General features: G+C 43.3%; 1 protein-coding gene, 1 non-coding gene and 1 pseudogene across 5 annotated transcripts; all 3 read left to right on the top strand.

Annotated features, from left to right (window-relative positions):
- Positions 1 to 29,555: 29,555 nt before the first annotated feature.
- On the top strand, positions 29,556 to 51,940 carry LOC133499649 (calcium-binding protein 7). Of its 4 annotated transcripts, none has more exons than XM_061817900.1 (5): positions 29,556 to 30,042; positions 44,549 to 44,692; positions 45,309 to 45,421; positions 45,970 to 46,120; positions 48,600 to 51,940. In XM_061817900.1, the coding sequence occupies exons 1-5, from the start codon at positions 29,934 to 29,936 to the stop codon at positions 48,728 to 48,730; spliced, it is 648 nt and encodes a 215-aa protein (XP_061673884.1). In that variant the 5' UTR covers positions 29,556 to 29,933; the 3' UTR covers positions 48,731 to 51,940. The 4 variants fall into 4 exon arrangements, with proteins under 4 accessions (XP_061673884.1, XP_061673886.1, XP_061673883.1 ...); XM_061817902.1 differs by having other exon boundaries at positions 29,556 to 30,096; positions 45,970 to 46,107; XM_061817899.1 differs by having other exon boundaries at positions 29,556 to 30,096.
- Positions 51,941 to 60,088: 8,148 nt separating this feature from the next.
- Positions 60,089 to 60,228, top strand: LOC133500083 (U2 spliceosomal RNA; annotated as a pseudogene).
- A 10,082-nt stretch (positions 60,229 to 70,310) lies between these two features.
- Positions 70,311 to 70,501, top strand: LOC133500077 (U2 spliceosomal RNA). Its single transcript, XR_009794831.1, has one exon. It is a non-coding gene; the product is annotated as a U2 spliceosomal RNA (small nuclear RNA).
- The last annotated feature ends 1,588 nt before the right edge of the window (positions 70,502 to 72,089 follow it).

Genomic DNA, 72,089 nt, shown 5'->3' with positions numbered 1-72,089 from the left:
CTGGGCAGCTTTTGTCTTCTTCTTTGGCTATCCTGCCAGAAGACACACGTCTCTTGTGCGGCAGATACCTTGATAAGACCCGGAGGTCTGTACTGCACATTCCTTTGTAATGAATCCATTTGCTGTAAACTTTTTCTAATCATTGGTCATATCTTCCTCGTTGTAGGCCTAGTTTGTTCAGGCCAAGTTAGCTTGAGGCCTGGCTAGTTAACTTCAGGTTTGGACAACTTTCAGGCCTCATCAAACTTCCGGCCTAGTTATACTCAGACCTGTTAAATGTTTGGCCTTTTTGTGTCTCGATGGTTCACTTTAGGTTTAGTTAACCTCAGGGCTAGTTAGCTTCAGGCCTAGTTAGTTAGCTTCAGGACTAGCTAATTAGCTTCTAGCCTAGTAAGTTTCAGGTCCAGTGACATTCCTCAGAATCAGAACCTTCTCACCATCATTCTCTTTTTTTCCACATTTTTCCACAGAAGACTGAAGACAGAAGTGCCTCACATTGTTAAAATACACTATCAAAAACACTGTAATTAAATTAAAAATTAAGAATATTATGATCATATTGAAATGGATAAAAATGAAAAATTGAAACTGTGATCTTTCAGGCATGTCCTTTTCATTTTTTTTGCCTACACCCCTTTAATTGACCCCTCCGTGGATGTTGCACAATCCAAAAGACCCAGTACGAAAAATGTCTTTGATGGATCAAACTTTGTATAAGACCGCATCATCAACTGAATCCATCTAAAATCAACCGGAACAGAAGACCGAGTACGAAAAATGTCTTTGATGGATAAAACTTTGAGGAAGACCGCATGATCAACTGAATCCATCAACCAGAACAGATATGTTTGCACGAAGCTAAACCCTAAATTTGATTTTCAATACATGTCTCATATAAATGAATTAGCAGTTCTTCGCTTGCATAACATAGCTAAGTGTGAATGATTGACACACTTGATCTGTGTTGAGCGATATTTTGCGATGATCTGACTGCACAAACGTGTCTCTGTTCGGCGCTCCCGAGCGAGGCTAAACCGGACTAGCAGTCCTAAAAGCCTTCGACGTGCACCGAGACACCAAGACTGAAGGAAGGATGTTTGAGGACACTAAAGTAGTGATTGTCGTACTCGGTCGGGACTTACGTAGGTTCGGCACTAATTCAAGAATAATTATTGAGGGGAGAGCGTGACGTTACACAAAGAAAACGAGAGAAACAACTCATAAATCAAGCCTCGTCTTGTTTTCCTTCATACAGCGGTTCACAAACAGCTATACAGATACACATACAGATTCTGCACACAAGTGTGATATGTAACACGAAAATAGGAAACTGTCAATGACGAATTCGTCTTTGGGTTATAATATATTATATAATGTGGCTTTTCGGTCTTCCTCTGACTCCGGAAAGATCTCGCGCCAATATCAATGGTTTCTCCGTCGATATGCATGGAAATACCATTGAAATACCCCTCGCTGAAATACTTGAAGCCCTGCTGTCTGCTTTTCAACGATATTTCACTATTTGCTAAGAATGCGAGTGAGAAATCAGCTGGTAAATCGGACAATTTCGCTCTAGTCTTTTCTTCCTGCGCTGCCATTTTTGCTAATTGTTTGTCTGAGGTTAGCACACGTGGGGTGACGTAACTTCAGGAGGCGTAGTTATGTGCCCTGTACGGAGGGGTCAATTGTTACATAAGCTGACAAGATAAGGTTAGATTGGAATTCCCAAGGACCATGATATTCACAGATAACATTATGATCTGCGGTGAAAGCATGGAACAGGTGGAGAAACAATTGGAAAGGTGGCGGCTTGCACTTGAAAGGAGAGGAATGATTAGGTGAAGTAAGAGAATATGTGTGCGTGAATGAGAAGGGTGGAGGGGGAAGATTGAGGCTACAGGGAGAAGAGATAGCAAGGTCAAGTTGGTTGATTTGGCATCAACAGTGCTGAGCAATGGTGAGTGTGGTGAAAAAGTGCAGAAACGGGACTTTGTTTGTTTGCACGAAGGTATGCCGTATATTTGATTTTCAATACATGTCTCATATAAATGAATTAGCAGTTCTTCGCTTGCATAACGCTGCTGCGTGTGAACGATTGACACACTTGATCTGTGTTGAGCGATATTTTGCGATGATCTGACTGCACGAACGTGCCCCTTTGTTCGCGGCTAATGAGCTAAGCTAACCGGACTAGCAGTCCTAAAAGCCTTCGACGTGCACCGAGACACCAAGACTGAAGGAAGGATGTTTGAGGACACTAAAGTAGTGATTGTCGTACTTGGTCGGGACGTACGTAGGTTCGGCACTAATACAAGAATAATTATTGAGGGGAGCGCGTGACGTTACACAAAGAAAACGAGAGAAACAACTCGTAAATCAAGCCTTGCCTTCTTTTCCTTCATACGGCGGTTCAGAAACGGCTATACAGATACACATACAGATTCTGCACACAAGTGTGATATGTAACACGAAAATAGGAAACTGTCAATGACGAATTCGCCTTTGGGTTATAAAATATTATATTATGTGGCTTCTCGGTCTTCCTCTGACTCTGGAAATATCTTGCGCTAATATCAATGGTTTCTCCGTCGATATGCATGTAAATACCATTGAAATACCGCTCGCTGAAATACTTGAACCCTGCTGTCTGCTTTTCAACAATATTTCACTGTTAGCTAAGAATGCGAGTGAGAAATCAGCCGGTAAATGGAACAGTTTCGCTCTATTCCTTTCTTGCTGCGCCGATATTGTTCCTAATTGTTTGTCTGACGTCAGCGCACGTGGTGTGACGTCACTTCAGGAGGCGTGGTTAAGTGCCCTGTACGGAGTGGTCAATTTAGTAGCTGGAACATTGCTAAGGGGCTACAGAGGGGTGGGGGGGGGGCTTTTTCCCCCCTACTTGCATAATTTTATTGGACTCATCTGCACTTGACTCTTCATTTATTTCAATTAGCCTATAAGTGGGTGGAAACAAAGTCAGCTGATCAATGTCAATATGCGTGAGAAAGAAAAGTGTGAAGAGGTCAAATGGCACCCGTTTGGGTTTCCTGCTCAGATTTAATTTTGGATTCAAGGGGAACATTTATTGTTAAATGGACACCAAAAAAATGCAGGTCCTGTTCAGTTTGTTCCTGTCTTTTGCACTGGAACAGTTTTGCTGTGTGACAGGAGAATAATACTCACTGTGTTTAATTTATTGATTCTTTTTGCCAATTATTCTGGTGTTATTGAAAACTATTCAATTGTTTGATATTCTGATGTTGTTGAAAACACAGTCGGATAGAAAAACATTTTCTGGGATAGACAGAGGAACAGAATGGAAACGTGGAATAGCGGTGTTAGCCACAGCAGGACAATACTTAGTCCAGATTTTTGACCACCAATTTACAGTCTGCACTCGCAAATCACAGTTGAGCACGAAAAATCACACACATAAATTTTGTTACGAGTAGAAATACATAAATATTGAAAGACATCGCTTATTTTGTGTAGTCTTGACATTAATTTATGTTTATTTCATAAACGTTAGTAACAAAACAAGCCTGACCCTAAACAATCAGTATTCACACGGAAACAGGAAATGCAAGTTAACTGTACTGAGCATGTTCAGAAGTGATGCCAAAAGCACGTTCCGAGCACATTTACGTCGAAAGTCATCAACATCATGAGCCATGTCAAAGGAAATTCAGTTACACTGAAAACATTTCTGGGATATAACCGTTAATGTTTCAGTATCTAACTATAATAAATATGAGATTGTGATTTACTTTGACTTAATCTTAATTCTAACGTTAGACTAGTCTGTCCTTACATCTATATGCGAACGGTCATTTTCCCCTTGAAGTTGAAAACTTTTCCCCTCCACATGCTTTAGGAAGATATAGATCATCTACTGCAAGCTTTCATCAATGGATTGACAATGGATACCGTCGTAAATTACGATAGATTTTAACAACACATCATGATTGCCGAAAGGAATGTTTGTTACAATGTATCACTAGTTTGTTGCCACTAACGCCGATTTGTTGAACTAAACTTTCAGCATTTTCAAAACATTGCGAATATAGACCGTTTGTGTTTATTCCTTGACAGGGCAGTGCATTTAACTTTTCTTCAGATTAACTTTGTCAGATCAAGAATTTTTATTGATGAAAAATATTAAATAGCATTTTATATCATCTTCTACTAATCAGTTGAAATTGGAAATTATCATTTCTGTTTGAAATTTTGTTTTCTATTTTAGCTATGTATTTGTTCATTTTATATTTAATTTACAGTTATGTGGTATTAATCTGTTAACGAGAAGTTTTAAAATTATGGGTTTTTTTTCCTAATTTAGTAATACACTGGTATTCCATCCCTAATCACACCCATAACTCCATATCTGTGCGCATTACCGACCACACGTGTACATTTTTCAAATGTGAGTGACTGAATTTAAATCCCTAATTTGAAACCCTAACCCAATCTAGAATACCTCATTTAAAACCCGAACTGTGTCCTGAACTTTAATTTGAAACCCTAATTTGAAACCCTAACCCAAAATGGAAACTCTAATTTGAAGCGTAACACTTCTTCTTCTTGAGCGAGAACCTCAACATCTTCAGTTCTGCTTCCTGTTGTTTCTTCAGTACCACCGTCTCTAATCCGTACATCATGGCCGGCCTCACAACTAGACCCTAGTGGAGGCTCTTCTGTCGCATAGAACACCTGAACCCTTCCACCAACTCTTCCACCCAGCTTGGACCCGTTTCTTCACTTCTTTACCACAGTCTCCATTGCTCTGTATTGTTAACCCCAAGTATTTGAAGTCATCCACCGTCACTATCTCTTCTCCCTGGAGCTTCACTCCTCCTCCTCCATCCCTCACATTCATGCACATATATTCTGTTTTACTATGGCTAATCTTCATGGAGGTGGGACTGCATCAGGGATCTGCGGTGAGCCCCTTCCTGTTTGCGGTACTAATGGATAGACTGACAGATGAGGTTAGACTGGAATCCCCTTGGACTATAATGTCTGCAGATGATATTGTGATCTGCAGTGAAACCAGGGAGCAGATGGAGGAACAATTAGAAAGATGGAGCCACGCACTGGAAAGGAGATCCCACCTCCACCTTAAGTTTTTCTGACACAGCAACGGCACACGTCACCGCTGTTCTGCTTCCCTCATACATGTCCTGTATTAGTCTAACATAATTCTCCGCCACATCAGACTTCTGCATGCAGTACCACAGTTCCTCTCTTGGTACTCTGTCATAGGCTCTCTCTAGGTCTACAAAGACACAATGTATCTCCTTCTGACCTTCTCTGTTCTTTTCCACGAGCATCCTCAAGGCAAATAGTGCATCTGTGGTACTCTTTCTTTGCATGAAACCATACTGTTGCTCGCAGATACTTATTTCTGTCCTGAGTCTAGCCTCCACTACTTTTTCCCATAACTTTATTGTGTGGCTCATCATCTTTATTCCTCTATAGTTTCCACAGCTCTGAACATCACAAATAAAAATCCTAACCCTGATTTCAAATCCCAAATCCTTGAATCCCTAATCCTTAAATGGAAACTCAAATTCTGTCTTCAAAAACTACCTTTAGTTTGCAACCATAATTTGAAACCTTACTTACGAGACATAATCATCCTGACTTGGAATCCTTGTTTGAAACCCACACTGTGGGTTTAAACAAACAAAAAAAAAGAAACACTTTGAAAACCTAAATCTATGTTGAAACCAACAACAATAACAACTCATTCAGTTATCTCAGAATTTTAACAAGAAAATGACATCACCGCTTCCATCATAACAACAGTAGTGAGTGAGTCTCACATCGGCGGTGACAAAAGGATTTTTTTTTTGCGAGCACGTCTTCTGCCTTTTCACAGCGAAGCAAGCAGCATATGTTGCACGTTCTGAGAAAAGGTGATACGACAAAATCAAATGGGGAGCAGCAACCAATAAGTGTGTGATTGCACGCGTGTGTCTTTCTCACACCAGCTGTCGGATGCAATGTGACTTTTTTTTCTCCCTGTACAACAAACAAAACACTTTTGTGGGTGTGTGCTCCTGTTTCCTAATGTTCTAACATTTTATGTTATGTTTGACTCATCACCTTCTATTGTCCTTTGATGCAAAGAGACCATTCCAAATTCACAATACAGTAACATGGGAAATGTAAAATGGTTATTTTAAAAGTAAAACGTACTCCACAAGGTCACTTGCATGCACTTGAACCCTCTCCTTCTGGAACTGTGGGGTTGGCCTCTGGGCCTCTTGCCCCCAACCCGTCTTGTGTACGGTCGTGTCCATGCTGCCCCCGCTGGGTAAAGCAGGCGGCGTGTTGAACAAAAGCGTCAGCGTATTCATCCACAGTATGCTGCTCGTCAACGCGGCGCACAAGGAGGAGAGAATTCCCCTTCGGCGGCAAACCTAAGCAGGAGCGTCGTGCAGAATCTTAATGAAGTCGCCCCACAGACAACGGGGTTTTCCAGCGTATGAAGGAGAAATGCGCACGCAACCGATCGATATCTCATCATCATCAAAACAAGCCACAACGACTGTGCTGATGTCATATTTCATCCCGATAGGAGCGCATAAACCTTCAGCATTGTCACTATGAGATAATTACATTATTTGGACATTTTTCTACATTGGTGGAGCGCTGAAGAAAAATGTAATCGGATTATTTATTTAGAGGCTTTGTGTTTTTAATTGAAGTGAACTATCAAACTGATGGGGACTGTCAAAACAAGCCAAAAAGGCATTTTCTTTTATTTTTATTTGCATAATGTTGCAAGAATAATGCTGTTCACTAATAACTTTTTTTTTCAGAATAAAGTCATGCTCTTAAGAGAATAAAGTCAGATTTCTCAGGGTAAAAGGGCTAATTTTCGTAATCATATAAGAATTTTAGACGGGCTCTTCTGTCTCTGGGACTTCTTGCCACCGAGGCAAGGCTCCGGGGACGAATGAGAGTTCCTAAAGGCTCTGGATGTTGTGCGATGGTCCTGGTTGACACCTCTGCAGCAACGGGTAAACTTCGGTGACAGTGTCTCTGAATTGGCAAATTGGGAAGGGGGCCCTCCTTTTTAAGTAGGGGGACCAGAGGGCCAACTACACAGGGATCACACTCATCCACCCCTCTGCTCTCCCGTTGGAGAGGAGGGTCCGTCAGGAAATCAAATCTCAGATCCAGGAGGAGTTGTGTCATTTTCGTCCTGGCCAGGGAACAGTGTACCAGCTGTAAACCCTCGGAAGGGTCCTCAAGGGTTCATGAGAGTTCGTTAAATCAGTCTACATCTGTTTTGTGGACTTGGAGAAGGTGTTTGACCGTGTCCCTCAGGAGCCACACTAAAGGCAATAATTCAAATCAAGTTTCCAGTGAGTATTGTACTCCGCCAAGAATAATATTTGTCATCAATTCTGTTCTTACCTTTATTAACGGAATTTCTAGGTGCCGTCAAAGTGTTGTGGGGCATCTGCTTTGGCCACGTCGGTATTACGCTTCTGCTTTTTGCAGATGATGCGGTTCTATTTGTTTCATCAAAATGATAACCGCTGACTCTCACTGGAGTGGTTTGCTGCTAAGTATGAAGCAGCTGGGTTGGAAATCCGTCCATTTTCTGAGCCACATATCCTCACAAGGGCCGCTGGAGTGCTGGAGCCTATCCCAGCTATTGTTGGGCAGGAGGTGGGGTACTCCTTGAATTGGCTGCTAGCCAATCACAGCGGACATAGAAACATACTCACATTCACAGTTAGGGGCAATTTAAAGTCTTCAATTAATGCACAGCTTTGAGATATGAGTCGGAGAAAACGTGCCCAGGCATGGAAAGAACATGCAAACTCCTCACAGGACATGGGTGGCGGTATTTGAACCCCGGTCCTCAGAACTGTGAGGCAGATGCTTTAACCAGTCGCTCACTATACCAAGAGGAAAATCAGCACCTCAGAAACTGAGAGCATGGTCCTCAGTCGGAAAAGTGTGGTGTGCCTTCTCTGGATAAGGGAGGGGATCCTGCCCCAAGGAGTTCAAGTATCCTGGCGTTTTGTTCACAGTTGAGGGAAGAATGGATCAAGAGCTTGACAGCCGGAAAGGTGCAGCGTCTGCCGTGATGCGGGCTTTGTTTTGGTGGTTTGGTTTTGGAGCTAAGCCAAAAGGCGAAGCTCTCTTTTTACTGGTCAAGCTATGTCCCTACCCCCACCTATGGTCACGAGCTGTGGGTTTTTAAATTTGAAGTATTAATTTTTCAAGGAGAAAAGGCTCATTTCCTCATTTGAAAAGTTATTTTACTGAGGAAAAAAAAATTAAATATAAAGTCATAACATCACTAAAGTCCCAATTTCACAACTGTCAATCCAATTATGATTTTAGATATTTAACAGTAAATGTAGTGTTGATTTTTTTTTGCTTAAATTATGCAGCAACATGTTTCCTCGAAACACCTTGTTGACGATCAGGAATTCTTGTAGCCTGTATACCGCACTATGATTGGCCACTCTGCATTTCGGGGGGCGTGGCTTGAGCAAAAAAAGTGACAGGCACACGTTGATGTCTGCGTTACCATGACAACCATCTGGCGGCCAGTGCGTGTCATCCACCGCCAAGCATTTCTCGTAATGAGCATTAGCGGTCCAGCACGGAAAGTGGAAGAACGGAATAAAGATGATGCTGGGGCCCGGCACAGGTGGTCCGCTGAGTGATCTGAGCTAATTAGCTCCAATTTCTCTGTGACATCTTTGCTTTGACTGTTTCAGACAAATGCCAGAATGGATTGTGAGGAACCCCAGGGAACAACTGTCCAATTATCACACTTTTTGTAAAAACAACTAAATAAATGCCGCTTTCCTCTAGAATTTGTTATAGTCATTTGAGAAAAAAAATGTCTTGTTTGAGGTTAAAAGGTTGTACTTTTTTATTTTGAGAGGGCTTTTTTTCTAGAAACGTCATTCTTTTGTTGAAAGAAAAACGAACCATTGTTTTAGACTACTGTTGTTGTTTTTTTCTAAGGAAAATAAACATGTTTCGTGGGGAAATGTCTATATTGTTTACAGGTAACTCCACAGGGGGGGGTGGTCCAAGATTTAAATCCTGGTCCTCCGAACTGTGAGGCCAATGTTCTACAGCTGCTCCATGGTGCTGCCCTTTGAAAATATTGTGCATGACTAAATTTTGCCATTTTTTTATGGAAAAACATGTAATTAGATATCATAATGTCACAACTTGAAACTTTTGATTAAAAAAAAATACAATGATACATTTGGTCCTTTTACGATGACTGTTGAAAGTCAGGTGGGAATCAATCAGAACACCAAGGTTTCGGACTTGGTTTTTGGTTTTTAAAAATAGTGACTCCAGGTAATTACTAACAGCATTTTTTTCTTTCTTGCCAAAAACAATTGTCTCCGTTTTGCTGTGGTTTAGTTGAAAGAAATTTTGGCTCATCCAGTTGTCTGGTTTGGACAGTGACACCTCAATTGAACTGTAGTCATCTGGGGACACTGCTCAATATAATTGTGTCATCTGCGTAGGTATGATGGTCAAAATTAAACTTTTGAAGAATTTGACCCAAGGGTGGCATATACAGGCTGAACAGGAGGGGTCCTTAAACTGACCCTTGAGGGACCCCATAGGTCATTGCCATTTGTTCAGATGGAGCACTTCAAATGATTACAATGTAGATCCTTTCCTCCAGGTAGACCTAAACAATTTGAGGACCGTTCCATTTAGTCCTACCCACGTTTCCAACCTGTTCTGCAGTATATTATCATCTACCATATCAAAAGCTGCACTGAGATCCGACAAGACCAAAATCGACACCTTTCCTGAGTATTCAACCTGACATCATTTAGCACATTGATAAGAGCAGATTCTGTAGGGTGATGAGTTCTGAAACGTGATTGAAACTTGTCAAAAAGTCCATTCAAATTAAAGAAATTGTTGAGTTGATTAAAAGTAACTTTCTCAAGATTCTTGGCTGTGAAAGGGAGATTTGAGATGGGTCTATGACTTGCTAAGATGGAAGTGTCCAGTGCTCTGTTTTTTAGAAGAGGCTCAACAGCAGCGACTTTAAGAGCTTTAGGAAACTTAACAGACTGATGTGAGCAATTTATTATTGATCCAGCACTCTCGTAACCATCGTGAGTGTAAGAGACTTAGAAAATGGATGGATGGGTGTAATGAAAGACATTTTACAAGATTAAGGTAGTATCATTATGAGGAAAATGTAATTATTAAGAAAATAGTGTTGTCATTTTCCTTCGCATTGATGTTGGAACAGCCTTGTGTAAGGCAACTTAACGTAGCTTTGCCGATTTGAATGAAAGCCGCGTTCAAATGTGCATCAAAGTCAATTCTGAGTGTGAAAATGCACGCGACGGACGACGCGGCCACCCGGAGCCAAACGGAGGGTGAACAGTCTCTCGATTGATCTGCATGGCAGGCGGCACCGTCAATAATAACCCCACCTCGGCGCTGTCCGAATGAGGCGGGAGCAGTCAGTCAGCAGGCAGCAGAGACGAGAATCGATCGGAAACGTCCGGTTGATGGACTCTCGCCATGATCTCATCTGTCAGGAGTTGACAACTCTGATGGACAACTCGAGCCAAATGCTGGCCTTTGATATTCTAGCAGTATAAACCCAATATTTGATCAATAATTTACATTCTGGCTCAGGAAAGTAACAGTTTATTGGAACTAGCTACACATTCATTTCTTTGAGAACATGTAAAATCATCAAGAGGTGACGCTACAACAACTTTTTTTTTGGCTTTTTCCGTCGGGTCGCCACAGCGTGTCATCTCAGATGAACACTCATATTTGTTTGGCACATTTTTTACGCCAGACGCTGCATATTGTGAAATATAAATTCATAAAATACAGGAAAAAAACAATCTTAGCTTTTGTAATCAATTCAAAACTAAATATTGTCATCAATTTGTGTTTCGGCTAATAAAGGTAATAACAGTTCATCTGTATGACCTACACATTTTCTTCATTGACTGTACGTGGATTCGTCAAAAAACAACGCTGTGAATAATTGCGATACATGAAAGATATAATAGGTTAATTGAAGACTCTAAATTGCCCCGAGGTGAGTTTGTTTCTATGTGCCCTGCGATTGGCTGGCAACCATTTCAAGGTGTATTCCCCTCTTGTCCAAAGATAACTGGGACAGGCTCCAGTACACCTCCGACCCATGAGTATAAGCAGCTCAGAAAATGGATAAATGGATGAAAAATGAATGAACGCTATTATTGTCATGATACAAAATTGTACAATGAAATTGGAGAGCATCTCCTGCATTAGTGCAAACATAAAAATAAAATAAATGCAAATAAAAATGCATGGGTCAAATGGAATGCATAAAAAATATTGCTCAACTTATTGAAATGACCGTACCTTTGCTTAAATAGCGCGGCTAGAGGAAAGATGAAAGTTCAGGGTGGTGATGGCTCTCGGGGAAAAAATGGTTCCTTAGTTTGTTGGTCCTTGCTTTTGCACATCTGAACCGCCTTCGAGATGGCAGGAGCTTAAAACAGTTTATAACCAGGGTGTGTAGTGTGGAACTCTGCTGGGGCACCGAGTGGAGTAAATGTCTTCCACAAAGGGGAGAGGGCACCTCACAATCTTCTGTAGTGCTTTTATTGTCCTCTGAAGCCTTGTTCTGTCTGTCTCAGTGCAGCTCCCTTACCAAATGGTGACACAGTATGTCAGCAGGCTCTCGATAGATGACCAGGAGAAGGCCAGCTGCAATGTTTTGCCCAGGTTGTTTTTCCTGAAGCCTCTCAGGAACTGGAGACGCTGTTAAACATTTTTGATCACTGCTGAGATGTTGTTTATGCAGGAGAGGTCCTCAGAAATCAGGACTCCCATGAAATTGAATGTGCAGACTCTCTCAACACACTTAGCATTGATGAAGAGTGGAGCTGGTTCAATTCTCTTCCTCCTGAAGTCCATTATGATCTCCTTTGTTTTTGTAGTGTTCAGTGCCAGATTGCTGTCTGAACAGCAGGTTTTGAGCTTCTGGACCTCCTCTCTGTTGGCTGCTTCGTTTCCCTTGGAGATCAGCCTGACCACCGTTGTGTTGTCAGGGAATTTGACATTTATGTTATTTTTGTGGACTGGGCTGCAGTTGAAGGTGTAGAGACAATACAGGAAGGGGCTCAAAACGTAGCTAGCCCTGTGGTGATCCAGTGCCTAGTGTATAGTTACAGGAAAGGGGGGAGCCAATTCTCACGGTCTGGGGTCTGTTGGTCAGAAAGTTCTTGATCCAGGTGCATGTGAGAGGAGGGAGGCCCAGAGTGGGAATCGAAGTTGGGGGGGAGGGAATCTTTGATGTACTTGGGAACCAGCCTCTCGAAGCACTTCATAATGACAAGTGTGAGGGCAACAGGGCGATAGTCATTAAGACTAGTTCAGAATTTCTTTTGGGGGATGGGAATGATTGTTGTAGATTTCAAACAAGTGTGGGTATGACTGCTTGGGTCAGGGATAGGTTGAAGATCTTGAAGACGACGCTGGATAGCTGGTGGCACATGCGCCGAGCATCTTGCCTGGTACTACATCTAGGCCAGCAGCCTTCCTTTGGTTCATGGCCAGGAGCACAGGCCTCACATCATGTTCCAGTACAGTAAGTGGAGTGTAACTGGACCCTGGTGGGGGTGGGGTAGCACCCAAGGTCTGTTGCTAGCAAGATGGGACTCTATCCTCCTCTTGTAGTCCTTTTTGGCATCCTATTTCGCTGGTCATCCAGGGTTTCTCTTTTGGAAAAACTCCGATGCTTTTCCTCACACCATAGTTTCCATACAGAACTTGTAATAGTCCAGTACATCCCCTGTGTATCTGTCCAAGTCTTGGTTTACCTAAGTAATGACATTTGTCTGTGCAAGTCATCTATTTTGTCCGGAAATTTTTAATGAAATAATTCTTCTTTCTATTAACTGTTATACATGAAAGGTGCATAAACAATTTATAAAAGTTACATTTATTATTAAGGATATTTCATGAACAATTGGCATCCATCCATTTTCTTTTCCCCTTATCCTAACGAGGGTCGCGGGGAGGGCTGGAACCTATCCCAGCTGTCATCGGGAAGGAGGAAAGGTACACCCTAAACTGGTTGCCAGCTCATCGCAGGGCAGATGGAGACAAACAGCCGCACTCACAATCACACCTAGATGCAATTTGGGAGAGTCCAACTAATGTTGCATGTTTTTGGGATGTGGGAGGAAACCGGAGTACCATATCGATATGATGCTGTTTACTGCAATACATAATTAATGAAAATTTGAAAATAAAATATCTGAAATTTTGGAAACAATTCTCATTTTAGCTACAAAAAAAAAAGATGTGGGCATGGAGAAGCTATACACGGTGTGTTAATTAATTGAGCAATAATATTGCTATTTAACGTATTGTAAAAATAAAAACTGGTCGACTGTTCATAATTGTAGCCTAAAAAGCTATTCGTTACCACCAGGTTGGAAAATGAATGTCGTCCGCTTTGACTAACAACAACATTAAAAGTACCAGTGACAACAAAGCAGGAAATGGATATTGATCCCTTGTGTATTTTTACTTGAACTGTATTTTTTTAGCGCGATTACTCGCTTTCCTACACCGAACACTACCTCTACATATAATAAGACATTAATGATTCAGAGAGAGAGTGTAGAAAAATGGAGGGCTCTGTCATTACGCCCAAGCTTCCAGCCAGAACATTCCGGCTCGCACGCTGCGTCAACTGGGGGAAAGGCGGTGCACATTCGCGGGAGAAAAAAACGTGAATAATGGATTTTTTTTTTTCTAGTCCCGAGGAAGTGATTCAATAGCCGCAATGATCCTCACAACTTTGGGCAAAGTTAAAGACGGTTATGGCGTGTGAAGTGTGGCTCCACTGGTGACAAAAGTGCCTATTTTCCGCTCCGAATGTTTTTTTTTTTTTTTTTCAAAACACTATAAAATCCCCCTCCGTGGTTCCTCACCATTTCTGGGTCATGAGGCGTTTTTGATGTGCCGCAACATTTTCCCTCGTCAAGTAAAGGAATAAGTTGCGTAAACACCATTAGGCAGCCTGCTGCTAAGGCCGTGAATATTCAGTTCATTTGATTTGCCTCAGAGCAAGATACAACGGTCTCCCAGGGGGTTTGGGTCCTCCAGGTGGTGCGCCAGATTAAAACTGTAATAGTGCTTTGATATCATAATTACTTGTGTCTCTGGAGCAGCCTTTCCCTAACCCATGTATTGGACGTGCAGCCCCTTCAACATATTGACAGAGTCGACGCACCCATGGGGGTGCACGAGATTTACACTGGAATAGCAATCTCATGTGATAATTGCTTCCCGAGAAAAAGTTTCCAAAAGTTTCAAGGCCAGTTCAACATCCCAATAAGGTTGGTGCACCTCCTCTAATCAACACACACATCCAAGAAAATATTTGTTTAAAAAAAATAAATTGTAATCATGAGGTTTTCTACATTTAGAAAACATAATAGTGCTCTGATATCATAATTACATTTATCTTGAGTGCATCCACTCCCACACATTTTATCCACACACTTTCGACATAATGACACAGTTGGCGCAACCCTGGATGGAGGTGGGCAAGATGAACAATTTAATGGCGGTCTGATATCAAATTACTACCGCTGCTAGGACAGCCTTTCCCAAACTTTTTAATCACATTCTAAATCCTTACAGAGTTGGCATACTAGCTCTAACCTGCACACACCCTAAAAAGTATTTTAATTCATTTTTTACTCATGGGAGTGTGCTATATTTAAAATGTAACCTGGCTATGATATAAGAGTAATTATTGTTGCGAGAGCAGCCCTTTCCAAGCATTTGAAAACAACACCCCTCTTCTCCATATTACAGATCTGGCGCATCGTCAGAAACCAGCACACACCCTCATAAAAAAGACAAAAAGGAATGCTTAATCCTTCAAACATAATCTAATGAAATTGACAACTGTGTTTTTATAGAGCACAGATGCTCAAACATTTTAATCCATGCACCCTTTAAAACATCCAACATAAGGTCCAAAAAGAGGTGGTGCACCAAAACTAACTTGTACACCCCTAAAAATAAGACACAAAGACAAGAAGTAATGGCAAATGTGAGTAAGTGATGTTGTAAAATATACAGTGAAGAAAATATGTATTTGAACACCCTGCTATGTTGCAAGTTCTCCCACTTAGAAATCATGGAGGGGTTCTAAATTTTCATTGTAGGTGCATGTCTAGTGTGAGAGAGATCATCTAAAAAGAAAAATCACAATGTATGATTTTTTTTTAAGGATTTATTTGAGAAAACCAATGTTAATATTTGGTACAGTATCCTTTGTTTGCAATTACAGAGGTCAAATGTTACCTGTAGTTGTTCACCTGGTTTGCACACACTTCAGGAGGGATTTTGGCCCACTCCTTCACGCAGATCTTCTCTTGATCAGGCAGGTTTCTGGGTTGTCGTTGAGAAACATGAAGTTTCAGCTCCCTCCAAAGATTTTCTATTGGGTTTAGGTCTGGAGACTGGCTAGGCTACGCCATGCTTCTTACGGAGCCACTCCTTGGTTTTCCTGGCTGTGTGCTTCGCGTTATTGTCATGTTGAACGACCCATCTTCAATTCTCTGATTGAGGGAAAGGTTGTTCTCCAAAATCTCACGATACATGGCCACGGTCATTCTCTCATTAATGCAGTGCAGTCATCCTGTCCCATGTGCAGAAAAACACCCCCAAAGCATGATGCTACCACCCCCATGGTTCACAGTCGGGATGGTGTTCTTGGGATGGAACTCATCATTCGTCTACCTCCAAACACGGTCAGTGGAATTATGACCAAAATGGAACATCTGACCACAAACCTTTCTCCCATGACTCCTCTGTATCGTCCAAATGGTCATTGGCAAACTTAAGACGGGCCTTGACATGTGCTGGTTAAAGCAGAGGAACGTTCCGTGCCATGCATGTTTTCAAACCATGACGTCTTAGTGTATTACCAACAGTCACCTTGGAAACAGTGGTCCAAGCTCTTTTCAGGTCATTGACCAAGTCCTGTTGTGTGGTCTTGCGCTGATTCCTCACCTTTCTAAGGATCATTGAGACCCCTGGAGGTGATATCTTGCATGGGGCTCCAATCTGATTGAGCTTGACCGTCATGTTTAGCTTCTTCCATTTTCTAACGATTGCTCCAACAGTGGACCTTTATTCACCAAGCTGCTTGGCAATTTCTCCGTAGCCCTTTCCAGCCATCTGGAGTTGTACAATTTTGTCTCTGGTGTCTTTGGACAGCTCTTTGGTCTTGGCCATGTTACAAGTTTGAGTCTTACTGAATGTATGGGGTGGACAGGTGTCTTTATGCAGCTAAGGACCTCACACAGGTGCATCTGATTCAGGATAATACATGGAGTGGAGGTGGACTATTATAAGCGGACTAACAGATCATTGAGGGTTAGAATTATAACTGATAGACAGGTGTTCAAATACACACAATACACACAAATAAATCATGAAAAAAAAATCATACATTGTGATTTCTGGATTTTTCTTTATAGATTATCTCTCTCACAGTGGACATGCACCGACGATAAAAAATTCAGACCTCTCCATGATTTCTAAGTGGGAGGTCTTGCAATATACCAGGGTGTTCAAATACTTATTTTATTCACTGTATCATTATTAATAGCGGGGATTTCCAAAACTGTGGTGCGTGCACCTTTGGGTGTCCAAGATTAGAACAGTGGATGTGTTGTTTCAGGTCTGTTTGCATGACAACATGATGAATTTTGTTTTTGCATTTTTATAAGTGTGTTTGAGGGAAGGGTTGGTGTGCCAACTCGGTCTACATGTCAAAAAGGGGTATGGGGCTTGGGCTAAAAAGTTATGGGGAAGCTGTTTTCAAGGACATATTAATGCTTCATGTTTATATTCAGTAAAAAAAAAAAAGAAAGAAAGAAGAATAATACAAATAAAAAAATCACACCTGATGCAAATGTTAAAAAATACATAAATAAAATAAAAACGCATCCTGGTGGCACGGTGGAGCAGCTGGTAAAGCGCTGGCCTCACAGTTCTGAGGACCCGCCTTTGTGGAGTTTGCATGTTCTCCCCATGCCTGCGTGTTTTTCCTCCGGGCACGCCGGTTTCCTCCCACATTCCAAAAACATGCAACATTAATTGGACACTCTAAATTGCCCCTAGGTGTGATTGTGAGTGCGGCTGTTTGTCTCTATGTGCCCTGAGATTGGCTGATAACCAGTTTAGGGTGTACCCCGTCTCCTGCCCATTGACAGGTGGTATAGGCTCCAGCACTCCTCGTGACCCTCGTGAGGATAAGCAGCGAAGAAAAGGGATGGATGGAAAAATGCACCCTGAGAAGGTACACCACAAGCTTCAGAATCCCAGCACTGAGAAGCATCTCATCTTTGAGCACAAATGAACATCTATATCGTGTACCATCTGAGTGGTACACACTTAATGGAACATTGAGTCTCATCAAAGGATTGTTGGAAGAGGAGGGAGGGGGTGTGCCAATGTATGTGGGAGGGTTAGGGAGTGGGGGGGGGGGGCTTTAATGAAGAACACTGCTGCGTTTAATGACCTGCATGATGCATTGCACACACATACATGCTGCATTGTCTTGATGGAAAAGTGCACACGCAGCACTATTGCTTCTTATCAACCCTTAGCCGCACTGCAAAAAATAAAAATAAAAATATGAATGCATCTGTTCAGTTAAAGCAGATAAGGTATAGTTGGATTACCCTCGGGATTCCCCGAGTGTATCTTCCCAGAGGGTTGCTTCCAGGAGACAGACAGAAATGCATACATATGTAATGGTGGTTTTCTGATACTACCAGGTTGACTTTGTATCCACGTTCCGAATCGCTACTAGTCCTATAGAACAGAGACACTTGGGGCGAAATGTGAAGGTCAAGCTTTTAGAGGGGGTTTATGAAACTGGTCACAAGATACCGTTTGTCATTCCCCACCTGACGGGACAGGTGGAAGCATGGGCGACTACTGAGTGGAGCTATGATGCAGACACGTGTTAGACGTGGGCGTCCTTCGTGAAGTCCATGGCGCAAGTGTTTAGTTCGCATCCCCTGAACGCGACGCGGCAAACTCCTTGATCACGCTGCTGCAAGGCAAGCGCCAGGTCTCCGACTGCACCTTTGACTTCCACATTCTTGCAGCCGAAAACCAGTGAAACAACAGGGTGCTCCTAGATGCATTATTTCAAGGGCTGTCCCCCGCAATAAAGGACCAGCTGATCCCGCTGTACTTGCCGACAGACCTGGACGCATTCATCGCTCTTACTTTGAAAATAGACAAGAGATTCATGGAACAGGACGACGACAGCGCCTGGCAGAGGGACACACCTACGCGTATCAGGGGAACCGACACTATTCAAGGTACGTCTGATAAAGCGGAGAAACCCAGGCAGGTGGGCCGCCCCCGCCTGTCACACGATGAATGCCTACGCTGGCAGAGGGAGGGCCTCTGTGACCCACTGTCTGGTCAAACCGGCTGGTACCTCACCCCGAACCCAGACTAGAGTGTGTCTCAACCTCATTCAGGACAGTCGGGACCAAGCACTTCCTCTTGTCACCCTGTGTTCGTGAGGACAGTCACTCAGGACAACAGCGTACATTGAGTCTGGTTTGGACGCCAATCTTTTAAATTCTCAGCTGGTCAAAAGCATGGTTCTAGGGGCCTTCACAGTACAGCGCCCCCGTAAGGCTTATGCAGCAATTGGCAGTTTCCTCGGTGAATTAACCCACTGCACTCAGACACTCACCCTGACATTTCAGGACTCACATATGGAACATATCAGCTTCCATGTTTTCGACACCGAAGGTCTTAAGGTAAACTTGGGGAGTCCCTGGCTGAGAACACATAACCCCAACATTGACTGGTCGACCGGACAAATCGAGTCCCGGGCAGCCAAGTGCGCACGCACATGCTTCTCGTCCCAGGAAGCGGGGAGGGAAGAGGCCGGGCAAACCCCGCCAGCTTTAATTCAGCTCCGGTCCCCACCTTGCCCGATCCAGATAGGCAGTTTGTCGTCGAGGTTGATGCGTCGGATTCAGGGATAGGGGTGGTTCTCTCACAGAGAAGTCCCAAGTATGGAAGATTACATCCCTGTGCATTTCCATCCAAAAAACTAACTCCTGCAGAACGAAATTATGACATTGGAGACCACGAACTGCTAGCAGTCAAGACTGCCATGTCGGAATGGAGACATTGGTTAGAGGGGACGCAGGTCCTATTCTTAGTATTAACAGACCACAAAAACTTGGAATATTTTGGGTCACCCAAAAGGCTTAATGCAAGATAGGTGGGGACTCTTCTTTATGCAGTTTCACTTTGTGATGACCTATCGGCCCGGGACGTGTGCATGATGGTGAAAGAACCGAGTCCGACCACGCCCCTTTGCTCCCCTTGTTTCGTGTTATTCTTCACCTGGGAAATCAGAACTCAAGTCAAAGACGTGCTCAATGACTCTCTCAGCCCTGAAGGCTGCCCCGATGACAGGCTATATGTCTTTCCCTTGCTGAGGGGAAGAGTAATTGACTGGGCCCAGACCAATTGCACTGTGTGTCACCCGGGCATGGTCAAAACGCAGTCTTAGTAGAGAAACATTTCTGGTGGGCGAATATAAAAAAAGACGTCAGGGAGTACGTCAACACCTGTCTGGTTTGTGCAGCAAACAAACCCTCCCAGCAACTCAGGGGAGTTACGCCCTCTGCCCATTAATCGACGTCCGTGGCCGCACATCTCTCTGGACTTCGTGACATGGTTTCTGACTTCACAAGGTCACACCGCTGTCCTTTCAGTGGTAGACCGCTTCTCCAAAATGGTTCATTTCATTCCACTACCTAAAGTCCCCTCCGCAAAGCTGACGGCCAAGCTCAAGATGAGCAACATATTCAGGTTTCATGGCTTGCCCACCGATGTGGCCCCCAATTCGTCTCCCGTTTCTGGAAAGAATTTTGTTCAGTCATAGGGGCCATCGTGAGTCTTTCCTCGGGCCATGATCCAGAATCCAATGGCCAGACAGGAATGTGTAAACCAGGACCTAGAAATAGGGCTCCGATGCCTGGCTTCTTGCGACCCAAGCTCTTGGGGTCAACAGTTAAGTTGAGTTGAATACTCTCATAACTCCCTTACCTCTGCATCCAACCTCTCTCTTCCCATCTATAGACTCCGACTCATCCCATCAGCTTTGGCCGCGGTAAGACACTGTAGAAGGACCTGGGAGCGAGCCTGTAAGATGCTTCTGCGCAAGGGACGCTCCTATAAGGCCGCTGCGGATCGTAAGAGGGTGCCAGCTCCAGTCTACAGGGTTGGTCAGAGAGTCTGGCTGTCTGCTAAAGGCTTCCCACTCAGAGTGGAATTGCAGGAGCTCGCTCCCAGGTTCCCGATTACTAAGGTAATCAACCCTGTCACAATGAAGTTAAAACTCCCCAAATCTATGCGGAGCCACCCAGCTTTTCACGTTAGCCTGCTCAAGTCTCAGGTTCTGTCTACTTGGTACGCCAGCTCCTATCGTCTCTCCGTTGGGGAAGGGGGTTGCAGTACCGGGTGGACTGGGAAGGCTACGGTCCCAGGGAGCGGTCATGGATCCCTTCCCGGTTCATGCTCGAGCCCTCCCTCATTAGGGACTTCCATGCATCGCATCCTGAGGCTCCTGGGCTGTCCGGGGCTGACCGTTGGGTTACTGTCATGGGTGTGTCTGTCCCCGATGCGGCGTGCACCTGCTCCAATCAGCAGATGTGCGCACCTGCGTCTTGTCTTAGTGAATATGGCTCATGTATACATTGCCACGCGTGTATCTGGTCTTTGCCAGATCGTTGTACCACTATGTCATGTTACCACAACTCTTTGTCTACATCCTTGCTACTCTGTGTACCGAACCTGCCTCGTTAACGACCCTGCCTTCTCGCCTGCTGATTTTGGTACTGCTGCTTGTTTGGACCACCTGCCTGTGTTTCGACCTTGGACTGAATAAAGACTCTTCCTGAACTGTACCTGGTCTCGTGAGTTGTGCATTTTGGGTTCAGCCTCGTGTTCTGGCCATGACACTTTTCCTCTCGGCTTATCCCATGCCGGGTCGCCACAGCCCGTCATCTTTTCCATGTGCGCCTATCTCCTGCATCTTCCTCTCTCACACCAACTTCCCTCATGACTTCCCTCACAACAGCCATCAACCTTCTCTTTGGTCTTCCTCTCAGTCTTTTGCTTGGCAGATCCGTCATCAGCACCCTTCTACCAATATACTCACTCTCACCTTTGGACATGTCAAAACCACCAAAGTCTGCCCTCTCTATGCTTGTCTCCAAAACATCCAACTTTGGCTGTCCCTCTAATGAGCTAATTTCTAAACCTATCCAACCTGCTCACTCCGAGCAAGAACCTCAACATCTTCATTTCTGCCACCTCCAGTTCTGCTTCCTGTTGTTTCTTCAGAACCACTGTCTCCAATTCGTACATCATGGCCGACCTCACCACTGTTTTATAAACTTTGCACTTCATCCTAGCAGACACTCTTCTGTTACATAACACTCCAGACAGCTTCCGGCAGCTGTTCCAACCTGCTTGGACCCATTTCTTCACTTCCTTACAACACTCACCATTGTGCTGGACTGTTGACCCCAAGTATTTGAAGTCGTCCACCCTCGCTATTTCTTCTCCCTGGACCACACTCTTCAGCCTCCACCCCCTCTCATTCATGCACATATATTCTCTTACTTAGGCTAATCTACATTCCTCTCCTTTCCAGAGCATCCCTCCATTTTCTAATCCTCCACCTACTCCCTACTCTTCACAGGAGATCACAATATAATCTATGAACATCACGGTTCAAGGCGATTCCAGTCTATCCTCAAACCCTGCAGCAGCCTGACTGTCTTTCCACCTGCTTTCTTGGATGCACAATATATCAATCTTTCTCCTAATCATAATGTCAACCAATTCCCAAGCTTTTCCTGTCATGGTCCCAGCATTGAAACTCAGCACACTCAGTTGTAACCTCAGCGCTTTCCTCTTCTCTCTCTGCCAAAGAATCTGCTTTCCGCCTCTTCTTTGTCGTTGACAGCAACAATGGACAAAATCTTTAACGGGCATTGTAAATTTTTTTTTTTTTTTTAATAATTCCTCCGGAATCAAAACATTTGCGGTTCAAACTGGTCCTCGTGATCTATAAACCGAATTCCAATGAAGTTGCGACATTTTGTTAAACATAAATAAAAACAGAATACAATGATTTGCGGTGGGGAGGCCCCCGTAGCTCAGTGGTTAGAGCACTGGTTTTGGTAAACCAGGGGTTGTGGGTTCGTATCCCACTGTGGCCTCAACTCCCTGAGAAGGGTTGTGTCAGGAAGGGCATCCAGCGTAAAAATTGTGCCAATTGTGTCGCTATTATATATGCATTATATATGCATTCATCTGAGATGACACGCTGTGGCGACCCCGAAAGGGACAAGCCGAAAGAAACACACACAATGATTTGCGGTGGCATGGTGGCGCAGCTGTAAAGCATTGGCCTCACAGTTCTGAGGACCCAGGTTCAATCCTGGCCCCGCCGCGTGGGTTTTCTCTGGATACCCCGGTTTCCTCCTTCATTCTAAAAACGTGCAACATTAATTGGACACTCTGCCCCTAGGTGTGATTGTGAGTGCGACTGTAACCTGTCTCTATGTGCCCTGCGAATGGCTGGAAACCAGTTCATGGTGTACCCTGCCTCCTGCCTGTTGACAGCTGGGATAGACTCCAGCACTCCCGTGACCCTTATGAGGATAAGCGGCTAAAAAAATGAATGGATGAACAATTATTTGCAAATCATGTTCAACCTACTTCATATTTAATTGAATACACTACAAATACATAATATTCAATGCAAATAATCATTAACTTGGAATTTTATGGCTGTAGTTTCAAAAAAGTTTCAAAAAACTGGGACAGTTGGCAAAAAGATTGAGAAACTTGAGGAATGCTCGTCAAACACCTGTTTGGAACATCCCACAGATGAACAGGCTAATTGGGAACATGTGGGTGCCATGAATGGGTATAAAAATGAACTTCCTTAAATTCATTCGCAAGCAAAGATGGGGCGAGGTTCACTTCTTGAACAAGTACGTGAGAAAATAGTTGAACAGTTTAAGGACAATGTTGTTGAATGTACAATTGTAAGGAATTAATTTTCATCATCTACGGTCCATAATATACTTAAAAGTTTCCGAGGATATGGAGAAATCGTTGTATTTTAGTGGAAAAGCCCAAAACCAACATTGAATGGCTATGACATTCGATCCCCCATCAAAAACTGACATATATATGTAAAGAATATAAGCACATTTGCTTAGGAACACTTCAGAGAATCAGTGTCAAAAAATACAGTTTGGGGCTATATCTGTAACTGCAAGTTAAAACTCTACTATGCAAAGCAAAAACAATTTATCAACAGCACCCAGAAACCATGCCGGCTTCCCTGGGCCTGAGATTATCTAAAACGGACTGATGAAAAGTGGAAAATGTCCACATTTCAAATTGGCTTTCTAAATTTAGATGTTTAGACTCTTTGGTCGTCAATCAACCTATTGTGCAAGTTTTTGTGGGAGTAAACCAGAGTGCCCGGCGAAAACCCACACAAGGCAGAGGAAGAACACACAAGCTCTGAACTCTGTGCCATTGCCGTTCATATATAACAGCAACCCAGAAAAAGGCTTTTACAGACAATGTTATCTCATACTACCTCCATCCTACCGTTTTGTTTTAGTGTCATTTATCCGGAACAGCAACATTAAAAAAAAAAAAAAATTTGCCAACATTTCCTTTCATGTGGTCCATTTCATGTACCCCTAAAGCTGCTAATCACATTTTCCTTCCTTTTTCGAAATCTACCCAAACAGCCATCCGTCAGCAGCATCTTGGGAAAAACTCTTGACGGGGCCCAAGCTCCAAGGGGGCTACATGGGTAGTAAGGAGGTGGAGATAAAACCAATCCCGAGAAGCCAGGGAATACAAAGCAGTGCAGCTTGTGTTGAGCTTTCATTGAGAGGCACAATCGGGCGTGCCAATGTAAAAAGCTGACAGTCCGGATGGCAAAATTGTTGTTTTTTTGGGTGGCGAGCATGTCGCATTAGTCATGGAGGGATCCTTGCAGTGTCACTTTGCAAAATGGTGATTGGTAGCCATATGCTGTACATCATGAGTGGACTCACAAAAAATTCTCAAGGAATCACGCCTGATAACAAACAAGATGTCAGATTCTACAGTCATTTTTGAGAATTTTGGAAAATTCAGCCCTTGAATCCCATTGACGTAGCAACATAAATTTGGTCAGCATCTTTATCATAAGTAAACCCACAAACCCACGGAAAAGTCAGCTATTTTGGTTCCAAGCTATCGTTTTAGGCTAATTTCTACAAACTTGTCCTAATGAGTCTGAAAATTCGGTCCACGAAACCCATTTGACTTAGCTACAAGAAATTTAGTTGGCATGTCTACGATTTGTCAACCCATGGAAAAATCGCCATGCTCCGAACATTAGTTATTTTATTTTGAAGAGCACATTTTAGGGTCATTTCCAGGTCTACTACATGAACAAATTCCGACTTGACAGCTTTTGAAAATTCTGCCTTGTAACCGTTTTGGTACAAATGTCCATTTAAAGCAAATCGTAAGAAAATCGCAATCAAAAAAGCAAAACTTCACAAGTTTAACTCTTGAAGGAACTTTGCCAAACATTAAAAACACCTCAAAAAACATATGCTTTATAGATTGACTATGCCAGAATGAGTTAGCGGAGATGGCATCAGAGCAGGCTGACCACAGGGGGCGTCTGGTGACAGCAAAGAAAAGTCTGATGCCACCGCTGGCTCTGCAAAGTGCTTTGACCTTTGCTGTTGCTCCCAGTGGCGAGAGGATTGACCCCTCCGTACAGGGCACTTAACCACGCCTCCTGAAGTGACGTCACGCCACGTGCGCTGACGTAAGACGAACAATTCGTAAAAATGGCAAATACAATACAATACATTCTTAACTGAGACAGACGTCATGCTTCTGATTTCATTCAAATCAACGATATATTATAGATTCTAAATACAATACATTCTGAACTGAGAGAGACGCCATGCTTCTGATTTCATTCAATCATTCACACGTAACGAAGAACGTCTCATTCATTTATACGAGACGTGTATTAAAAATCAAATATAGGGCATATCTTTGTGCAAACACAGTCTGGTTAAGCTTCGGCCGCCAGCCAGCAAGAAAGCGACACGTTTGTGCAGTCCGATCAACGCTAAATATCGCTCAACAAAGAATAACTGTGTCAATCGATCACACGTAGCGGTTTTATGCTAGCGAAGAACGTCTCATTCATTTATACGAGACGTGTATTTAAAATCAAATTTAGGGCATATCTTTGTGCAAACACAGTCTGGTTAAGCTTCGGCCGCGAGCCGGCAAGAAAGCGACACGTTTGTGCAGTCCGATCATCGCTAAATATCGCTCAACAAAGAATAAGTGTGTCAATCGTTCACACGCAGCAGTGTTATGCTAGCGAAGAACTTCAAATTCATTTATACGAGACATGTATTGAAAATCATAGGGCATACCTTCGTGCAAACATATCTGTTCCGGTTGATATTAGATGGATTTAGTTGATGATGCGGTCTTCCACAAAGTTTGATCCATCAAAGGCATTTTTCGTACTGGGTCTTCGGTTTTGGAAAGGGTACGAATCGAACTCCACCAACTAGCCTTTCAGGATACCTGTCGTCACTATTACAAAGTCCGTGACTACACCTCTTAACCATATTTTTTGTTAAATAACCCAAATACGCGATAAAACGCTAACTAAACCTATACTGGACCATGCAATGTTGTCTGAGAAAATGGCGGAAGCAAAAACGGGCTTTGGTTTATGCAGATCTCTGGCCTCTGATTGGTCAGTGACGTGGATTGCACAATATCCACGGAGGGGTCAATTTTCATGGAAACTGTGTGTATATGTGTGTGTCTATGAAGTTACCTAAGGATGAAAAAAATTTGTTGCTCTTGGGGTCAGCGAGCAGTTGATGACGTGTGCTGTGTTTGACAATGTTATCCCGTCCGGATATTGTTGTAGCAACCAGAAGCTTAACCTTCAGACATTTCTCTTTTACTGGATAAAGTTTTTAACTAACCTCACCTCAACTTTATTTATAAAGTACTTTAAATATAACCACAGCTGAAAACAGTGCTCTACACAGTAAAGAATCTAAATGAAGGGGGGAATATTTAAGATTAACAATAAAACAAATTTGAAGAAGCAGCTAATTAGCTAGCCTGAGGTACTGGGCTGGCCGCAGTGGTGGAATAACTCAGCAAGGTCAGGAAGGACAGGACCATTTAGAGATTTAAAAAGGAAATAAAGAATCATCAAAAGTACTCCAAAAACACACAGGGAGTCGGTGGAGAGAGGCCAGGGCCAGAGTTGTCATATGTGGTCCCTCTTCTTTACCCCAGTGAGGAGGAGAGCAGCAGCATTTTGGACTAACTGGGAACATTTGAAGGAGAACTGGTGGAGTCCCAAAATGCTTTTCAGTGGTATATCTGTTCATTTGTTTTTCTTCATTTTGACCTTTCAATTTTCTAGTTTGTTTGCACAAGGGATAGTTTGGAAAACAATCTTTAAACAATGGCATTTATACACATTTTTAGTACGAGCTTTTTTTTTTTTTTTTTTATATTAGTGCCAGTTTGCATTTCCTCCCCGTGCCTGCGTGGGTTTTCTCCGGGCACGCCGGTTTCCTCCCACATCCCAAAAACATGCAATATTAATTGGACCCTCTAAATTGCCCCTAGGTGTGACTGTGAGTGCGGCTGTTTGTCTTGATGTGCCCTGTGATTGGCTAACAACCAGTTCAGGGTATACCCTGCCTCCTCTCCGATGACAGCTGTTATAGGCTTCAGCACTCCCAACGACCCTCGTGAGAATAAGCGGAAAAGAAGATGGATGGATGGATATTAGTGCCTTGACTTATAAATTGATTGTGTTCCTTGAATGCATGTACCTGGACTTACTTTTCAATCAAATTAATTTCCATCCACCCATGCATTTTCCATCCATTTGTCTATCCATTTTCTGTACCAATCCTCATCAGGGTCACATATGGAAGTAAATTAGTGCCACCAGAATTTGAATTTGAAATGTAAAGTGATCATATTTTCAATTGTTGCTACAATTCGCCGTCTGAAATTCATCCGGCTATAATTCGCAGTTTAAAATTCACCGTCTGTGCCACCAGGGAGTGTTACTTCAGCTCAGAACCGAACACCCAGCCAATCGCAGTAACGCTTTCTTAGTCACGTGACGTCACATACTAAGAGAGCGTAATTGGATTGGCTGGCTGTTTGTTTCAGCAAATTGTGGCCAGTTGAATTTCAGACAGCGAATTGTAGCAACTATTGAAAATGTGATCACTTTACACTTCAAATTCAAATCCTTGTGGCACTAATTTACTTCGATAATCCCAGGCATGCTGGAGAGGATCCTGGTCATTTTCGAGTCCTTAGAACTGTGAGGCCAATGCTCCACAGCTGCTCCACTGTGGCGCTATATGTATATACACAGTTCTAAGGACCTGAGTTCAATCACAGCCCCGCCTGTGTGGCATTTGTATGTTCTCCCCATGCCTGTGTGGGTTTTCTCCAGGCACTCCGGTTTCCTCCCACATTCCAAAAACATGCACCATTATTTGGACACTCTAAATTGCTTCTAAGTGTGATTGTGAGAGTGGCTGTTTTTCCTCTATGTGCCCTGCGATTGGGGTGGCAACCCGTTGATGGCGTACCCCGCTTCCTGCTCATTGACAGTCGGGATAGGCTGCAAGACTCCCGTGACCCTTGTGAGGATAAGCAGCTAAGAAAATGGATGGATGGATGGTTGGATGGATGGATCAATGGATTGATGGTAAGATTTTGAGTTTTTTCACTGCAAGTCAAATTTTTCTGCCCCATAGTCTTAAGAGGAAAAAGAACAACCAGAACAGCCTGTATGGACACACCCTATCTTGGCATAAGATCCTCCACGGAGACATTTAATATTGTATCAAACTCATTGGGCAAAAACTCTTTGCTATTCAATTAGCTCATAATTGCTCCAAGCATCTAATTAGCTTATTAGCGAATAGCTGCGTATTATGCACCATTACAAGCCCCCGCCGAGTCAGTGCTGAAACTTAACATAGAGCATCACCGGGTCATTTGCGTTAACAGCAGAAAATGTTTGTAGCGGTTATGACCATAGACATGAAGACTAATACCCCAGTGCACTGCAGGAGCCTGGTTAACCGCCGTGCCTATGTGGCAGCCTTGTTGGGATGGTAGACGAACCACATAAATAAATCATTTTGCAAACAAAATGTCGTGCATGTGATATCACCACAGAAGACACACAAATAAAAGAAAATATATTCTTTTCACATTCATTTGAGAATTCATAGGGTGGGCTAAGGCGTGTTTTGGGTGGGCTTCAGCCCACACAAAATAGAGCTGTCCTCGCCACTGGCTTGGTTCTGCCTTTGTTGCCTTTGTGTGTGTTTTTGATCCAATAATTTTGTCATGAGCAAGGCTGGACCACTGCCCAGAGGGGCGTGGCCAGGCCACTGCTCTGCGTGGTGTCACCTCTAACACCTGTCACCAGCCACAGTTGTTTTCCATGCTGACCCTAATTAGACCATGTATTTAATTTTTGAGTTTTGTCACTGGTGTGGTCAGTTCGTTGCCTTGTCTTAGTGTGTTGCGTTTATTGCCAGTTGGATTCTCCACCACTGAGAGTAACTGTAGTGTTGAGCTATCCTCCTCACAGCGATTCTGTGCCATCATAGTCCAGTCTAGTTTTGTTAATGTCTTCAAGTATTGCCTCACAGTTATCAGACCCCGTTTCATGTTTCTGGATCCTGCTTTTGGTTAGTGATTTTGTGCCTCAGCCTTGTTGGAATGCTACACCGTGTATGACCTTGATCTTGAATAAAACCGCGCCTAACATCATGTCCTTGACTTGGAGTCCTGCATTTGGGTCCAGCCTCGTGCCCCTGACAAATTTGGCTTTGAGTTTTAACTTGCATTTGTAGACAGGGCTGGCTGACGTTGCCCAGAAACCACCAATGCCCCCCCAAAAAAACATTTGTCCATTGGAAACATCCAAAATCCATTCTTCATCGGGTTGAGATGGTGCTGAGTGAGCAACTTGGGGTGATATGTTTTAATTTTGCCGGCTGCCTTGAAGCAAACTGAAGGGTGCCCAAAATATTTGTCTCTAACTCGATGGGAATCAGTGATTGGAGATTCTAATCACTCAACCATTGACTCAAAATGAAAATTTAATTTTATTTAACAGCTCGTAATTTTTGCATGGGCTCTAATTGGAAGGTGCAGGTGTACCTTATCGAATGCCCCAGCGAGTGTACGAGTGACACCGCGATGCGTGACGTGATAGCGGAAAGGGGGGGAGGGGGGGATGCGTAAAAAGAGGTGGTGAGCGGGTGAGATTAGTTGCCTCACGCACACACGCTTGATTGCGCGACGTGTACGTGGGTGCTCCAAGCATCCCCTCACCCCCACCCCAGGGGCGGTGGGAGTGCGAAGGGAGGAAGTGAGAGTGCGCGCCCGTCCAACAAGTGTCTCTCCCGCCACGCACAAGCAGGTTGCGGCAGCGTGTGCACGCACCCGCACGCACCTTGGACCCCCACCCCCACCCCAAATTATTTTCAATGAATGCAAGTGAGCGAGGCGAGGTTTTCCCTCGGTCCTGCTCCATGGACTCGTTGCCGATGCCGCTGTTGCCGCTGCGGTTCCCCGGTGGTCGTCGAGGCAATTCGGGATCCTGTCGCTAGATTTCCACCTCCCTTGCCCCCCGTGCGCTCGCCGGGAAGAGGGTCGCAGCCATGCCGATGCACCCGATCACCTCCACGCTGATGTACCGGGGGATGTGCACCATCCCGGACATCCTCTCTTACAGCGCCCCGGTCAACCTGCCAGAGGACGAGGTGGAAGGTGAGACATTAGACACCGTCAAACCACCGGTGGCAGTCCAGGCCATAACTTTAGGTACACCTCAAGAGTTGTATTTATCTACAGTATGCTTTTTTCCCCCATGTGCTGCTACCAATATTTTGAGCTCTCAATTCATTTATTTGTTACATTTTTAAATAAAGTGACTGGGAGCTACAATTTGTGGTAAATGTAGGATTTCTAAATGATGATTTTTTTATGGGTTGAAAACTTTTTACAGTACACTGGCATTTAGAGTAGCTTGACTTCAGTTTAGTACCATGTTGTGCCACAACACGCTCGCAGCACTGAGCTCTACTGGAATTAAGAGCAATAAGTCATTATTTCCTCGCAGTTTCTATGTGTTGCTCCTCCATTTGCATTCAAGTGTTTGAAGGTTTTGGATCCAAGCTTTGGAGGTTCATGACGTTTTCACTGACGCTAATTAACGTCTGCAGCATTAGCTTTGCAGAATTTTGTTAATACAGTATATGGTCTGGCTGAATTTTTTTTTTAAATATCTAGTTTCAAGTCTTTTTATATGTCCATTTTGCTGTACACTTCAACTGGGAGTACGAAATAGGCATCTTAAAGCACACGCAAAGTGCAATATTCTGAAAACTGTGTGAGCCAGAGTGAGAATTAAGGAATGCCTTAAAAAGGCGGTTTCAATAAGTGTAGTGTTTGTTTTTTTTTTTTTTAGCATGCGGTCGAAATAATCTTGCTGTCAATGAGGATTTCCCAGCTTTTCTCGAATGCCACACCTTCCAAATGAATATCACAATAAGGAGTCTAATGATGTACCTTTTAGTGGAAGAGCATTTATTATTCTGACAGATAGTATACATTTCTAGCATACTCCAGATAATTGAACAAATATACACGACGTTACTTGGTAGACATTTTCATCAGGACTGGACCTGCAAAAGTCTCGATAGCCTTGACTGGAAAGAAGCAGGAAGTCTAACATGATTTCAACCTTTGGAACCACAAAGTCTCAAGAATTTGGGTTTTCAGCTTTGATTGATAGTCAAAATTATGTTTTATTGTTCACAAAATATTCACTTTACATTTGATAAGAATTAGTTTTGCATCAGCGGGCAACAACACAAGGCTCTTGCTATTGTTGTATTTCTCATCCTGGCACTGGAGGATGTCTTTGCACCCGTGTCTTGCTATTATATGCTGTGATGTATCAGTATTATGGAACACATACTAGGTAACAAATGCTAGATGTCGTATCGTAGGATTGGCAAACCGCGGCTAATAATCACTGCTACAGAACACAACACAGATGCTCTGAGTTGTGCTATTGTATTGCTTCCATTCCTATTCGTAATTATTGTATGAAATTAGGGTCAGTTTAGCATCATTAAACCATAATCTTTAGTTGTCTTGCGGGTGTAACTATGGAAACAATGTGTGCTATGTTGACAATTTCTGTGGTCGAAAGTTCAGGTGCAGAAAACCGTTACGATGCACTTGTGGTCTGTTCCTAAAAGCCAGACTCTATTTGAGGCTTTTGTGGCAATCTTTACGATGTCACTTGTTGCAGCTTTGGGATGTGTGGCGCAAATGCACATTTAACAGCAAAGATGTTAGTCGTCCCCCTGCGAGGAATCTCTGAACTCTGCGCGGGCTTCTTTTGTCAACTGGTTAGCACATGTGATGGCTTAATGATTGCATTAACTCATTAACTTCCGCCAATGCCTAATTTCTCAAGTCCTATTAAACTTTATGAAGCAAGGAAGAATTCGTCTGACACAATTTTTGGTCATGATACGCACTTTTCAACGACTTGTTGTCAGGTCAACTTATGGTGCATCATCATTTTTGCCATAATTGGTTGGGAGTATTTATTCATAAAATCACATGTTGCTAGGCAGAATTCACGTGACAGCATTGATCATTTGGGTATTTGTGTGAGAACTTTGTATCAGGCAGAATTCATGGTGTAGTCGTAATTAGAATTTTAGTGACCCGTTCACCAGCAGACATACATAATTAGACCTGGTCCTTTATCCTTAATGTGTTGTATTCTTTTTTCTTTTTTTTTGGGGGGGGGGGCTTGTTGCTAGGCAGAGTTTGTGCTGCAAAATGCTCCGTTCTGTTACACATTCTTGCGTCCACTTGTTGCTTGGGCCAAATTTGGGGGCCACCATAATTTACATTTTAGTGACCACTTGTTACTAGGCGGCTGCCATTGGGCACAATCTTTTGTCAAGTTATGTATTTGTGTTGCCCTGCAACCGGCGACCATCAGGCTGTAGTTCACGGTGTCATCCGCTTTCTCTGGAAGTCAGCTGGGATAGGTTCCTGCGCCCCGCGACGCTATCCGGGATAAGCAGTGTTGAAAATGAATGAATGTATTTATTTTTGTTTGTACTTGTTCCTAAGCAGAATTTATACAGGGTTAGTTTTTGGTCATTTTGTGGCTTTTTATGGGTCACAATCACTAGTGACATTTGTTATGTCACCTGCCACCAGGCACAATTTGTGTGGCACAGTCATTTATCATGGAATGTATATTTTTGTGTGGCCACTTTCTGCTTGGCAGAATTCTCTTGGCAAAGTCTTTAATCATATGGTGCTTTTTTTTTCCTCGCCCACCTGATGTAAGGCAGAATTTATGCATTATTGCTGTTGGTCAACTATAAATAATTTCTGAAGCCACTTGTTGCCAGGCAGAAATCAGGGGGCCCAATTGTCAGTCATGTAAACATTTGCGCAATGACTTATTGTGTGGGCCGATATTTAGCCCCGCTGCATGTTTGTCAATTACTTTTTTCCAAGTAGACTTTACGTGGCACTATTTTTGGACTTCCTCAAATTTGTGTGATCACTTGCAGCAACACAGATTTAACCTGGCACAACCATTGACTATTACACATTTGCAGAGTTACTTGTTGCTAGGCAGACTTCGTGTGGCACTATATTCAGTCACATTGAGCATTTTCCAGATCACTCGCGAGGTAGATTTTGTGGTGCACTGTTGTTCGTCATGTTACTTGTTCTGACGCAGAGTTTGTAGAGCACTAGCATCGGTTAACATTTGTGCAATCACTTGTTGCTGGACACAATTGGTGGGGCACAATCAACTGCATTTTTGCTACCACTTGCAGAATTTACGTGGTATAATCACACATCTTGTTTTACAAAACCACTTGTTACTAGCCATAATTTGTGTGTGACAATAGTTGCTTACATTTATATTTTTTTCAAGTCACTTGTTGCTAGGTAGAATTTGTTTCCACAATTGTTGGCAACTTTACACGTCTGCACTTACTTGCCTCGAGTCAGGATTCATGTGGCCCAATCGTTCACGAAAGGGCAGGGCAGACCAGTGACAAAGTCAGACATTAAGGTCATTTTACCACCTGCCCCTTATGCAAAATCTAATTAGAATGTCATCTGCTTATCACCCAAACTTCAACAAATTCATATGTGCTAAGACACAAGTATCACCAATAAACAGGAAAATAGTTTTGGGCTTGTAAGCCGACAGGAACATAAAAACAGAAGTCGGCCGAGCACGTCCTCCGTCGTGGGCAATCATACGCAGCTGTCGGTCAACATCGTGACGGTCTGAGTGACATACGGCTGCCGGCTCGCTTTCCCGCCATTGCCGCTCGACTCCCTGGGGGGCAGCATGTCAAGAAATAAAATAGTACTTTAGTGAGCGTGTGTTTGTGTGCGTGTGTGTGTGTGCACGCTGGTCAATTGGCACACATGGCAGCGCAAGGAGTAGATTTTCAATTACCAGCTTGGAACCCCCCAGAGGCCGGTGACACGGCTGCCCGAGCTTGAATTGGAACAAAATTTTTCTGATGCTCGATATGCATGTGTGTGTGAGAGAGAGAGCGTTCAGTTTGTACATGGCATCAAAAGGAGTGGATTTTTAATTAGCAGCCCCGCCATTCTTGTGCAGTGGCATGGCCACCAGCATGTGTGTGAATGCGTACGTTCTCGCGAGCAGTTCATTTTCAATTAAGGATGCCGCCATAGCGTTTTTGCTGCAGCACGTCAGAGTTGGAATCGCTACACTATTTTTCTAAATCTCAACACGTGTGCCTGTGTGTGCACGTGGAGGGGGTGGTAGTGCGCTCCTTAATGTACCTTGATGAAAGTGATGAAAAAAAAAATGGAAGCGGACTCCATATTCTCCATTTCACCTCCTACACTTGAGGGATGAAAGAACATAGATGGTCAAATTACTGGAGCTGGATATAGATAGAAACGCGCGCGCGCACACAGCGGGTGGAATAAGGTGGGTAGCGCATTTCCATGCTGCCTAACAGCAGCACTGGGATGTCAATAAGAGTCCCCGTGCTGAGCTGAAAGTCTTTTTTTGTGTATGTGTATGTACTTACTTGAAATAACATCCCGTACATAGAGACGCAAACGCATACCTACACAAAGGTAGGAACGTGCTGTATCAAAAACATGCGGTGCATTCGGTAAATTGTTTGTTGAACACTACATTATTTGTGATGTTTGCATAAACATAGTCAATGAAGACTAAATTGTGTTTACAACCCAAGGTTAATTGAAAACCCAACACTCTCCAATGTTTACAAAGCAAGTGAGGTTAATTGGAAACACAAAATTCCCTTTCTGATTGACAAAAAAAATTAGGTTCACTGGATATTATGTGGGGCAGCTGGAAAGCGTTGGCCTCACAGTTCTGAGGTCCCGGGTTCGATCCCGGCCCCCCATATATGGAGTTTGCATGTTCTCCCTGTGCCTGCGTCTGTTTTCTCTGGGCACTCCGGTTTCCTCCCACATCCCAAAAACATCCAACATTATTTGGACAGTCTAAATTGCCCCTAGGTGTGATTGTGAGTGCGGCTATGTGTCCCGATGAGGCCTGTGATTGGCTGCCACCCAGTTCAGGGTGTACCCCACCTCCTGCCCGTTGACAGCTGGGGTAGACTCCAGCACTCATGCGACCCTCGTGAGGATAAGTGGCTAAGAAAATGGACGGATGAATGGATATATTTATCCCGCATTCTGCCCCCCCCCCCAAAAAAAGTGGAAAAATACCAGAAAGGGTTCAAGTCACACCTCCAACATTTTGAGGACATATAATCCCATGATGATCCAATGCCTGCAACCCTCGTGAGGATAAGCAGCTAAAAAAATGGATGGATGGATAGTATATGAAGCAGCACGGTGGGTGATTGGTTACAGCGTCTGCCTCACAGTTCTGAGGACTAAAAAAACAGATGGTTACATACTGGCTGCCGTTTTTTCATTAATAACATACTAAAATTCATCCATTTCATGACAGTTGACCTTTAAAAATAAAAAAAAAAATTTCACGTATTTGAATAATGTTTAATTGACATGATTTGCGTTGCTTGGCGAGCCTCAGGGATCAAGGAAGTGGTGCGATTTTGAGTTTCAAAATAAGCGAAAAACAGGAAATGATCTGTTGGTTACTCGAATGTTGCCAGCTGAATATCCTTTTGATGGATTTGCTTTTTAAAGTCTACTCATTGATCCTGTTATGTGCCCTTGTTTATTTACAGTTGTACTTCTCTGTTAACCACATCCACACACCCGCACAATTAAACATATCCACGAGAGGGAAAAATTTAAGTGAAGGAGAATTTGAATTAGCAATTATTTCATAAGGTTTATCTATGAAAGTTGGGGAACATAAGCATTTTTTTTATTTTTGTGCTTGTGTGTGATACTGTGATTCAATTTGCCTGAGTACTATAGATCTCGTGCACCCACATCACCGAAATTACGTGATTGTCCATATTGCCGGTCAAACAAAACATTGTTCAATGCTAAGTCCAGGGAGATGAAATGAAAATATGTCTTATAGCATGATGCCCAGAGTTTTGTCCAATACCGTTAGACATTTAGAAAGTGATAAACGAAGGTACATGGAAAAATGGGAGACACTTGACATAGAGGACCCATATTTAATGCCGAAATCGATGTTCTCACCGATAAGAAAGTGGACTGTTAATCCACTTTCACTTGTCCTCGACAACTGGATCTCCACATGTATCTGGTGAGTAAGTCGTTGAGATTTACACAGAAAAGTTTGAAAACGTATAAAAGTCTGGATGCATACAAATACTTCGTTGCTGGATTTGTTCTCAATCAAGAATAAATTCCGCATAGTGATGCAGCCACTCAGATTTGTTCTATACAAACACCAATATTTCAATAAATGACCCCTGGTTTTACACAAACTGCATTCATTAACTATGATTGGTAAAAAAAAAAGGATGGGGAGTCTGCTCCTCCGTACATCACGTATTGTAGCCACACGCACACGCAGACCTCTAAAATTTTCTGCGACAGACGGTTTATTTTCTTTTTTTAAATACGCATTGTTCTCAAATGAGTCACCTTGTCATTATAAATAATTCAGCTGGTATGCTATAGAATGATCTCTTTGAAGATCTGCCTTGTCTGTTGTGACAACCAACAGCACAACAAGTCTCAGGCATTGTAATGATTCTCCTCCGGTTCAATGTCTCCCACAATGTCAAGCAGCTGTTTTTGACCGGCAATATGGCGCCGTGAAAATGGTGACGTCAAGTGCACGAGCTCTATAGCACCTGATGTGTGGATGTCCTCGAACGTTAGAGTGACTGCAGATCAGGAGCGCCCTCTGTAAATCACTTGGGTGGTGCACTAAGCAGCCAAGATGGCTCCCTGTCGAATAATTTTGCAATGTTCACTGGTTTCTTCAAATACTATATCCTAATCGCACAGACCTATTTCTGGCAGGGCCTGCAATACAGAAGTGTGTTATTGGAGTGTAAGTAGTTAAGTAGTGAAAGATGCGGTGTAGTAATTGCTAAGATAGCATAAAAAGAAATAAGACGAATTTAAAATATTGTGTGACATGAAGCCCCTTTAACATTACTGCCTGTCCCCTCAAGTATATATTCCTAGAACCGGGCCTGGTGTCCATTAGTGGCACTCGTATCACACTTTGAGAATCACTGGTGGAAAGGATGGTGGAAAATGTGAAGGGTGTGTTCTACGTGCCGGTAATGTCCCATCTTGTCCAATTAAATGGTCCATTTTGTCCCATGTCTCTTAGTGTCCCTACCAAATATCCACTGAAATTAAAAATATATATATTTATCCGGATGCATGGTGGGTCAGCTGGAAAGCGTTGGCCTCAGAGTTCTGAGGTCCTGGGTTCGATCTCGGACCCGCTTGTGTGGAGTTTGCATGTTTTACCCATGCCTGCGTGTGTTTTCTCCGGGCACTCCAGTTTCCTCCACATCCCAAAAACATGCAACATTAATTGGACACTCAAAATTGCCCCTAAGTGTGATTGTGAGTGCGGCTATTTCTCCTAAAGTGCCCTGCGATTGGCTGGCAACCAGTTTAGGGTCTACCCTGCCTCCTGCCATTTGACAGCTGGGATAGACTCCAGCACTCATGCTACCCTCGTGAGGATAAGTGGCTAAGAAAATGGACGAATGGATGGATATATTTATCCCGCATTCTGCCCCCCCCAAAAAGTGGAAAAATACCAGGGGTCAAGTCACACCTCAAGCATTTTGTGGACATATAATCCCATGATGATCCAATGACCACAAAAGCATTTTTTGTTGTTGTTGCTTTGAGATGTCAAAACTCATCATCTCAGAAGTAATCCAAATCTAGAGACTGAATTCACTGGGTTAACGTTTTCTCCTTGTGTTTGGTGGCTTGGAAAAGTTCAACTTGACATGCGGAAGAGGAGCAAGACGAGGACGTGAGAGGTTGATGATGAGATGCTCGGCAGCGGTCAAGTGACGTAACGGCAACAATATGACAGATACAAAATGCATTTGGCTTTTATGTTAGGAAAAAAAAACACATTAATTGAATACTTCAAATTGTCTTTGATCTTTGCAAAAACACTGTTTTTATTTTGTTGTGTTACATCACTTTTGTGTGGTTTGTTGGTTCTTTTCAAAACAAGTAGCTTCAGGCATTAGCGTCGATGATGATGATAAAGTACTGGTCGTGTAGATAATCACGAAGTCCTTACTTTCTGGCGAGATAGATTGCCTTGAATTAGCTGTGTGGCGACGCATACCAAATCAGTGATGATGACGTATCAACAGTTTGCGGGGCAGCCGTTGATTTTCACCCAAATGTATATGTTGGGTTTAAAAAAATGTGTACTGTATTGGCTTTGTAAGACGATGACACAATATGTACATTGGAGCCTTTGGTGATGCTAGATTGTCTTTGATGTTACCAAAATGTGTGTTCATTTCTTTGAAGACTTCGAATCGACTTTATTTACATTCAACGTGTTAGTTGAGACTAAATTTGTCTTTGATGTTGACGATAGACTCAAAACTATCTTTGATATTTAAGAAAAACATAACAGCGTGATATAACAAACGGGATGAGGTTGAAGGGGAGGCTGTCAGACAGGTGCTAACGATCGGCGGCTTTTTAGTCTGAGGTGTCGTCTCATGATGAAATCTGGCGGCTGTGTGGAGAGAAAAAGAAATCAATGACAGAGAGACAGAAGCTGAGAAATGAGCTGAGAAATTCACAACCTTTTTGCCGACTTCAATCATTAGAGGTGGAGGAAGATTTAAGAGCGGGAAGTTGGCAGCAGAATAGATTTTCTTGCGCAACTTTTTTCCTACTTTTCCTGACTCTGTTGGCTTTGTTGAAGACCAAAAGGCCAATCTCGTTGGCCTGGAGACCAGTTGGTGACCTGTTGGTGACTCGAGTCTCCATTGGTTTTGGAGACGTCTCTGCTATGTCTCCCGGAGCACAGCTGGGTCACCAGTTGCCGTTTTTGTTTTTTTTCAGATTACATCCGAGACCTTTTGGAGACTTCTCCATATACTAACGATAGTTAAAAGTCTTGTCACAAAACCGCAATCAATCATCACCAAAATGTATGTGAACGTCTAAACACATGGTCACTTCAACCTCTGACACTGTCAGAACGAGTACCTTGATATTTTAGATTTTATGGGTGTTATAGAGAACATTTCCACTGTCTACGCTCTGGCGGCTGAGGAAACTTGCACTATTCACGTTCATCCAAAGCAAACGCTCTAATCCACGTCTTTATTGATCAAGTTGGAACAGGAAGCGGCCATCCTCAAACTGTCCCCACCAAATTGGGAGCAAAAGCTCTTGGAATGCTGAATACTTCAGAGTCCTTTCACTGGCCCTAAGGAGCCAATCTTTTGGACAATTCCATGCTCCCAACTTTGTGGAAACAGATCTTCCATTTCTAACAAGAATATGCACCAGTGCACAAAGCAAGGTCCTGAAAGACATAGATGACAGAGTCTGGTGTGGAGGAACTTGACTGGCCCGCACAGACTCCTGATCTCAACCTTATAACCTTAAGGAGGAATTAGAGTGGAGGTTGAGAAGAAGACCTGAAATGAACAAACCTGGTCTTTACAGCACAAATATCAGCCTTGGAAACGGCATCCATTTGTTGATGCTGTTGTTCGTTCTCCTCCTTTGTTCGTTGTTGTTTGTTCAATGTGCTGGCCATAGGTATGATTTTAAGTAATGATGGCAGTGTTAATTTTAATAATGCGTTCAATTAATTGAGTTCTCCAGTAATTAAGAGGGTTTGATGCCTGCTGTTTACCAAGTGTATTTTTGAATGAAATACATCTGACATTCATCACACGTGTGCAGGACTCACATCTACGACTGCCTGATTCAATTCACCAAAATCATGTTTAAACCAGCTGTGCCAAAAGGTGGTCTGAGCCGACATAAGTTTAGACTTTCACACACGAAATTATCATTGCCAGACGGACAACATCGCAACCTCTGTGCCAATCATACCCTGCGAGCCCTCCGCTTGCACAGAAATCAAGACACGCCAGTTTGTGGATTCTGACTTATCAACAATTCAGTACTCAATTTTCTTTTTTTTCTCCAAGTTTTACACGCTACACTACAAACATATTTAATGAATTTAGAAACAAAACACATGAAATGGTTTCTTTCTGTAGTACATACTGTAAGTAAGTTTCTTTTGGCTTGTCCCTTTCAGGGTCGCCACAGTGAGATACGAACGCACAACCCCTAGTTTACCAAACCAGTGCTCTAACCACTAAGCTACGGGGCCCCCTTTCTGTAGTATAAACTGAATTCTTTTAAAATCTTAGCTTTAATCAAGGCCCATTTTCATTTTGAATAAAATTTGTTGTTTTGTAAGCATCAAAGGCCGCATTGCCAACAAAACTGACATGCGTTTTTGTACAAAAAGGCAATGGAGTTAACACGTTTAGACTCTTCTGAAAAACTAAAAAAATATCAACAGCTGCGTGTATTTATGTAAACATCGAAGGCCCGTTACTCTTTAGCCCACGTTTCGTATCCAGCACAAAGCATTTGTTACCCCACACAAGCTGTGGGAAAACAAACACAGGAAAAAAAAAGAGCTTTTCCTGCTAAAATGAGCGTCTAGCCTGCTGCATGGCCTGCTTGCCTTCGAACTGGCCCGTTTGTGTCTGCTAATTGCCAGGCGGACGCTCTTTATGTAAGACCTCATCAGCGTGAGCGATGCTACGTGACTTTAAAAAAAAAAAAAACAGCAAGCGTATGCCATCTTTAGCTGGCTGCGGGCCCACAAGTTTGCATATTACGAGAACGCACTGAGAACAAATCTCTAGAGTATTGCCTGATAGCGGCAAAAGAAAAAAAGAAAAAAAAACACCTAGCGAGGTCTGCGGGACTCCAGGGGCGAACAAAAAGCTGGGAAACAGTCAAGGAAGAAAATCTCACCTTCTGCCAAGTCTTCTTCTATGGCCACAGATTGAAGTTGAACAAAATGTGGGCCGTTTCTCAGATTGATCCGGAAGCTTTTCCCCCAGTGATTTTTCGAACCTTTATAGAGGTTGGACCAAGTCATTGCTTTGCAAGTCCCAAGTAAGTCTCAAGTGTTTGCCCTCAAGTTGCGAGTCAAGTCGCATCATGCAAGTCCTGATTCACGTCACAAGTCCTGTACTTGCGGTTCTGAGTTCTTTTGAGTTAGTTTACCATCATAATCGAAATATGTTTTAATATACAAAGTAAAATTTCATTGATATGGATGTATTAGGCAGCATGATGGTTCAGCTGGAAAGCGTTGGCCTCACAGTTCTGAGGTCCTGGGTTCAATCCCGGCCCCGCCTGTGTGGAGTTTGCATGTTCTCCCGTGCCTACGTGGGTTTTTCTCCGGGCACTCAAGTTTACTCCCACATCCCAAAAAGATGCAACATTAATTGGACACTCTAAATTGCCCCTGCGTGTGATTATCAGTGCGACTGTTGTCTGTCTCCATGTGCCCTGTGATTGGCTGGAAACCAGTTCAGGGTGTACCCTGCCTCCTGCCCGCTGACAGCTGGCATAGGCTCCAGCACTCCCCGCAACCCTCGTGAGGATTAGTGGCTAAGAAAATGGATGGATGGATGGATGGATTAACTATGATTGGCTGGGTGTACCCTGTCTCTCACCTGATGATAGCTGGGGTAGGCTACAGCACGCCTGCGACCCTTGTGAGGATAAGCAGCTCAGTAAATGCATGGAAATATTATACACTCCATTTATATATTTTTTTCATAATATCATTCGTCATTTTCTATTTGGTGGGATTTTGTTAATAAATTGACTTTGTGAAGACCAAATTTAGTTTGACGTTCGTAAAACAGTTTGTTTACAAAAATACAGATTAGCTTCACTAAATTGTCATCGATATTAACTAACAGACTTAGATTTATTAAATTATTTGAGTTTACAAAAATGTCTAAAAATGTCTAAAGCTGTTTTATGATTACAAAAACGTACATTAACTTGACTGAAGTTCACAAAAAGTGACTTTTCAGGTCTAAATTGTCTTTCACACGCATGAAACGTGTGAAGTGAGTTAGCGTCACTGAAGACTCGAAGTATATGTAGTTCTTTTTTTCTGGACCTGATCGCATCCTGTGGTATTTTCTGGTGTCGGTCCTCCATCACGGCCACTGTGTCCGTCCATCCGTCTTTGCGGTATGGAGCACACCCAGCGCACATCTTCGATCACATCAACGGAGACCAGTGCACACCGATCAGCTTCCTTAAATCTGCATTTTTGTCCTCGGCGGTCCGATTGCATTCATCATTGGGGGACTTGGAAGGGCAGCGAGTGCCTCTTGTACATCCAAACAGACGCGCTTAATATTCCCACGTCCCTCGTGAGGCAGCAAACGCTTCGTGAAACTAAAAGACATGCAAATGTGCTCTCGGGGCATATTGAATTGGGAAAGAGAAGGTTGATCTTTATCACTTGGAACCCGGCCACCCTGTTGGCGAAAACAACCTTTCCCACAATATAAGGCCTACCTTTCACTGAATGGTTCTACCATCCTTCAAGACCACTGTCATGAGCAAGGCCTGGCCACCACTCTGGGCGGTGCCACCTCTGACACCTGTGACCTGTCACAGCTGTTTTCCATTTGGACTTTAATTAGACCATGTAAGTTTGGAGTTTTGTCACTGCCATTTGGCAGTTCGTTGCTTTGTGTTAGTGAGTATGCTTTGTGTCATGATTTTGTGCTTCAGCCTGGTTTGACTGCTACACCCTGTTTGACCTTGCTTTGGAATAAAACCACTCTCAACACCATGCCTTCATCTCGGAGTCCTGCATTTGGGTCCTCCCCCACACCGATGGCACATGACAGAACGAACTGTCCAGAAGAGGACGCAGCAGGAAAAGAGACGCACGTCGCTGGGGACAACGCCTGCCCAAGGACCAAGCATCTCCTATTTGGGTGGGCTCCATTATGGCATCCTCTCCTACCTTATCACCCGCACCACCCGTGTGTCATGATTACGTCCCAACCACGACCCATACACTACCGCATATTCTTTAGGACTCAGATTTTTCAGATGATGACGAAGACCTAAATTTATATGACCGGCTGCATGATTCTGACTCTGACAATGAATGTGAATTTTCCCTCCCGGTGATGAGTCTCGATGAGTTTGTTTCGCTGTCCCGTGCCTCCAGCTCCCGAGTGCCTTCGCCCTGTGAGTCCAAGTCCTCGTCCTCTAATCCTGTTTGGGGAACCTGTTTGGCCATCCTCCGCGTGGCATCCAGAGGAGACGCCCAAGTAGGGTGCCCCCTTGTGCCTCCCGCTGTGCGGCGACCAAGACACCGCCTTCGTCCATCCCCGTCTTGCTGGTGACCGAACCTCACACGACCGCTGCCGCCGCTCCAGCGGCGACCAAGCCAGAGGACCCGGAGTAGATTGCAAAGCTTCCAGCCCAGAGGGAGGAGGGGTCCACAGCCCCCGAGGTGCAATGAATCGAGGACTACAAGGCCTTCTACCGTTATATGCGGGAGCAATTAGAGTGGCGGAGTGCTGAAATTGCAGTCCTCACGGACCGGGCCAAGCTACGCCGATGTCGTGGTAGCAACAGACTCACTGCTGACCCACGTTCACGCCGCGGTAGCAGCTGACCCGCTGCCAAGCCAAGTCGATGTCACGGTGGCGACTGACCCGCTACCGAGCCAAGCTCATGTCGCAGTGGCAACTGACCCGCTGCCGAGCCATGGCCACGCCGCGGTAGCGACAGACTTCCTGGCAAACCACGCCAGCGACTGACCCGCTGCTGTGCCACATCCATGTCTTAGAAGCAACTGATCCGCTGCCGAGCAAATCCCACATCACGGTGGTGACTGACCCATTGTCAAGCCACGCTCACGTCGCGGTAGGAACCGATCCACTACCGAGCCAAGCCGATGTCACGGTGGTGACTGACCCGCTGCCGCTCCACATCCACATCGCGGTGACGACAGACTTCCTGGTGAACCACACTCCGGCGGCGGCAATGACTCCGCGGCCACCTCACGGTCCTGTCCAGCCGGCGGCGGTGACGACTCCACGGCTGCCTCACGCTCCTGTCCAGGCGGCAGCAGCGATGACTTCGTGGCCGCCTCCCGCTCCTGTGTTGGCGACTTCTTCTCGGCCACCTCATGCTCCTGGACCGACGGCAACGGCGTGCGGTCGCCTCACGTCCCTGTCTCGACGGCGACCGGCCCGCAGCCACCTCACGCCTTTGTCTTGATGGCGACCGGCCTGCGGCCTCCTCACGCCCCTGTCTCAATGGCGGCCGCCATCCGCTCCTACTTTGACGGTGATCGGCCCTCTGGCACCTTCCGCTCCTGCTTCGATGGTGACCAGCCACTCAAATCACCCCGTGGGTCCCTGGTGCTTGGCGTCCTGGCCGGCCTCCCAACCTGGAGGAATGCCTCGCTTTGACAGACTGGGGTCGGGGAGTTTGTGAAAACGAAATGAAAATTTGCAACTGCCGATAAAAATCTTTTCAAAACACCATTAAATAAAGGATTAAATTTTCAAGGTACCGTACATATGACATAACCTATCGGATACATTGTTAATCCAAACGACCAGCCTTCTCCTTTAAATTGTTGTTTCAAGTTTGGGTTAGGCTTTAATGTTAGAGTTCAAACCTGATCATCCTTGTCTCATCTTTTGTCTATGCTTGGGTGTAGAGATCCGCGAGGCATTCAAAGTCTTCGACCGGGATGGGAATGGCTTCATCTCCAAACAGGAGCTGGGCATGGCCATGCGATCCCTGGGGTACATGCCCAACGAGGTGGAGCTCGAGGTCATCATACAGAGGCTCGACATGGACGGTGATGCACTAGCACACACACACACACACACACACACACACACACACACACACACACACACACACACACACACACACACACACACGCGCACGCACATGCACACAAATCTTGTTTTTGTTTTCTGTAGTTAAATAAAGCTTTTTTTCCCATCACAAAAATCTTTAAACATATGTTTAAAAAATTCAGAAGCAAGATTATTTAACAATTCATGTTTTACATAAATGTTTTATTTTCTATTTCCAAATCTTTCTATGAATGTATTTTCCCAATATTTTTTTCCATCAAACTCCATTATGTTGCTGCAGTACACTCGTATTTTCTATAAAAGTCAAAAGTGCTTTAAATTTAGTGGAAAGGGGTCATGTTCTTTTAATTTTTAAAATATTAGTACTTATGAAAGACTTTTTCTCATTCAAATAATTCTTTATAAACAACACACAAATTTATTGAGGTAAAACATTTTTTCATGGTTTCAAAAATCATCATGTTTGTTGTGTTGGCAGTGCCGGCTTGGGCGCCAAGAGGTAGGCGGATATCCTCACGAGTGACATAGATAAACTTGAGACGTATATTTGTTGAATTTGTTGTCATTTTGTTTGTGTTTTTTTTTGGTCAGGCGACGGACAGGTGGACTTCGAGGAGTTTGTTACTCTGCTCGGTCCAAAGCTGACAGCGGCCGGCATGCCGGACAAGTTCAATGGAACTGACTTTGACTCGGTTTTCTGGAAGGTAAACAAATCAGCTCCACTGACCCTTGGAAACCACTGCCCACTAGCCCTAACCACACACACACACACACACACACACACACACACAAATGTGTTTATTCTGGTTAAATGAGCATGAACGGTACGATGGCGCAGCTGGAAAGCCTTGGTCCAGGGTTCGATCCCAACCCTGCCTATATGGAGTTTGCATGTTCTCCCCGTGCCTGCGTGAGTTTTCCCCAGGCACTCTGGTTTCCTCCAACACCCCCCCCCCAAAATATGCATTCAGTGAAGACTCTAAATTGCCCCAAGGTGTGATTGTGAGTGGGACTGTTGTCTGTCTCCATGTGCCCTGCGATTGTTTGGCAACCAGTTTAGGGTGTACCCCGCTTCCTGCCCGTTAACAGATGGGATGAGCTCCAGCTCTCCTGCGACCCTTGTGAGATTAAGCAGCTAAGAAAATGGATGGGTGGATAATAAACATGTTTTTTTCCTCATTAAAATAGGCTTTGTGCTGGTATGTTGGGTTAGGACTACGTATATATATATATTGTATATATTTTTTGCCAGTGTGACATGCAGAAGCTGACGGTGGAGGAGCTGAAGCGTCTGCTGTACGATACCTTCTGTGACCACCTCTCCATGAAGGACATCGAGAACATCATCATGACCGAGGAGAACCACATCGAGAACCCCGAAGACTGCCAGGTGGATATCGACAGTAAGGAACGCCTCGTCCTGCCCGCCTGAGAATGCTCACGTTGCAAAAAACTGAAGAGCTTTTTTTCACACAAAATAGGATGTATACAGTATGTGCGAAGATCTCCACAATGTTTTCACAAAAAGTAGACCTTTCCATTTCACAGGAAAGAGAGATGCCCACATGGAAACGGGACTTTTATGAATTGTTTTACAATTAATACTGTAACTTTTTTTTTACCTCCCACATAATGTGACTATTCTACAAGATGAACCCTCCCTGTTTTTCTTAAAAAATAAATACAAATTAATTTTTTTTCAGTCACAATTGTTTCTAAAATAATAAAAACACGTCTCATATAAAAGGATTTTTTTAATGAAAAAATAACATACTTGAGAACTAAATTTTTATGAAAGAAGACACCTTTTTATGAGTAAAGAATTTTTTTCCAAAAAATATTTTTTTAAAAACAAAATTATCCGAACCTAACCCTGACCCCTTTTAAATAAAAATTTAAAACAATGCCTTTTTAAATAAATTGTGTAATGTAAAAAAAATTGTAGTGACATCTTGACTTTTCATAAAAGAAATTAATCTACTTTTCATAAACTAAGGGCAACTTCTTTCAAGCAAGAATCACAGGCAATATTTTTTTTAAGATTACAGACAACTTTTACATTGTACATTACTTTTTTAAAAAAATTTGAATCTATTTTTAAAAAACACTTTTTAACTGAAAAGGGCTCTTTTTCAATGCAGTAAACGTAAAATGAAATCCCCAAAATGTTCTGAGATTAAAATTGTTTATAGTAAAAACATTGCATTTTTTTACTGAAAAATAAACATTTTACATTGGAAAACATATTTTTATTCACTGAAGTAGGTGAAACCTTTATCTGGCATGTAGGCAAAAATAATGCTTCACTCAAAAAAGACAACTGATGTGAAATGAAAAGAATCCTCTTTTTTTCCATAAAACAAACACAAACATTTTACCAAAGAAAAAGAAAAATAGTTTCCAGGTGTGTGAGTAGGATTAAGAATATATTTTAATAAAAATGACAACTTTTACCAAAAATAGATTTTTGGGGAAAAATAGAAAAATAATGAATAATAAAAAAATAGCTAAAAGTTGAACTTTTGCCCACACGAAAATTTCTTAAAATGTTTTAAATGAAATTTAAATGAACAGATTTCAAAATGATAACATTTTGATTTTATGAAATGAAAAGTACAAACAAATGTCACAAAAAAGTAGCCTCTCCATAAGTTTTTTTTTTTTTTTCTGACCTCTGGAATAATAAAAAGGCCAATGCCTGAGAATGTTGATAAGCATATGAGATACATAGGCTGACCCCAGACTGTTAAGACTGTTCAAAAGTAGTAAAAGAACCTTCAATATGATCCTAAAACACACTACCAGTGCAGTGAGTTCAAGCCAGCGGAATCCGTTGCCACCCTCTGGTCTTCGTCAGCACTTGAGCAGCTGACTTCTGCAGACGGTTGTCTTTTGAGGAAGAGTAGAAAAAACAGGCCAATGCAGTCGTCTCAGCGACAAGCAGACGAAAGCATGCGTTACTTAGCCTGAGAAGCAAACGAGACGACTGTGGCAATATTCTTAACGAGTTACAAATTTTCAAGTTACAAGTTTATAAAACTGTTGGTTGGATAAAGGCAGTGGTGTCCAACATTTGTGTATGTGGGGGGACGTTACTGTTGGCCCGGGCATCCACCTGGGGGCATGTGGGTTTGGGGAGTTTTTTCGTGAATTATGGTAATATTAGACTCCAAGTGGAGGAGATTAGGTATCGTGGGGTCTCGTTCACAAGTGAGGGAAGAATGGAGCGGGAGATCGATAGGCGGATCGGTGCAGCGTCTGCAGTGATGCAGACTTTTTACCAGTCCATTGTGGTGAAGAGGGAGGCAAAACTCTCAATTTACCAGTCGATCTACGTTCCTACCTTCACCTATGGCCACGAGATGTGGGTCATGACCAAAAGAACAAGATCCCAGATACAAGCGGCCGAAATGAGTTTCCTCCGCAGGGTGTCTGGGCTCTCCCTTAGAGATAGGGGAGAAGGTTGGTTATCCAGGAGGGGCTCAGTGTCAAGCTGCTGCTCCTCTGCATTGAGAGGAGCCAGATGAGGTGGCTGGGGCGTCTGATCTGGATACCTCCCCGGACACCTCCCTGGTGAGCTGTTCCGAGCTTGTCCCACCAGAAAGAGACCCCGGGGACGACCCAGGATACGCTGGAGAGACTATGTCTCTTGGCTAACCTGGGAAAGCCTTGAGATCCCACCAGAAGAGTTGAAAGAAGCGGCTAGCGAAAGGAAAGTCTGGGTATCCCTGCTGAAGCTAATTCTCCCGCGACCCGACCCGGAGAAGCAATATGGATATTAAGACTTTTTTCCCCCCCACACAAAACACAGTTTTCCCACTTAAAGACAACCTTGATAAACGCTTTAATTGTTCCACTTTGTGGTGTTTTTGCGGTGCTCAGGTTCCAGCCCAACGCAGCAAGTCAAGCAGACGTGCGTTCGCAAGAGCCTGATCTGCGCCTTCGCCATCGCCTTCATCATCAGCGTCATGCTAATTGCCGCCAATCAGGTCCTGCGTAGTGGCATGAAGTAACAGACGACTAAAGCAACAAACAAAACAGACATTTTTTTTCAAAGGAACTGCTGTACAAAAATCCATGGACCACGTATCCCTCCAACTCGTTGTCGTCGTGCAAGTCGTGACTTGTCTGTGTGGGTGTTTACAGAAAAATGGAACTCCTGTTTATTGCGGCGATACAATCGCTACACACTCGCAATAGATGAAAATCTGTGGTTTAACGAAACCACGTAAAACCTTAGTTTATTGCTAACGTCTAATGCGAAGCCCCAAAGACAGACTGGTGGAATTAGTGTCAATGTCATGTAATTAAAATCCTTTGAATAACTGCTACTTTCCACACACGGCGCAGTGGGAACAACCAATGTTAATATTACCCACTTCTTCTCGTTGTTAATTACGCGCTTCGTAGTGCTGCCTTGGCACATCTGTGGCACAAAGTGATACGACACTTAAAGTGTGCAACTTTAAATTTGGCCTTGTCTGTATGCAGTCAAACCACACAGAAAATGTGACAAATCCAGAATGTAGTAGGGGTTCAGTGTATTCCGGAGCCACCGAGGATGCAGGGAACGTTTTTGTTGGGTAAACAGGAGGAACAAACTTGGACAACCTCATCTATGCATGACATACGTAGACTTCAGCAACCGTCTTTTGGTATATCTGCGTTTCCATCATGATCACACCGATTGTGTATTATTACCAATCTGTGAGCCAGTGTGTGCGTCGTCATGAAGCAATAAACAAAGATGGCATCCACTCATCTCAAAAAGGACTTATTTTTTACATATAAATAAAAAGAATCAAAATTAACATTTTGGCAATACAATAGGGTTGAAAAGCCCCAAAATGTGGCAACAAATGACATAGACTTTGAATTGGACCTGATTCAATTTAGTGAACATGGGAAAACACGCAAATTTATGCTAACACACACTAACGTGCAAACATATACTGTACTATCACGCACTAACGCGCTTCCAAGATGACATCCTAAACCCTATATTCATGCATGCAGCGACCGTGCTGATGTCACTGCGGCTATCCCGCATGCAGTTTTCCTTTATACCAGAGCACAACCCACATGCGCGATTTGAAAAATGTTTTGCAGTTTTTCTCGACACAGCGTGGAGTTTCCTCAGCACATTTTGGTTATTTCCGGTAGCCGTTTTTACTTTCCTTTCCGTAAGAAGAAACACAGCAACAACAATGGCTCAACGTATCTGCTTGAACAAATGGACCTAAATGACCTGATGATACGTTGAATTATGCCCCAAAGTCGATCGAGAAGGCGGCAGCGTAGGTTGTATGTGGAGGAGGGAGGAACGGTGAGTACTTATCACAGCATGTGACTAAAATAGACCAATCGCGAGAGGTGATCTCTGCGGCTTTCCCCTCACAGCAATGTTTTTTTGACTTATGCGCAGCAGGCTATGCACAATCTACGTAGATGTACAATGCGGGCGTAGGAGACCGTGGGATTCTAAAGTGGCCTTAATACTAGAGGTGGGGGACTCCAGTCATGTAACTTGGACTTGTGTCGCTGATTTTATGACTTGCGACTTGCTTGGCTACAACATATGAAAGACTTAGACTTGGGTTTCCAGAAACTGAACTTGGCCTGGACTTGAACTACATGACTTGACAAGTCATACTGTCAATATACATTGTCCCCTTTGTTTTGTTTTGTTTTAATTACAGAGAATAAGAATGAGAATCTCTGTTACCCATTTTACATCGTATTGGCTCTACCCCCAACCAGCCCGGTTCTGCCCTGTGTGGTCATGTCCCTCACAGCCAGGTGGTGAAAATGTTCCTCAGAACTTTCTTCCACATGGTTCGAAAACCCAGCCCATGACATCGCTGTCACCTGATTGGCCAGCAGATGTAGGCGTTTCTTTAAGCACTGTGACTTTTCACTTACAAACATACTGTCTGGAGGCTGCCGCACGCCAAACTCAATTGTCACAGAGTGTGGGCAGTGCGACAGTTTTCATGAGCGGCCGATCAGTCTGCCAGTGGTTTTGGTGAGATTCAAAATTTGAATCTTAGTCTTAAGGCCACAATTAGAGGCAATCAAAACGCTTTCCCTCACAGGGAAAACAGCGACCCGTTCCACTTGAAGCCATATAAATAGTATATAACGCATCAAATATTGTCTTAAGTTGTTCATAAAATTTTAGAGGTATAAATGCAGTTTTTCACATGCTGATTTAATGTTTTGTGTAAATGTATTTTTTTGGTGTCATTATCAGTGGGAAAAAATGTATTTTGACTCCAATATATGTTGCGACTGAGCAAGATTGTATGCCTGGAATTATTACTTTTGACTGACTTGAAACAAATAATGACTTGAGTCAACTTGCTTAAAATTTTGTGCCGACTCGACTTAGTTAACTTTTTCAACAGTAACGTGGAACTGTTTTGAAAATTGAAGGTTATAACTTGAGACGAGCTTCTGACTTGCCCATTTGTGACTTATCCAATCTCTGAATACAGTGCTAACACCATTAACATGTGCGAATAGTCACATCTCACAGCACATGCAACCAAGCTAACCTATGTTAACATCCACTAACATACTAAGATGGATAACTATGGCCAAAACAAGGATAACGGGCTGCCATGTGTTACAATATAATTACATTTTCCAACACATTGCATATAGTTGAAATAACATGATAACATATATGAACATGAAATACTGTGCCCTCATTGACCTATAAACTAAATTTGCTTCAATGGCAATGTTTTACATCCATTATTACATGCAAATGCGCTAATAACATATGCTAACACATGGTAACATGTTAATACATACTAAACGCTAACATGTACCAATGCGCTAATATCCAAAGGAATGTGGATAACATTCACATACAGTAATATGCTCACATACTGTATGCAAACATGCTAACATGGTAACATCCTTTAAGATGATAACGTGTGGCAACATGTGCTAAATTGTGATAGCAAAAGCTAATATCGTAACAAATGTGAACATGTGCTAATGTGAGCTAACACATACTAAAGTGCTGCATGCTCCATACCAAAAGGTTTTGTGAAAGTTGTAAATGTAGTGAAATAATCGCCTTAGCAGAGGAAATATTCATGAGCTACAACACATTACAAAAAAAACACATCCATATTGCACTTTACAACTCGCTGCAGTGCACAACAACAATAAAAACAATGTCATTGTCCCACACATACTACGTGATAAATTAGTAATAAACAGTTCATTTATTGCCTTATTAATATTATTATTATTATTATATTCTTGATACATGTTGAGATAAAGTAATTGTGTGTTGACAGTGTGAAAGTTTTCAGTGTTTTCATGTTTCAAAGTGGACGTGACTTGTGCTGTCTTACCTGCCATCAACGTTTGACTGTGAACGTGGAATGTGGTGTTTTTTTTGCCCTGAAAAGAAAACTGAGTAAAACGTTTAACACATCTTACACTGCTCAACATTTTTTTTCCCAATTGGTGTCTATAGATGCTAACATTCTCAAGCATGAAATTTTATTCACTCACCAACATGTGCTAACATGTTTATGTGCACAAACATTAAATGAGATGCTTACCTTGCCTATTGAGCAAACACAGGTTAACATTCATAAAAAAGCACATGTATTAGCATATACTAATTTGCTGACAAGCTAACCAGCATGTGCATGCATATACTAACATGTCTCCAACATTAACTAAGACATGAAGTATGTCTTATGCCCATATTTAGTCATGACTCCATAATTTCCTCATGTCCTCAGTGGGGCTCTGCTCTGTAGCCAGATGTGTCCTTGAGCACATGTTTGCACGTAGGCTAACCTTGATTAAGTGCATACTGGACACTTTGTAATCCATTGGCAGCTAGAACCGGTTGAGACAGAAACCCTTTGTCTAAGTGGAAAGCCTCGATCTCACGCCACATGTTTGATACCACCCATAGTCCCCCTTTCTGACCAGATAAAGGATGTGTGCTTTCTCTGTACCTTCACACTTGTGATCTGCTCTCTACAGCCATTGCCTGTAACTCATAAGTGCCCGGAATATTCTGGAAGTAAATTCTTCGAAGAAACTGTTCATCATCTCCAGCCTTTATTTGATTAACCAACATTCTCAGTACCCTAAATTAAAAGAACACGCAGAGGGGGGGAAGAGTCCTCCAACAATTGGTGAACCCGACGTGATTTCGAACTAAGGTGTTTGACAGACAGAACATCGGCCGGCCAACAATTGATAAGGTAAGAGGACATTTATCCTCGAAAAATGATCTTCTGTCTGTTAACTGGGGTTGAGGTCCGCGTCACGTTTGAATTTGTGACATTGTGAAATTAGTCTCTGGCTGGTGGAACAGTAGGGGAAACTTTGGGTGGTATAGTCCTATGAATAGAGGTTGAAAAGCCTTAGGAGTGTGTGCGTACCACTCTAGAAAGGGTTTAGACGAGCCCTGTGTTCGGAGGTTGTGCCGACACAAAAAGGTTGTAAATCCCGTGACTGCCAGACACTGGTTGAGGGCCAGTCCAAAAGTTTATGGACAGAGAGGTTGTCTCGTTCTTTTCGGAGAATCCTAGAGACTAGAATTCCTCATTCTGTCACGACCCATTGGTACGGAGGAGGACCCAAATGCAGGACTCCGGAGACGCAGAGGCAGTTTGGGAAGTCTTTATTCATTCCAAGGTCGAGGATCAGGCAGACAGTCAAGTAGAGCAGCGGTGACTAAGACGTCAGGCGTAGAGAGCAGGTCCGCGGGCAAGCAGGGGTTGGTACACAGAAGATCAATCAGAGATAGCAGAAGTATCAAAGACGTCAACCTTACGGGGTCGGTCGGAGGACAGGCGGAGGTCGGTGTCAGGAATGCGGAAGTGCGGGAACGAGCCATGGGTGGCGTCACACACACACATATACTCAGGGGTTAATCACTGCCGATGAGGCGGAGGTGTGCACCTCCTAATCAGTGCAGCTGTGCGGGGACCATGACACATTTGAAATCAAAGGACCAAGGGTACACTATAAAAATAAGTTGAAGAATAACCCGGATGAACAGTGAAAATGCACACTTACAGTCCTTTAAGTAGAGGTTGAAAAGCCTTAGAGTGTGTGGGCGTACCACTCTAGAATGGGTTTAGACGAGCCCTGTGTTCGGAGGTTGTGCCGACACAAAAAGGTTGCAAATCCTGTGACCAGTAGGTTGAGGGCCAGTCCAAAACTTTCTGCACCGGGAGGTTGTCTCGTTCTTTTCGGAAAATCCTAGAAACTAGAATTCCTCATTCGAAATCAAAGGACTGGAAAATAAAGAGGCTCGGGCATTTTTTCAAAACAAGTAAATAAATATTATAATAATAATGCATCCAAGGGATGACATAAATTGTAGAAATTAAAGTGACCTTAATAAAATGCCCTAAAATGGGTATGACGATACCCAATGGTCGTTTAAAAAAAAAAAAAAAAAAAAAAAAAAAAAGCGTCCTTCGGCATCTGCTGGCTCGCGAGTGAGTGTTTAGCTCGCACGCACACACGATTCGAGCGTGGTAAGGCAAGCGTGCGTGTGTATGTGTGTGAATGAGAGATCAACAGAAGTGACACTACTTGTACATTTGCTGTTCTTATTCCTATTTTTATATACATTTGCATTTTTAAGACTGAGTTCTTTGAGTTGTTGGCTGCGTGAGTGTGCAAGGAGGCCCACCCTCCGCGTTATTGTTGCTTTGTCACTTATCTGCCTCGCCGTTCCAAATAAAAAGACCTGTTGACAAAAAAAAAAAAAAGATAGAGGATTCGATTTAAAATAAAATGGGAAAGGGAATGGTTTGATTTGCGGCTACGACCAAACCATTCTGAACAGTTGTTGCTAAGTGTACAACTGAGAAATGTATGTGATGTGTGTTGGAGGTTTGCCTGAAAAAGAACGAGATAAAAACGGCAGCTCTAAAGTTGGAAGTGGAAAAAAACTAACAGGTTGTCTCCAAAAAGGTAGAAAGGTGAGAGAGAATGCTAGCAAGAATGATGGCAATGGGATGTGCATTAAAGTTGTCCCGTTTGGCTGTCAAGGAGGAAAGTGTTGGTCTGGTACAGTCAACACCCAAATTGCCTTCTGCGCCGCTGCCTTACTTGGAGGAGAAACGGCTTTTGGGCATTGTATCCAACTAACCCATTTGTACCGTTACCTTACCATGAAGCCAGGTAAGCTTTAAATGAATTTCAGGCTCCAGTATTTAATGTTACTGCGGGTCGGCGCGAAGTAGTTGTAGATGATCATACGTCTCTCACTTGTGCACAACAGATAAACATGAATATAATTGCGGAAACTTTGGCTGCTAGAGTGACCGCCGCCATGAGAGAATTAGAAGGCAGATTGGAAAAAGTGGCCAACTTGAGAGCGGACCCATTCACACGTTTGACTCAGCTAGGACTGTAGAAGCCAGAAATAAACAGACACCAAGAGGTCCCATAAAATAATCAGAAATCAACTGAAGAGAACTGCTACTGAACAAGAAGCAGCCCGACTGAAAAGAGAACAGGAAGTTGCTGTCTGTGCTGCAGAACACGCAGCTAAAGGCTCTTCGAATAGGGAAGCAGGAAACAGGTTGCATGTTGCTCAGTTACAATCAATTAGCAGAATTAATGTCTCATGTCCAGAATCTTTCAGGTGCCCACCCTGACTCCATTTTGGATCAAACCAGAGGTCCTGAAGACCCAGAGGAATCTTCCAAAGGTCCAGCTTTTCCTCCTCATCGGCGTGTGACACTTTCCCAAATCTTGCAGGCACCCATATTAGCCAAAGTTGACCCGGCTACTGGTAACTCTGCTATGTTTTACTAATCTTTCTCTCCCACTGATGTCATTGTGTTGCTGCAGAAACTTCCACCCATGCAATCTGGTGGTGCCAATTGGCTTCAAGCAGTGCAGAGAGCGGTTACGGGACAAATGTTAACAGCAGGTGATATCAGTATTCGTCTTACACAATTATGTCCGCTTTCACAGTTGAATACTCTGATGCAAAATTCTGTTTTTTCTTCTCTCCCCGATCATCAGGCTCTTACACGATGAAATGATTTGACCTTGTCCCCAGCGTTTATTCCTGCTCCCTGAGTGTGTCATTCCAGATTTGGTTGCTCCCAAAGCAGATGAGGAGGCCGCAGCTTTTCTTGACCGAGCCCTCACTCATTACACTCTGAAAACAGGACACCCCCCTACAGCCTCCGCAAGTGTTCCGAGCAGCCATTTTGAAGGGCGTTCCCAAGTCTGTAGCCCAGGCCATGGAGGCCAATCCGGACCTTCCCGGTGCTGAGGTTGACCGGTGGTTGTCACATCTTAAACATCATTTGAGGAGACATGCTAAAGAAAAAGAGACTAAGGTTGACAAACACAACTTGCCATGTTGCAGTTGCAAATTCTAGAAAGCAGGCAGAAGCACTCGGCATTGTCCCAAAATTACATCAGCCCACACTCATTTCACTTGCATTGACTCGGCTAATGCTTTGTTTTGAAACATCTTGCCACTGCCGCAGCTCTTGCGATTCCTGATTACAGTCGCATATTCTATCTTGACGTGTCTGTCTGAGAAGATCAGCAGTGTTTCTGCTGCTCTTTATCGGAAAGGGGAAAGAGCAATTTGACGAGTTTGTCCGTAGGCATCAACTCCATTGGAAAAATATGAGCAAAGCATCTCACATTGTTCTTCATCACCCGCTGACTGTGCGAACATCACACAGTACAGTCCAGTACGTCACGAGTCAAGCTTTTACCATAACCGGAGGAAGACAGAGGAAAATTTAAGCAATTTTAACACAACCACCTATTCATTCTCTTTACTCATGAAGGGGTAAACATGGCTGAAGGTCTGCTCGCAGGAGAAACGCATTGTGTACAAAAAACTACGGAAGAAAACTCACTCCGCACTGAACTTTGAGACAGCGCTTGACAACCCGGACTTGATTCTTTTCACAGACGGATGTTGCTTCAAAGGCAACGATGGCCTACAATCTGGATTAGCAGTAACCCAACGCACGGAAGCAGGTTTTGAAGAAGGGCAAGCAGAAAGAATTCCAGGCGCAGGTGTCAGCACAAGGAGCAGAAATTTTGGCATTAACAGCAGCTCTCAAGTTGGCAATAAACATTTACACAGATTCGGCATATGCACACATGGCAGTTCATGGTGCATTAAAAGAATGGCAGCAAAACGATTTCCAAACTGCAACCGGTACACCCGTTAAAACATCAGGACGACATTCTTGAATTGCGAGATGGTTTAATGCTCCCGACAGCGGTGACAGTCCTTAAATGCAGCGATCACTCTCGAACTAATGATTTCGTACCAGCAGATCGAGCGGCAAAAAAGGTTGCGGCGTACCGACCAACACCCCAACTAAATGTAAGTGAGTCTGAATGTGACAATCAACAAGAGGTGACAGTAAGTTGTGGCAGGAAAATGCAAGTCCAGAAGAAAAGTGTGTGGAAGTCGAAAGGGGTCGTCAAAGCTGATGATGGCATATGGCAAAAGAGGGAAAGTGCATTCCATCTCAGACACAATTGAAAAATCTAATTTCTGAAACCCATGGAACATGCCATGTAGGTGTGGATGAAACACTGAGACGACTCCAAGCCTGGTGGCATCCTTTCATGAGACAATATGTTCAAGGTGAACTGCAGGACTGCAGCATTTGCAGTAGGTATAACAGTATGCCTACAACGAAACCACACCAGGGAGTCTACGATCCGGATGTAGACGCCCCTGGTCAGATGATTTCAATAGGGTTTCACTGACATGATTAAAACAGTGTCAGGTTACCAGTATTTGCCAGTCACAGTAGTTTCCTTTTTGGGATGACCAGAGACGTATCCCTGCAAATCTGAAACTGCAAGCGTAGTGTTAAAACATTTGGTTAATCACTACATTCACAACCAGAAACTCCCCTCAAAATGAATACTTGTGAATCTGTGTGGTTAAAAGTAATTAAACGTAAACTTACAGGGTAGGTCGGGAGACAGGCGTTGGTCGGTACACGGGAGGCTGGCGTCAGGAGTACGGAAGTGCGGGAATGAGGCAACGATCTGGCGAAGACCAGTCGTCCCCTGGGTCCTATAAATACCGGTGTAAATCAGTCAGGATGAGGCGCAGGTGTGCTGGGTAGTAATGGGCAAAGCCTCAGGAACCAATGACACATTGTTTGTCATTGTGTCAGCCAAAGGTTCATCTCTCTTTGTATTGTTTGCATTTCCTCTTTAATGACCCCTGCAGCAAAAAACAGAAACAAAAACAATCAAAAGAAAAGCCTCCATATTTAATAATGACGTCAGAGCAACATTCATTTAGCCTTCACGCATGAAAACTGAGATATCACTTTCGATAACGCAGGGTCATGCTAAGTTTATGAAGACAAAATGAAATGAAATTTAAAAGAAATTAAGACCATAGAATAGGATTGTCAACACAGGCGACAGTAAATTGTCAATGCCATTCGAGTGAGCAAGATTGGCTATAAGGTCACTTCACATCAACAGGTAATGCTAATGGAGCACTGCGGGGCCTACTCGTACATTTCCTGAATTCAAGTATTCTAACCAAATGACATTTATTTACAACTATGGCACTTTTTTTTTCCAATTGTCACGTGTCATTACTAGAAATGGCTTTTTAATGCATCCAACGTATGAGTACTGAAATAAATAAACTTGTACATACTCCATTGTATTTTAACGAGGTGTACCCGTAGGGGAAGAAAAGGCAAAGTGAAAATTCAAGCAACTTGTGAACGTTTCAATGTAAACCGTGTCCGTTGCGATTGATTATTTACTCAAGTGCATACTGCCATCTAGTGTGGCTTCCATGATTACAACAACTATGAAGATGGTAGGGCACTTCTCCAAGTTGATTGGAGTGGAGTGGAGTGGAGTGGAGGCCACGACCCCCAGTCTGACAAGTCGGTGGCCGATCATGAAATAATTTTGCTTGAGCTATTTTTTTCAATACGTATCGTGAGTCTGTTCGCCCTTCCAAACGTCTTTTGAAATTTTTGACATTCACCTCAGAGAGTAAATGAGCAAAAATATTGGGGAAGGGAAATGAAATGGCATCAAATGCAGTAGGCATAAGAAATGGGGAGGGAAAGAAATCATTTAGTATCAGTAGAAACAGATTGTTCCTTGCAAATTATTGATACGCAAAAGATTACGGCATCGTTGACCGAGAGGTCGGAAGGTCACCAATTTTGAGGGCAGGTGAAAATCTATCTTGGTTTTCTGGCAACATGCAAAGGGAACGAAGAAAAAAAAAATGAATGGCAAATGTAAAGGAGAAAACGATGTTTTTACAAGCTGTGAATTTTATGTTGTAGACAATTTATTAACACGATGGGAATTGGGCAAGGGCGCCACGGTGGATCAGCTGGTAAAGCGTTGGCCTCACAGTTCTGAGGTCCTGGGTTCAATCCCGGAGCCATCTGTGAGGAGTTTGCATGTTCTCCCCGTGCCTGTGTGGGTTTTCTCTGGGCACTCTGGTTTCCTCCCGCATCCCAAAAACATCCAACATTAATTGGACACTCCAAATTACCCCTGGTGTGATTGTGAGTGTGGCTGTTTGTCTCCATGTGGCCTGCAAATATGGGTGGGAACCAGTTCAGGGTGTACCCCGCCTCCTGCCCGTTGACAGCTGGGATAGGCTCCGGCACTCCCCGCGACCCTGGTGAGGATAAGCGGTGAAGAAAATGGATGGATGGAATTGAGCAAAAGTGACAAAGTTTCTGGGGTTTACGACATAACTCGAATCCTTGTCATAACTCCTGGAATCGTGACCGGAAGATCACACAAATCCCCTGGAATACTATTTTCAACCACTCCGATCACTCACTTTCCGTTGACCGTAGGTCACACAGCGATGGGTCACCACGACAACCGCGAGCAATTGTGCACTTTGGAATCCTTGCTGCATTCCACTGACACCTCACTCGGCAGTGGCCTTTTTTACACTTACAAGATGTCCTGACGTAGTTTGGTTACTCTGACAAGAACACCATTTTCTAAGTGTCGTCCCAATGATGTAGGATCTGTTATTGTAGTCCTCACTTCACAGTTAGATTTAGATCGTTCCTCTCGTTCCTCTTATCCGTGGTTAAAAGGCGTTAGGGTTGTCGCTGCGTCCCACTGGCTCGGCGGGGACCACGTGACCCAAAAACCACCAACATCGGACAACATTCGAAACCTTCAAAAAAAAACACATTTGCCATTCATTGTAAACCATTGATCACTGCTGTTTGTAAGACGTGTCCATATGTGAGTCACGAGTGATGATCATGAGGCAATGTGTTCAGCACCGTAACTTTGGCTTGTAGGCTGGAGAAACGGCTGCTCTGTCGAGGCAGCTGCCCAGCATCGCTTCTCGGCCTTTTGGCTAAGATCAAGTGTAGTATCTGTTCTGTTCTGTTCTGTTTTGGCTAAGACTGCGATCGCCTCCTATCCAGCTGAGTCCTATACCTGTTGTGGTATTGGAGTCAGGTTTTAAGGAGGTAAAAAGGTGTGTTTGTGAAAAGTTGTAATTTTGAAGTGTATTTATTTTTCTCTGTTTTTAGGTCAAGTCATCAGAGGTAAGTTTTTGTCTTTTTTTGTTTGTTGTGACTTGTGCTGCCTCCGTCATGTCGGCAGGTTATGCTGGCATGCGGAGGCACCACAGTGTGCGCTTTTTATTTAAAGATGTGGATGGTGAGCGTATTTTTATGTCGAGGCTTGATTTTTCCCGAAAGCTAATCCAGCAAAGCTTGAAGTTTAAAGTCGACGCCCTAAATTGTATCTTAACATTGCCTTTCAACAAAGGTTTCGATGTGAGTTTTAGTTCTGCGGCGTATTTGCATGAATTCTGGACACGGTATGAGGATGAGAAAGCCCACTTTTCTGCATTCAATGTTGTAAAACTGACTGACAATGCGGCTAAAACTGTCATTGTCAGAATGTTTAATGAGACAGTGAGTGCAGATGACATTGTTTATTGGTTGGGTAGATATTGCACGGTAAAAGGCCAAGCTATGAAAGTGAGAGATGAGGACGGCATCTGGAATTGCAACTGGAGAGTCCCCATTCAACAATGGCAAGACTCTCAGGGTTTCCAGGGCCTGAAACATCTCCCATCAATGATAGTTTTGGGAGAAAACCGTGGTTACATTTATTACCAAGGGCAGCCCAAGCTATGCCACAAGTGTGGCAAACATGGGCACCTGGCAGAGGCGTGTCAGCAACTCATTTGTGGCAAATGCAGAGAAATTGGGCACACATTTGAAAAATGTCCCAATGGCAGAAAGTGCAATCTCTGTGGAGACTCAGACCATCTTTTCAGAAATTGCCCTGAATCTTTTGCCAACAGATTAAAGGCTGGAAAAGGAAAAATGCACGAAAAAAAGGAGAATGAAAAGGAAAAAGAAAATGGAGAACTGGAAATGAAAACTATAAATGAGGGATTGGAAGCAGGTGAGGGGGAAGAAAGGGAGAATGCTGTAATTGAGGAGGAGAATGTAGGTGGGGAGGGAGAGGGATCAGTTCAATTAATGGAGAGAAATGGGGAAAGAAGTCCGTTGGAGGAAATGCCTCCAAGTAACCCTGGTGAGACGAGCCTTACACAAATTGACGAGACGCCAACATCTTCGGTGGCAAAACGATTAGCTTCAGAACTCTCCTCTGAGTCTTCTCGAGGTTCACAAAAAAGAGGAAAGCCTACAAACTCGGACAGCTCAAACGAATCAAGAATATTTCCCTCGAGTTCTCCAAACGAACTCTCCTTTTTGAATATTGTTTTACAGTCAACCCCAAAAGATAAAAATACCATGAATGGAAGATTGCAGGAAAGTGAAGTGAAAAAGAAGGGTATTGAAAAGGCTCAAACAAACGAAGTAAAAGAAGAACTTCGATCTCTGGAAATACCAGAGCAGGCACCTTTTTAACAGTTTTTCAAATTGGAGAGTTCTTGCACGTTTTAACTTTTTAAAAAAAAAAAAAAAAAAAAAATCTTTCCCATGACCGTTAGGATATCAACAATAAACGTAAGAAGCGTTAAATCTAAATTAAGAGCCCAAAGTGTTTTATCATTCCTTCCAGCTTTAAAGTCTGATGTGTTTTTACTCCAAGAGTGTGGTTTACCCTTTTTAAAATGTTACAAACAGTGGGAGGACATGTGGCCACTGCCGTCACTTTGGAGTGGCTCAAATGAAAATAAAAACGATGGAGTGGCTATTTTAATCAATAACTCTCACGTTCAGGTGAAGGGGAGCGCAGTGGTAAAAGATGGAAGAGCATTGCTTGTAAACTTCAATTATATGGGTCATGATTTTACGCTCTTAAATATTTATGGTTTTAATGAAAAAAACGACAGATTTGATCTTCTAGAGAGTTTGCAATCTTACATGTTGGGTCGGGCACCTCTTATTATGGGTGGAGATTTTAATTGCGTGTTGAAAAGAGAGGACAAAAAAGGAGCTGGGGATGATTTTAAAGTTGACAAAACATCTGTTTTATTGCAAAACGTGTGTCAGGTTTTTAAATTAAAAGACTGTTTTAAAGCGATGCATCCAGAGGAACAAGGTTTTTACCTGGTTCAGTGGAGACAACACGAAAGCCTCTCGGATCGATTATATTTTTACACGGGACTGGACACCTTTGGATGCATTCTTAACGCCCGTTTTTTTCTCGGACCATCTGCTTTTATCCTCTACATTTCAAATCCCCACTGGCGTGACTTTTGGAAGGGGTCTGTGGAAACTGAATTGCTCCTTGCTCGAAAATGAGACCCTGGTTGGGCAGTACAGGGAGCAGTACCGAGAGTGGCAGACCCTCCAGGACTTTTTTGATTCGCGGGCACTCTGGTGGGAAATGATAAAAATGAGGACTCTGTTTTTTAAGAAAGCGGGAAGGAGAAAAAAAAAAGAAAAGGAAATGAAATGCATGGCGGGACTGCAAAAAAAGACTGCAACATATTTCAAACTGACACAAAAAGGGATTAATTTTAATGATGAAATCAGACAGGTAAAAAAGGAGTTGACAGTTTTAGCAGAAATTAAAAGCAAAGGGGTGACATTGAGAAGTAGAGAATGGGAAATTGAGGAAGGAGAAAAATGCACAAGGTACTTTTTAAAAAAAATTATGGACAAGGGTGGGGGGATTTTTAAACTACAGAAGGAAAATAGAGAAACCACAGAAGAGAACGGTGAGTTACAAAATATTGTGGAAACTTTTTATCAGAAATTGTATGATTGGAAAGACACCCGAGTAGAAAGGATGTCTGAGGTTTTAGATTTTATGGAAAAAACAGTGACTGAAAAGGAGCTTTTAAGACAAAATTTTACTCTGGAGGAATTGAAAAAATGTGTGTCACCTTTTAAGAAGTCAAAGTCCCCAGGAGAGGATGGGCTCCCTCTGGAATTTTATTTAACCTTTTGGGACCTTGTAGCACCAGATTTGGTCACTGTTTTTAACGAGTTTGATAAGACTGGTCGACTGCCTGACAGTTTTAGGGTAGGGATAGTGACTTTATTGCATAAAAAGGGAGAAAAAACAAATCTTAAAAATTGGCGACCCATCACGCTTTTAAATTTTGACTGTAAACTTTTAGCAACCCGTATGGCCTTAGTTTTAGAAGACTTGATCGACCCGGACCAGACTTGTGCTGTTGCTGGGAGGAAGATCACAGATAGTCTTTTATTGATCCGTGACACCATTTGTTATGCGAGGGACAGAAATATGAGAATGGTTATTTTAAATTTGGACTTTGAAAAAGCTTTTGACCGAGTCTCGCATAAATACCTTTTTATGTTACTGGAGAGGTGTGGATTCCCAGAGAGGTATGTGGAGTGGGTAAGATTGTTGTACAAAGATATTACAAGCAAATACATGATAAACGGGAGCCTGACCAAAGCGGTTCACATTAACTGTGGCGTACGTCAGGGGTGCCCGTTATCGGCCCTACTTTACGTCCTGTGCATTGAACCTCTAGCACAAGTTGTGAGAAAAGATAAAATGATAAAGGGTGTAAGTATTCCAGGGAGCGGGGGTCTTAGCACAAAATGTATTTTATATATGGATGATTTTAGCATTTTTTGTACGGATCTTTTATCAGTTTATAGGACACTGGACCTGACCGACTGGTATGGACAAGCCTCTGGGTCCAAACTTAACAGAGAGAAGACTCGGGCCCAATTTTACGGACCATGGACTGAGGCGGAGAAGACTAGACTACCACTGACGGTGACACAGACGGACCAAAAAATCCTTGGGCTGAAGTTTGGTGAAGATGGTGGAGGGAAAACAAATTGGAGTGACGTGATAGGGAAAGTGAGGAAAAGACTCGGGCTCTGGGGACTAAGACAGTTGACTTTTGAAGGCAAAGTGTTAATTATAAAAGCGGTGATTTTACCCCTGCTTTTATTGATTGGTTCTGTTTTTATCCCAACAAGATATGTACTTTTAGATCTGGACCGAGCCATCTTTTACTTCCTCTGGGGCTCCAAGTGGGAAAGACTCAGGAGGGAGGTTGTCAAGAAGACGAAAGAAAAAGGAGGAAAAGGCGTGCCGGACTTCCAGATCTTCCTCGGGAGCAGATATACCTCCTTACACCTCCGAAGTGCATTGGGCCCATCCAGTATTCCAAAATGCCAAGCAATGGCACGGTTCTGGATGGGCTCATACCTTCGGAAGTTGAAACTCATTCCAGTTGACAATAGAAGTCCTGTTTCTTTTAAATTACCACCAGCGTATGCTTTTATTAAGAATTTTTTACAATTTTTTAAACTGGAACATGAAGGCTGTCAGGTTTGAAAAAATCATCGTGCTCTTATTTCTGCTGTGCAGGAACGGGATACAGTGAGCCCAGTGCGCGGGCTTGCACTCGGTGAGTCCACAACAGTTTGGCGCAACGTAAACCATCCTGCACTCCCAAACAGACTTCGGGACCTGTCATGGTTGGCTGCCCATGAAGTCCTCCCAGTCAGGACCGTTATGCACTCCCGGGGTATGTCAGCGCACTCAACATGCCCCCGACCAGGTTGTGGCGCCCCTGAGTCGGTGAGCCATCTCTTCTGGGAGTGCAGCGCTGCCGTAAGACCTGTGGGCGACAGCCGGCCACCTGCAATTCCCGGACTTACCGGCAAGGGCTCATGCTCGATGGGGTGAGCCAGTCGAGGTTTACAAAGGAGGAATTCGAGACACACTGGCTCACCGTTGCCACCATCAAAGATGCCATTTGGACCTTCAGAAACTTGCTGGTAAGGAAGTACAGACAGACCCCCCGTGGCTGTGCTCCAGATGGCTGCAGCATTTTTCAAGGCTGCACGTGGCAGGCCACGACACAGCCACAAAGAAGAGTCGTCTGTGCCTCACCCAGAGGAGGGAACCGGAGCTTCACGATGAATGTCTCGGCGCGGCGGCCTGACGATAGGAGAGAGGAAGGAGTAAAAGAAGAGAAGAATGGCGGCGACCACAGCTGGGCGACGTGGCAGTGTCCTGGAGCATGCTGCTTGAGAGTGTGGGATGAGTTTCACTTAGCAAGGATTCATACTGTGTCTGCACAGTAGGAAAAAAAAAAATAATTGAGCCCTCCTTTTTATCATATTTATTGTATTATTTATATTTTAAAGCCAAGACAGTCATCAATTTTATGTAAGATATGAGTGAAATGTAAAAAGTGTTTTCTTCTTTTAAACATGTGTAATGTAAAGTCTTAAGACAATAAAAGTGTACAAAAAAAAAAAAAAAATCTGTTCTGTTCTGTTTTGGCTAAGACTGCGATCGCCTCCTATCCAGCTGAGTCCTATACCTGTTGTGGTATTGGAGTCCGGTTTTAAGGAGGTAAAAAGGTGTGTTTGTGAAAAGTTGTAATTTTGAAGTGTATTTATTTTTCTCTGTTTTTAGGTCAAGTCATCAGAGGTAAGTTTTTGTCTTTTTTTGTTTGTTGTGACTTGTGCTGCCTCCGTCATGTCGGCAGGTTATGCTGGCATGCGGAGGCACCACAGTGTGCGCTTTTTATTTAAAGATGTGGATGGTGAGCGTATTTTTATGTCGAGGCTTGATTTTTCCCGAAAGCTAATCCAGCAAAGCTTGAAGTTTAAAGTCGACGCCCTAAATTGTATCTTAACATTGCCTTTCAACAAAGGTTTCGATGTGAGTTTTAGTTCTGCGGCGTATTTGCATGAATTCTGGACACGGTATGAGGATGAGAAAGCCCACTTTTCTGCATTCAATGTTGTAAAACTGACTGACAATGCGGCTAAAACTGTCATTGTCAGAATGTTTAATGAGACAGTGAGTGCAGATGACATTGTTTATTGGTTGGGTAGATATTGCACGGTAAAAGGCCAAGCTATGAAAGTGAGAGATGAGGACGGCATCTGGAATTGCAACTGGAGAGTCCCCATTCAACAATGGCAAGACTCTCAGGGTTTCCAGGGCCTGAAACATCTCCCATCAATGATAGTTTTGGGAGAAAACCGTGGTTACATTTATTACCAAGGGCAGCCCAAGCTATGCCACAAGTGTGGCAAACATGGGCACCTGGCAGAGGCGTGTCAGCAACTCATTTGTGGCAAATGCAGAGAAATTGGGCACACATTTGAAAAATGTCCCAATGGCAGAAAGTGCAATCTCTGTGGAGACTCAGACCATCTTTTCAGAAATTGCCCTGAATCTTTTGCCAACAGATTAAAGGCTGGAAAAGGAAAAATGCACGAAAAAAAGGAGAATGAAAAGGAAAAAGAAAATGGAGAACTGGAAATGAAAACTATAAATGAGGGATTGGAAGCAGGTGAGGGGGAAGAAAGGGAGAATGCTGTAATTGAGGAGGAGAATGTAGGTGGGGAGGGAGAGGGATCAGTTCAATTAATGGAGAGAAATGGGGAAAGAAGTCCGTTGGAGGAAATGCCTCCAAGTAACCCTGGTGAGACGAGCCTTACACAAATTGACGAGACGCCAACATCTTCGGTGGCAAAACGATTAGCTTCAGAACTCTCCTCTGAGTCTTCTCGAGGTTCACAAAAAAGAGGAAAGCCTACAAACTCGGACAGCTCAAACGAATCAAGAATATTTCCCTCGAGTTCTCCAAACGAACTCTCCTTTTTGAATATTGTTTTACAGTCAACCCCAAAAGATAAAAATACCATGAATGGAAGATTGCAGGAAAGTGAAGTGAAAAAGAAGGGTATTGAAAAGGCTCAAACAAACGAAGTAAAAGAAGAACTTCGATCTCTGGAAATACCAGAGCAGGCACCTTTTTAACAGTTTTTCAAATTGGAGAGTTCTTGCACGTTTTAACTTTTTAAAAAAAAAAAAAAAAAAAATCTTTCCCATGACCGTTAGGATATCAACAATAAACGTAAGAAGCGTTAAATCTAAATTAAGAGCCCAAAGTGTTTTATCATTCCTTCCAGCTTTAAAGTCTGATGTGTTTTTACTCCAAGAGTGTGGTTTACCCTTTTTAAAATGTTACAAACAGTGGGAGGACATGTGGCCACTGCCGTCACTTTGGAGTGGCTCAAATGAAAATAAAAACGATGGAGTGGCTATATTAATCAATAACTCTCACGTTCAGGTGAAGGGGAGCACAGTGGTAAAAGATGGAAGAGCATTGCTTGTAAACTTCAATTATATGGGTCATGATTTTACGCTCTTAAATATTTATGGTTTTAATGAAAAAAACGACAGATTTGATCTTCTAGAGAGTTTGCAATCTTACATGTTGGGTCGGGCACCTCTTATTATGGGTGGAGATTTTAATTGCGTGTTGAAAAGAGAGGACAAAAAAGGAGCTGGGGATGATTTTAAAGTTGACAAAACATCTGTTTTATTGCAAAACGTGTGTCAGGTTTTTAAATTAAAAGACTGTTTTAAAGCGATGCATCCAGAGGAACAAGGTTTTTACCTGGTTCAGTGGAGACAACACGAAAGCCTCTCGGATCGATTATATTTTTACACGGGACTGGACACCTTTGGATGCATTCTTAACGCCCGTTTTTTTCTCGGACCATCTGCTTTTATCCTCTACATTTCAAATCCCCACTGGCGTGACTTTTGGAAGGGGTCTGTGGAAACTGAATTGCTCCTTGCTCGAAAATGAGACCCTGGTTGGGCAGTACAGGGAGCAGTACCGAGAGTGGCAGACCCTCCAGGACTTTTTTGATTCGCGGGCACTCTGGTGGGAAATGATAAAAGTGAGGACTCGGGTGTTTTTTAAGAAAGCGGGAAGGAGAAAAAAAGAAAAGGAAATGAAATGCATGGCGGGACTGCAAAAAAGACTGCAACGCTATTTCAAACTGACACAAAAAGGGATTAATTTTAATGACGAAATCAAACAAGTAAAAAAAGAGTTAACAGTTTTAGCAGAAATTAAAAGCAAAGGGGCCATATTGAGAAGTAGAGAACGGGAAATTGAAGAAGGGGAAAAATGTACAAGGTACTTTTTTAAAAAAATTATGGACAAGGGTGGGGGCATTTTTAAACTACAGAAGGAAAATGGAGAAACCACAGAAGAGAACGGTGAGTTACAAAATATTGTGGAAACTTTTTATCAGAAATTGTATGATTGGAAAGACACCCGAGTAGAAAGGATGTCTGAGGTTTTAGATTTTACGGAAAAAACAGTGACTGAAAAGGAGCTTTTAAGACAAAATTTTACTCTGGAGGAATTGAAAAAATGTGTGTCACTTTTTAAGAAGTCAAAGTCCCCAGGAGAGGATGGGCTCCCTCTGGAATTTTATTTAACCTTTTGGGACCTTGTAGCACCAGATTTGGTCACTGTTTTTAACGAGTTTGACAAGACTGGTTGACTGCCTGACAGTTTTAGGATAGGGATAGTGACCTTATTGCATAAAAAGGGAGAAAAAAAAATGATCTTGAAAATTGGCGACCTATCACGCTTTTAAATTTTGACTTAACTTTTTAGCAAACCTTTAGCAACCCGCATGGTCTTAGTTTTAGAAGACCTGACCGACCCAGACCAAACTTGTACTGTTCTGGGGAGGAGGATCACAGATAGTCTTTTATTGATCTGTGACACCATCTGTTATGCGAGGGACAGAAATATGACAATGGTTGTTTTAAATTTAGACTTTGAAAAAACTTTTGACCGAGTCTCGCATAAATACCTTTTTATGCTACTGGAGAAGTGTGGATTCCCGGAGCGGTATGTGGAGTGGGTAAGATTGTTGTACAAAGATATTACAAGCAAATACATGATAAACGGGAGCCTGACCAAAGCGGTTCACATTAACTGTGGCGTACGTCAGGGGTGCCCGTTATCGGCCCTACTTTACGTCCTGTGCATTGAACCTCTAGCACAAGTTGTGAGAAAAGATAAAATGATAAAGGGTGTAAGTATTCCAGGGAGCGGGGGTCTTAGCACAAAATGTATTTTATATATGGATGATTTTAGCATTTTATGTACGGATCTTTTATCAGTTTATAGGACACTGGACCTGACCGACTGGTATGGACAAGCCTCTGGGTCCAAACTTAACAGAGAGAAGACTCGGGCCCAATTTTATGGACCATGGACTGAGGCGGAGAAGACTAGACTACCACTGACGGTGACACAGACGGACCAAAAAATCCTTGGGTTGAAGTTTGGTGAAGATGGTGGAGGGAAAACAAATTGGAGTGACGTGATAGGGAAAGTGAGGAAAAGACTCGGGCTCTGGGGACTAAGACAGTTGACTTTTGAAGGCAAAGTGTTAATTATAAAAGCGGTGATTTTACCCCTGCTTTTATTGATTGGTTCTGTTTTTACCCCAACAAGATATGTACTTTTAGATCTGGACCGAGCCATCTTTTACTTCCTCTGGGGCTCCAAGTGGGAAAGACTCAGGAGGGAGGTTGTCAAGAAGACGAAAGAAAAAGGAGGAAAAGGCGTGCCGGACTTCCAGATCTTCCTCGGGAGCAGATATACCTCCTTACACCTCCGAAGTGCATTGGGCCCATCCAGTATTCCAAAATGCCAAGCAATGGCACGGTTCTGGATGGGCTCATACCTTCGGAAGTTGAAACTCATTCCAGTTGACAATAGAAGTCCTGTTTCTTTTAAATTACCACCAGCGTATGCTTTTATTAAGAATTTTTTACAATTTTTAAAACTGGAACATGAAGGCTGTCAGGTTTGAAAAAATCATCGTGCTCTTATTTCTGCTGTGCAGGAACGGGATACAGTGAGCCCAGTGCGCGGGCTTGCACTCGGTGAGTCCACAACAGTTTGGCGCAACGTAAACCATCCTGCACTCCCAAACAGACTTCGGGACCTGTCATGGTTGGCTGCCCATGAAGTCCTCCCAGTCAGGACCGTTATGCACTCCCGGGGTATGTCAGCGCACTCAACATGCCCCCGACCAGGTTGTGGCGCCCCTGAGTCGGTGAGCCATCTATTCTGGGAGTGCAGCGCTGCCGTAGACCTGTGGGCGACAGCCGGCCACCTGCAATTCCCGGACTTACCGGCAAGGGGGGTCCTCAACGAGCAATTCGTACTTTATGGGGTGAGCCAGTTGAGGTTTACAAAGGAGGAGTTCGAGAGGTACTGGCTCACCGTTGCCGCCATCAAAGACGCCATTTGGACCTCCAGAAACTTGCTGGTAAGGAGATATCGCTTCTCGGCCTTTTGGCTAAGATCAAGTGTAGTATCTGTTCTCATCAGTTTAATATCTGATACGTCTCCTATCTGGGTACCACATATTAAATAGATTTTTGGAACAGCAAGATGGAATAGGGGGTTTCTTCATCCACTGCAAGCAGCGACCTGGTATTGCAGTACGTCCAGGAATGATGCAACCCCTTAGTGATGGTAAAGAGGAACTTTGGAAAGGTCAAAGAATAATGTTACTTGTTGGTAAAGACCTTATCGATGCATCATTTGATTCAGTGTATAGAGTATCGTATGGCTAGAGTGCAGTTGTAACGTTACTTCCCTTGTGTGGCCCTCACTTGAAACGAGTACTATATACATATGTGGGTGATTTTGGACAAGTGACTGTATTGTCCTGAAATATATGGAAGTGAAACATTGCGGAATTCATCGCCGGGGTTGTAATGCAAAAAAGGCTCCAGTAGGTGGCAGCATCGTTTGAATAATGCGCACCCAACGCCACGAGGCGTGTTGATAACGCAAGATCCTCTGTAGTAGACTACCTTCCACACGGAACTGGTCACCTGTGAATGCTACATCAACGCCTCTTTTTTTTTTTTTTTCTTCTCAGAACATTTTGTTTCTGTCTTGTGCCTTATTAATCCCTTCTGGTGTGTCTTGGTTAATCAGAATCGGGCTTTATTGGCAAAGTGTGTAAAAATACAAGGAATTTTTCTCCAGCAGTCGGTGCTGTCCTGGTACGCCATTCAGAACAAAGAACAAGTAACAACATATTTAGGTTTATAGGAACTATTCCTTATCAGAGTCACAGATGTACAAGATATAAAATCTTCTTCATTGAGAACAAGTAAGAGATAAGAATGCATCAACGTCCTACATTATGTTAAGCTTGTACATAGTGCTAACCCCCCATTACATTAACACTCAACCCGTTATAAACCAGTGCAATGACAATTGTGCAAAGGGAGCAGCTTAAAGTGATGGATCGTGCGATAGTCTACACTATATATTACTAATACTCATACTGATTGGACCAGCAGGATGTGAGGGTGTGCCCCAACAATGGCACAAGGCAGAAAAAAATGGGTTTGTTGATCAAGAAATTAATGACTTAATTGCCAGAGGGAAAAAAAAACTACTCAAATGCCTGCTAGTTTTGACTTGCATTGATCGGTACCACTTTCCTGGCGGAAAGAGCTGGAAGAGCTTGTGGCTAGGATGTGGAGGGTCCGAAAGGATCCTGCCCGCTCTGGACCTAGCTCAAGTTGCGTGCTAGTCTTCAATGATGGGTAGAGCGGTGCCGACAATCTGTTCAGCGGTTTTGATTGTCCGTCGCAGTATTTTGTGGCAGCCCCAAACCAGACTGTGATGGACGTACACAGGACTGATTGGATGACCACTCTGTAGAACTGTCTCAGCAGGTCTTGTGACAGGCCATGCTTTCTCAGAAGCCGCAACAAGTACATCCTTTGCTGGGCTTTTTTAAGGATGAAGTTGATGTTCGTCTCCCACTTCAGTTCCTCTGAGACTGTAGTTCCCAAGAAATTGAAGGTCTCGACGGTTGACACAAAACAGTTGGACAGCGTCAGGGGCAGCTGTTGTGAAAGATGCCTTCTGAAGTCCAGTCATCTCTACAGTCTTTAGTGTTCGACATCAGGTTGTGCTGACCACACCAAAGCTCCAGTCTCGCCACTTCCTGTCAATGTGCAGACTCGTCGACATCTTTGATGAGGCTGATGACCGCGGTGTCATCTGAAAACTTCCGGAGTTTGACAGTT

This window comes from Syngnathoides biaculeatus, chromosome 4 (genome assembly GCF_019802595.1).
Source record: "Syngnathoides biaculeatus isolate LvHL_M chromosome 4, ASM1980259v1, whole genome shotgun sequence".
NCBI classification, from domain to species: Eukaryota; Metazoa; Chordata; class Actinopteri; order Syngnathiformes; family Syngnathidae; genus Syngnathoides; species Syngnathoides biaculeatus.
This window is presented reverse-complemented; position numbering and strand designations above follow the sequence as displayed.

Coding starts and splice junctions, on each gene's coding strand:
- LOC133499649 (XM_061817899.1), top strand. CDS start 29,934: ATGCCGATGCACCCGATCACCTCCACGCTGATGTACCGGGGGATGTGC. Junction 30,097..44,548: donor AGTCCAGGCCATAACTTTAG/GTACACCTCAAG, acceptor GCTTGGGTGTAG/AGATCCGCGAGGCATTCAAA. Junction 45,422..45,969: donor TTGACTCGGTTTTCTGGAAG/GTAAACAAATCA, acceptor ATTTTTTGCCAG/TGTGACATGCAGAAGCTGAC.